Source organism: Anopheles coluzzii, chromosome 2 (genome assembly GCF_943734685.1).
Source record: "Anopheles coluzzii chromosome 2, AcolN3, whole genome shotgun sequence".
In the NCBI taxonomy this organism is placed as follows: Eukaryota; Metazoa; Arthropoda; class Insecta; order Diptera; family Culicidae; genus Anopheles; species Anopheles coluzzii.
Window position 1 is genome coordinate 57,585,097 of NC_064670.1, and position 72,089 is coordinate 57,657,185.

The 72,089-nt window shown below is 35.8% G+C and overlaps 1 protein-coding gene across 1 annotated transcript; it reads right to left on the bottom strand.

Moving 5' to 3' along the window:
* Positions 1–6,717: 6,717 nt before the first annotated feature.
* On the bottom strand, positions 6,718–42,733 carry LOC120952597 (homeotic protein proboscipedia). Its single transcript, XM_040372001.2, has 6 exons — positions 40,980–42,733; positions 10,137–10,294; positions 9,559–9,652; positions 9,386–9,490; positions 9,141–9,301; positions 6,718–9,055 (listed from the first exon to the last, which is right to left on the bottom strand). Exons 1-6 carry the CDS (start codon positions 41,500–41,502, stop codon positions 7,724–7,726), a joined length of 2,373 nt encoding a protein of 790 aa, XP_040227935.2. The 5' UTR covers positions 41,503–42,733; the 3' UTR covers positions 6,718–7,723.
* Between the last annotated feature and the right edge of the window lie 29,356 nt (positions 42,734–72,089).

Below are 72,089 nucleotides of genomic sequence, written 5' to 3' on the forward strand. Positions count from 1 at the left end.
CTCCAGGGGGCACGACTGTTTTCTGATAATGCTGATATGATGGTTGATAGTGAAACCCACATTCCGTTTTACTAAAATATTCCTGTTGCTTATTATTGAAATAAATTCCTCCAGCAGAAGGTCCCGTAGTTGCAGGCGATCCTTCAATTTCATGGCCAATGACTGGTCCAGGTGGACATTTATGTTTTATGACTCCGTACGAATGATTGGGATGATTATAGTATAACTGAAGATTATTGTTGTTGTTACTGTTGTTACAGGGTTTCCCACGATTTATTGGTTGGTTCCCACGATTTATTGGTGCGTTCCCACGATTTTTTGGTCATTTCCCATAATTTTTTGGTAGCAACCCACGATTTATTGGTCGGTTCCCAAATATTATTGGTCGGTTCCCAAATATTATTGGTCGTTTCCCAAATATTATTGGTCGGTATTATATTATATTATATTTGGGAACCGACCAATAATATTTGGGAAACGACCAATAATATTTGGGAACCGACCAATAATATTTGGGAACCGACCAATAAATCGTGGGTTGCTACCAAAAAATTATGGGAAATGACCAAAAAATCGTGGGAACGCACCAATAAATCGTGGGAACCAACCAATAAATCGTGGGAAACCCTGTATTGTTGCTATTTATATTGTTGGTCGGAGAAATGGCTGAAGAAGAAACTGGACTGTGCGGAATAGGTATTGCTGCTGATGGGGGACCAGATATCAGCCCATTATCTTTTGGGTAGCCAGAGTTATCGTAGCTTTTGAAAGAATTGCTATTACTAACTTTAGTTGAGCTAACCGATTCTTTCTTTATCGCCTGTCCGGTGAAGTGAAACGAAAAAAAGGAGATTCATCGTGTATTGTTCATCGGTATTGAATTTTCTCCATTTACAAATACTTACGTCAGATTTTTTCTTAACTTTGGCGTGTACATCATCCTCCTCATCGATGCTATCCGTGGAGGCTACACTTGAATCAGCACTGACTGCGTTGGTTCCGCCACACGTGCTTCCACCACCACCAGTCGGAGTGCTTATATCGATGGTGGAATTCGGTGTCATAACTGGTAGAGTTTCAATTGGATGTTAAAGATAGATTCTCATCAATTTATTTGACTTGTTGTTCAATTTTCGCCGTGACGACCCAAGTGACATTTGTTCTAAATGTTTAACCATAATCTGCTCGAATGTTGCTCGAGATACTAAAATATGTGGATTTGTGTGTGATAAACCGTGTAAAAAGTGTCAAAATTTCGTTTGTGTGAATGACCTTATTTTATAGGATGATGATGGCGTCCAATTCGTTTTAGATTAATTTGTTTGAATAATTGGCGAAAAAAGAAGATACATTTCGTACGGCGTTATTTTGTGTCAATACGATGGTTTTTTGTATAAAATGACTACACAACCTGTAATAAGAATTGGAAACGTAATTTCCCAAAGGAAAGAGAAGAAAGCATCGAAAAATACACCCCACAGTCGAATTTAAACGGCTTGTTCTAAAAGTCCCTTAAACTGGTACAGTTTAAGGGAAGTTTAAGGGAAATAGCTCGAAACCCCAATTTTAGAACTCTAAAATGTCAATTGAAAATTGACATTTTCGAGCACGAATGACCGGGAATTCGAGCAAATTTACTTAAACTTCCCTTAACACTAGAACCGCCGGGCTTTTCAACCTCACTAGAACCGCCAGATGGGACAATTTTGTCCCATTAGTTATGTGTAAATATTTGGACATGTTTATTATTACCTAAGGGTTTCTTGTGGATAGATAATTAATAAACATTATAATTAGGTATAATGAAGCTTCATTCGTAACTCAATCAATGATAAAATTGAATTGTGATCATATGAACCGCATACCAAATATATCAAAGCCAGTTTTCTGTAGAATAATATAACATTACAGAGCTTCTAGTGATAAACTCCTTATGATAATTTTATTATAGATAGTTATTGCTTACAGGGTTGAACAACAGTAAATCTAGGCTTACAGCCATAAATTATTTAAACAATCAACTGATAAGTAGGGTTTTTATGATAATGAAACAAGTCTAATGTTCAAAGTTGTTTGGGTATAGGAAAACGTATATGACTCGCTTTAGAAACATTACAAAAATTCGATGTCAACACAGCTCTAAATGGTCAAAAGAAGAGGACAAGGCTTTTTTCGAAAACAAAAGGAACACCTAGATTAATTATTTCAATCATCTAAAACACATCTTTGTTTCATCAGAACCTGGCTCACATGAAACATGAAAGTTCTTTGCCTAGCTTGATAAGAAAATCGCGTCTAGATATCTTTTCTGATGTAAGTTCTTTGCACAAAACCCAATCATTGATTCCCGCCAAATCCAGAATAAGAAAAAAATGAATGAACAGGCCATCTTCTACTAGCACTTTTCACGGAGTACTGTCTACGTATACTTTCTACCCAGTGCTGCCAAACTTGCAGAAGCACATCCGTCACTCGTCGACAGCAGATATACCAGCCTCTACTACGTATTTTGCCTATGGGACAAAAATGTCCCATATGGCGGTTCTAGGATAAAAATGATTTTTTTAAAGAACCATATGGGATACAATTATTTTTATTAGCGCATTCGAAAGATCGCTCAAAATAAATAAAAGTCAGAAAATTTCAATGGTTTGTCACGACGGCAAGCGGAATAACACACCTTTTTCGAGTGCGATGGGACAAAAAAGTCCCATCGGCGGTTCTAGTGTTAAACGGCACCATTTTACGGGAATCTAGATAAAATTCTTGAAAATCAACTGTGATGCGGCTTTTCGATACTTTATTCTAGATTCACACGGAAATGAATGTCCTATCGTTATAGCTGATCATGTACCAATTTTATACTTACTGGGTTTTCGAGGATTATATAGACATGTTCAGCGAGTTGTAGATTTGTTCAGGCATTTCAGCGAGATATAGAATTGTTCGGAAGTAGGCGTTGACATGTTCGGTTATACTGTAGAGTTGTCACTTTTGTATCCCTTGGACTGCAACTTGCATCATACGCATCAGAAGGTAAATAACGGTTTAAGAAAAAATATGTTTTATTCAACTAATTTATGTATTAAACAGCTTGGGAATGGTTATTTGCTACTTTTATGGCTTATTTACTTACTTATCCGGCGCTACAACCGCTTTGCGGTCTTGGCCTGCCTCAGGAGTGTCCGAAACCGCTCACGGTCTCGCGCCTTCGTCTGCCAGTCCGTTATCCCGGCCTTAATGGCGGACGCTTCCACGCCATCTTGCCACCTCAATTTGGGCCTACCACGCCTCCTCTGTCCTTGTGGACGGCTTAAAAAGACTTTACGGGCTGGGTCGTCCGTTCCCATGCGTATAACATGGCCAGCCCACCGGATCCTGGCGAGCTTTATACGCTGTACGACAGTGAGGTCGCCGTACATCTCGTATAGCTCGTCATTATATCGGCTCCTCCATTGTCCTTCCACACATACGGGGCCAAGTATCCTTCTGAGCATCTTCCTCTCGAATGCGGCCTTAAACTGGAGCCTTAAACTTCCCTTAAACTGCACCACTTTAAGAGAATTTAGAAAAAGGCCTTTAAAATCAACTGTGATGCGGAGTTTTCGTTGTTTTCTTTTAGATTCGCTTGGAAAGGATGATGTCCTATCGTTATAGTTGGTCATGTTGCCGTTTTATACATATATAACATCGATTTTTTTTATAAAATAACATGACACAAAATTTGCCTTTGTTTCGCCCCTAGTTTTAGCAGTTATAATTATAGCACCACGAAAGCAGGTATAACAGTCCAATTTGTAGTATACCAAACACCTGCATTTTAACATTTTATTTTGCAAAAATTCACAAAAATTAAAATAGTGATCTTTTCGACGAACAACACCACAAAAAAAAAATAATATATATATATATATATATATATATATATATATATATATATATATATATATATATATATATATATATATATATATATATATATATATATATATATATACTACTACTACAAATTGGACTGTTATACCTGCTCTCGGGGTGCTATAATTATAACTGCAAAAACTAGGGGCGAAAAAACGCCCAAGGCCAGCAAGCTCTTTAATGCAAGGGCTCTAAGACTGTGAACTTGTATGGCACGCCCTCGCAAATCGCTGTCATCTGCATGGCGGGAATGGCGTTATGGTTGAAAATTAGAACAAATGTCACTTCTCAACCCAACCTAACCCAAGTGACATATATATATATATATATATATATATATATATATATATATATATATATATATATATATATATATATATATATATATCAATAAAAAATACATATTATTTTAAAATACCATAAGATTTCGAGCAGACGATTTCGCTCGCAATCCTCGCAATGTTTAATGGGACTGCACCAGTTTAAGGGACTTTTAACAAGCCGATTAAAATCAACTGTGATGTGGCTTTTTCTTTGCTTTCTTCTCTGTCCTTCATTTAATAACGTTTGCAATCCTTATCACTGGAAGTATTTTTATACAACAAAGAAACACAAAATTTTCACAAAATAACGACGCGCAAAATGTTCCTTATTTTTACGCCAAATATTAAAGCAAGCGAATCTAAAACGAATTGGACGCCATCGTCATCCGATAGAAAAATGTCATACACACGCACAAACGAAAATTTGACGCGTTTATCATAGTTTATCAAGCACAAATCTGCAATTTTTGGTATTTCGAGAACTATTGGAGCAGAATATGGTTAAAATTTAAGAACAAATGTCTGTTCGGAAGCCCTTTAAAATTGACTGCGATGTGGCTTTTTCGTTGCTTTCTTTTCTATTCTCTGGGAAATAAGGTTTCCAATCCTTATGTTTACGTTTGTTGTTATTGTTGCGCCTTGACAGCTAGGGCTACGTTCATCCAGCATATTGTGTGCGTATTTTCACTGGGTGAAGCGTTAGCGTTGCGTTTGAATTGTCGATGTATTAGTGTTAGGTCCGTTAGGCTAAGAACAAAATTGTCAACCATTGTCGTTAAAGGATTCGGAATATACTGACGCGTACGCCAAACGGTCACCTTTAAACCCTGAGCAATTTTCACTGAACTTTAACATAAAATATCACAACGTAGGGCCGATCACGAACACCTTATTACTGGTCGTATAGTCTTTTTATACCAAAAAACACCTCATTTTCACAAAATAACGCCACACGAAATGTGGCTTCTTTTTCTTTTTCGAAATTTTTATGCAAATGAATTTTAAACAAATTAGACGCCATCATCATTCAACAGAAGAAGGTCATACGCACGCACAAACGAAATTTGAACACTTTCAACACTGTTTATCACGCACAAATCCACAATATTTGGTATTTTGTGCATCATTTGAACAGATCCAGTTTAAAAATTTAGAATAAATGTCACTTAGCTGGGTAAGGGCTACGGGAGAGAAGAATTCTTCCAATTAAGTTCACCCTTTCGTCTTAGTCCGAGACAAATCACGGATTTCATTGTTTCTCTAAATAATACTGTCGTTACAAAGACAACTTGAAGAACGCTTGTTTTATTAATAATAATTAAAAATATGAGTAGTTATTTCCAAAAAAGTTCCTACTGACCATCAGAGGCAATTTACACGAAATCACTAGGCAAATAGAGCAAAACTACGGGTTTCGAGTTACCAATATAGAATCAGTTTCACTATCTTAATGGGTCTAAGTTCAGGCCCAAAATCGTTTTGGATTCCTAGCGAATGCCAAGATGGTGAATTTGGTCACCCGTTTCCACTTACCTTCCGCTTAATCTTCATTTGAATGCTTAGAGCTGATACCCCAAATCAGCTACTGAATGGGTCATAGCATAAATTATGCATAATAAGTGGGAGCTTGGTGAAAAAGTTTAGGATCCACTGGTCTAGAGTGATATTGTTTGACATGTGTTCGTTTGACTCCGATAACAGGCATTTTTGTGTACAACAACATAATTGGGAGCTACTCGTTAAGAAAAACCCATCCTGAATTTGACAGTTATGCAATTGTGTTATCGGCGATTGTGTTATTAAATTGCACTGAGTGTGTCTAATAAACAGGGGGTTTCAAATCATTTTGCAATGTGTGCTGCATATTTTGTCGCTCACGATAAATATGTTGACACCGAATACGTTTTCCCAGGTTTAACAGGTTTGCCTATGTTTTTAGCACTGGTATACACATTTTTACACTTTTATTTACACAAAAACGGAAAGAGGTTGACTATAGCTTTACAATGATGTGTCATTTGACCCAGAACTCATTTTATTCTCTGAATAATAAACATTAGTCAAGTGCTATTTCGATTGATATTGCGATTGATGCGATGGATGATAGGGAAACCAACGTAATACATAAATTGGAGGTTGTTCGACGAAAGAAATCGCACGTTCGACGTAATCTGTCATACCACATATATATTTTTGACTGCACGATAAAATTTCATCCGATGAAGCACTGATACCAACCTTGGTAGTGAACTATTTTTTTTTATCAAGGTTTGTTTATAAAAATAGTCTTTCTGGAAACTGGATCATACCAGACAGAGAAATATAAGGAAGTATGTGTAAGGTAGCTGTTTGTACATATGAATATCGTTGCTTGAAAGTGCACGATAAAGATACAGGCAAATAGTAAGCAAATACGATGACAATTTCAATGTTTAATGTTAAATTTGAATGATAGTAGAATAACAACATAAAGTAATAAATAGTCAATGTTAATTTATTTAACATTTTGCTTTGCATGTACGATTTTAAGAATTACCTATAGCTGCCGGCTAGAATTTGTACATAGAACTTTTATGAATATACAGACATATATTTGCATTGTAACGATTAATATATTTTACTTTTTCCCCCTATCGTTGTAATGAAGGATTCATATTTTTATTATTTCTTAAGGTATTACTTGGTCTAAACTGTGTATGTATGGTCTTATAACAGCATCACTTTTTTCCATAGGTATAATATCAAAATCCGCGTGATCAAGAATGGCTTCTAGCCACATAGATTTTACAATACATGTGTACACGAAGGTTTTAGAATAAAAAGCTAAATATTTATTCATATAAAGGATGACACAAAAAATACTGTACAACAGATCGCCGTACTATCTGGATAAACTTTTAGCCAACATCAGCTGGATTAACCAGGGCAGATTAACTGGGTCTTTAAAATAGGTTTACTTACTAAAGTGGGTCAAATATTATTTATAATAATGTGGTATGTAACACATAAGACCTTTTATTGCCGTGTTTACTCTGTTTTAGATTATGTTAACTTCATTTAGCGAATGACTCAACCGTTTAAAATAAAATAAAAATTAATTTCCTCGTCGTTAAATGAATTACAAATCAGCATCGACAAGAACTACCAAAGACATTATTATTTTTACGACATTACGATACAAAAATTGTATTCCTAACTTATCAAAATCATAGGTGTACTGTGTCACAGCCTTTCCTATTTGTGAATAAAATAGATAAACTTAATAAGTACAATAACAAATATCGAGAACAATCAAAGCAGCAAATTGATGTATCAGTCGTATTTGAGCAACACCTGGAACCCCCGGTAAAGCACCAAGCATAATTGACGGGTTGCTGTACGTGGAAAAAGAAGAACTGTGAATATGACTCGGCAAATCAAGTGTATTTTCTAGCATAAAAGAACTAAAATCAGGAGACTATTGAAAACAATTAAATTAACAATTAGCTGAGTTGATAATATTCTGGAGCGAAATCATTCGCTAGATTGCTGAGAAAATTGAAATCAGACGAATTGGAATTGTCCATGCTAACCATAGCGGCTGCTTTTGATTGAGTTGTACTAGTGCTGCTACCTGGTGGACAGCCGTTGAACGAGCAATGCTCGCCTGTGGTAATATCGTGATGGTTTTCGATATGGGTTGTTGTCTTGGCTACAGTAGCGTTATTCACACCAGATACTCCGGTAAGGTTTGAATGCGTTTGCTGTTGATGAGGGAAAACTTGTAATTGCTGAATGCTGTGATGTTGAAAAGCGTGCTGGTGGTGGTGATTTTGCTGCGATTGGTGCTGTTGATGTTGATGTTGTTGTTCATAATATGCACTAGCTAGGTGGGACGATTGATGGAAGGCATAGGATTCACAGGATTCATTGCCTATTCCACCTGGTAGTGCAGCATCAATACCAGCGTACGGTGCATTGCCTTGATACTCCATGTTATTGTTAGAAGCTACAGTATTATGTTGAAAGGAACCCATGCTGTCGTAGTAGTGATTTTGTCCAACTAAACTCATCTTGGTATGTTCATAGTAGCCTGTCCCACCACCAAACTCGTGCTGTGGATCATAATCATTCGAATAGTAATGCTGTCCACTTGGAACATATTGGCCGGCGCCGTTATGGCCTGTATCGCAGCTGTTATAAAAAGGTTGATTCTGTGACTGGAACGTTGGATCATTTTGCATTTGTTGTTGGTGGTGCAACTTTTGGGAATTATCTTGTACTAAGGGCTTAGTGCTAAAACCCTTTAAACTCTGAGCGGGATTGTAATCTATTTTCTGTGCACCCTGGTAGCTATCATTGAGTATGTGTTGGGTATTGGTATAAATTGCTCCAGGGGGCACGACTGTTTTCTGATAATGCTGATATGATGGTTGATAGTGCAACCCACATTCCGTTTTACTAAAATATTCCTGTTGCTTATTATTGAAATAAATTCCTCCAGCAGAAGGTCCCGTAGTTGCAGGCGATCCTTCAATTTCATGGCCAATGACTGGTCCAGGTGGACATTTATGTTTTATGACTCCGTACGAATGATTGGGATGATTATAGTATAACTGAAGATTATTGTTGTTGTTACTGTTGTTATTGTTGCTATTTATATTGTTGGTCGGAGAAATGGCTGAAGAAGAAACTGGACTGTGCGGAATAGGTATTGCTGCTGATGGAGGACCAGATATCAGCCCATTATCTTTTGGGTAGCCAGAGTTATCGTAGCTTTTGAAAGAATTGCTATTACTAACTTTAGTTGAGCTAACCGATTCTTTCTTTATCGCCTGTCCGGTGAAGTGAAACGAAAAAAAGGAGATTCATCGTGTATTGTTCATCGGTATTGATTTTTCTCCATTTACAAATACTTACGTCAGATTTTTTCTTAACTTTGGCGTGTACATCATCCTCCTCATCGATGCTATCCGTGGAGGCTACACTTGAATCAGCACTGACTGCGTTGGTTCCGCCACTCGTGCTTCCACCACCACCAGTCGGAGTGCTTATATCGATGGTGGAATTCGGTGTCATAACTGGTAGAGTTTCAATTGGATGTTAAAGATAGATTCTCATCAATTTATGTGACTTGTTGTTCAATTTACCAGGTGACGACTTACCAGTGTTGGGAGTATTATTGTTCATGCCCCGTGAACTGGAGGTCGAATCTGGTATGTCGTCCGAGGGCAGCTCACATCCTTGACAAGATTTTTTTGAATTGGAATCTGAAACAATACCAATGAGTTGCTAGTGTGCATGATACCAGCCACGATAATCTGTACTTCATGCTCACCCTTGAGATCGTCCTTTCCAGATTCGTCATCATCAGTTTTGGAAAGTGTTTGTCGTTTGTGCTTCATTCGCCGATTTTGAAACCACACTTTGACCTTTGTTGAGAAAAAAACACAAAATAAAAACATAATGATCCAAATGAATTAATCGGTACGAATAACCCCACAGATCACAATAGTTGTTACTAGTTTAATTATACGTATAGAAATTGTGAAAGGAAATGACTAAATAGTTCGTTAACGCTTTCAAAACCACAGGAATTCTAAAACAAAATATGTCAATACACTAGTATTGTACAAGCAAAGTAAAAAAATCACATGTATTTTTATATTTTTAAATATATAAATATATAAAATAAATAAAATGAATTTTATAAATAAATTTACCACATTTTACATATATGTATTTTGATAATCTGTCATTAAAAAAATCAATATAAGTTTAGCAACCCGTAACCCGATTTGTTTTTTTACATGAGCAGAGCAGCATGTAGCAGAGAATATTTCACTTGGACAAGAAAGGGTTTACCTTATGCCTATTGAAATAATAATGATTCAATGACCTAGGTACAGTTTTTACCTGTCTTTCTGTTAAATCAAGACTAGCTGCTATTTCAATTCTCCGTGGCCGACAAAGATATTTGTTGAAGTGAAACTCTTTCTCGAGCTCAAGTAGTTGCGTGTTGGTGTACGCTGTGCGTAATCGTCGTGGCAAGCCATTTTCTGCAACAAACTCAGCTGAAATGAAAGGCACATACAAAAGGAATGCATTGAAATATTTTTTAAATTATTTGCAAAGACGTAATATAAGCGTGGCGTGGCAAGCCGGTCTCACGGTAAAGCCGTCAACTTGTACGACTTAACAACATGCCCGTCATGGGTTCAAGCCCCAAATAGACCGTGCCGCCATACGTAGGGCTGACTATTCTGCTGTGGGGGATAATCCAAAAGTCACTGAAAGCCAAGCCCACAAGTGGTACTGGCAGGCCTTGACCGACAACGGTTGTTGAGCCAAAAAGAAGAAGAATATAAGCGTGGCTATGTATATGACATTAATTTATTCGCCGTAGAGACTGTTATATGTGTACATGCCAGCTGTAGTTGATGAATTAACTCGTGAAAAACAAACTTTGAAACAGATAGGAAAGCGATCGTTAAAGGAAAGTACATTTATCTATTACCTATTTTCACGCACAATAGACGTCACAACATAGGAGCCGAAAAGGGTATACAGACGCGGGTATACTTGTGATGGCTATGTTGGGGTTACGGAAGCTGCTATTGTCAAACGATGGAAAGCGATAATTTATGATTCAATGGTAATTGAAATTTTATTGTAGTTTGATTACCCTGGGGCAATACGTGCCCGTAAGGGAAATGAAAAAAAAAAAATGTTGCAGCTATTGATGTTTATTGGTGGTCAGTAAAGCTGAATTGCCCATATCCGATGTCTCATTAAAGTAGATCTATTCATGAGCGCTCTTCAAATCGTGAGAGCTTTAACCAAAACCTGTTATGCCGCTATGGGAGAAGAACACCCAACTACTGGTGGTACGCCTCTTAAACCCGATCTTGAATATCTATTTCGGCTTTTGGAGTAAAATTAATACATTATCGACCTTTTTTTAAATGATATACACGGTATCAAGGAATGTGTAGGAAAGAGGTCAAGCAATGTAGAACGATTTGACAAGTAGCCAAAAGTTTGTTACAGCAGGTGGACATCTGAAAGCCCTTTTCGATTCAAATTCTAATTATGATTTCAATGATGAATTGGGCTGGTAAATGCAAGAAATTTATTAATTCTTTCATAAATTTTACAGAAAAAGTATGCCTTTAGTAAATCTATATGTTTGAGGGTTTGATGAGTTTTCCAGGGCTTTCTGGGGACTGTCAAAAGGTATCTAAAGGTAACTAATTTGGCTAATACTTTACATCGTTTCTACTAGTGATGAGAATAGTTCCAAAAATTGAGGAACGGAATGAACCTGTCAATCTGGAGAAAAAGAACCGAACGCGGAACGCAGGTCAAAGATGACCTGCCATGGTTACGCTTTTTTCAGTTGCTCACTTTGTATATGGATAACTTGAAAGTATTCATTCAATATTATGTAATATATTTTTGTGTTTATTTTTGTGCAGTAATCACACAGTTTCAATTAAAATAAAGCTGAATACTTGTATATTGAATGTGTAAAACTATTCTTCTACTAAAAGAAAAACGCTTAACTTAAGTAACCCGCTATACAGTTCCTTTTTTACTAAAAGGTTAAGGCATTTTGTTGTTTTTGTTTTTGTTTTTAACAAAATTGATCATTTTTCCCTTTTCATACTTCTATATAAAGAAGTAAATCAGAAATTTGTTGCAACGCATATTAAATATTGATGCAAATCAAAGTTCAAGCTGCTTTTTTAAAAATGGTATGGATTAAATTACACTACACTGATTGAATTGATATTTCTTAATAGAAGCAGATAGCACCGAATAACATCGGATTATATAAAAAAAGACTGTTAAGTTGTTTTCGTAGGATTGACATTATACTGTACGGTGGACTACCGGTATAGTGTCCGGTAGTGCACTTTAATTGTCCATAAGAATAGCGCTATTTCACGGGACGATAAACGGCATTAAAGAAATTATTGCGGAAGGCTAAACGTGTCGTGCACCCTAAATATTTAGTTGCACAAAGAAGATCTCAGGAAAAAAATTAAACGAGTGCATTGGAGATGCATTTGCAACGAAGCAGCTTAGCATCAAACACATAGCAATTCAGTGACTACCACAATCCAGTCCAAATAACGCACCTATACTGATAACATCCATATGACAGAAGAGAAACATTTAATTCATTGCGCTTACCGCTAGTGCAGGATTGTCTCTTTAAATTTTGGCGATTAGCTTCCCACCAATCACAAATCTCTATCCTTTTCTGACCTCATGGCTCAGGTGTTGTACCGTTATCTCTTTGACTGAGAGAGTAGCTTGCGCTGTTACCACTCACATAGACAGAATGTGTGTGTGTGTTCATACTAGAAAGAAGCAAAAGAGAAGAGAACGCCGTTCTTTACCGGAACGAAAAGAACGCTGAGAGAAACAGGATCAGATTTCACTTGCTTCCTTTGTATGTACCAAATCGGCCCATCGTATGAAAGAGAGCAGATCATCGAGCGTTCCAGACCGGATCGAAAAGAGCGCTGAGAGAAACAGGTTTAAATTGAGCCTGGATGATTTGTTTACAGCAACTCGGCTCATCAATACAAAGAGAGTAGAATGTCGTGCGTTCTAGTCCGGATCGCAATAAGCACTGAGAGCAACCGGCCCAGCACGGATCACAAAGAACGCTGAGAGCAACCGGTTCAGATCGAATCGATAAGATCGTTGATAACAGCCGGTTCAGGTCGGATCGCAAAGAACGGTGGGAGCAACAGGTTCAGTTTGAACCTGCTTGGGTTAAAAGTAAGGATCGCGGTCCGGATGCTTGCAGGCTGGAACGGATCGCACCTGGCAGGTTCGGAACGCAACGCGCATTACTAGCTCCTACACAGTCCTTGCTACAAACTAAAAACGGAAAGGGCCCCAATAATGGTAAAGGAGCCTATGATGGCGCTATGTAACCCGAGGCGTTATAAAAATCTTTATGAACATCGTCACCACCGGCCAGTTTACGTCTATGTAGAAAAGCCAGAAGTTAGTCCTGATACCTAAGCTACGTAAGCCTCCGGGCCACCCGTCAGTCTTGAGGCTTTTGGAAGTCTTAGATACTTTGGCCAAAGTACAATAGATAGTGATTTTGGACCATCTGAAAAAATACACGGATGGACCCCACGGCCGGCCTGAACGTCAGTTTTGCTTCCGGAAGAAGCGGTACTGGCGGTACTGGAGAAAGATGAGGTGACATTTCGACAAAAGCGATGCGTAGCTCGATACTGTACGCTCATCACAATTGAAGAGAAGAATGCCTTAGGACAGCACTAGTTGGGATGCGATTGCGGCAGCGGCTGAACTTCCTTCAAAAAGTTCAAAAACTTCAAAAGAGTGAAGTAGCTCGTTAAACAGGAGGTGGACCTAATTGCTGATCCCAGATGTTGAAGCATGGCTAGGAAAAAAACATGGTGATGGGAACTTCTTTGTCACCGCGATTCTCTCTGGATGTGGTTATTTTAGAAGCTTTTTGCATAGGTTTCTACGTTGCTATTTTCCTCAGTGTCCAGTATGCAAGGATGGAGATGAGACCACGTCATGTTCCACTGTCTTCGATTTGCTGAAGCACGCCTGCATTTTAACGAGAGATGCGGGTTATAGGTCTGTTGTTCTAGTCTGATACAGATGATGCTGCCGTTTAACCAGTTCATGGGAAGCTGCGACAACCACAATGTGTCTGATCTTGACCGAGCTGTACCAGCAATGGAAAGACGACTAGCGGCTCGGCGAAGTTTAACTTCGCCGTGAGTGTTACTGAGTGTAAACGTTGAGTGCGCGTAATAAAGAGTGACAACTAGTGCCTTGTATTCCGCGTCGTCATCGTAACCCGTTATGTGTTTATGATACCTGTCAATCTGTTCCGCAAACTTTGGTTCATCGTGAAGATATGAGGATGTAATGCTAATGCTTTCACTGGGTTTCACAGTCCAATAAACATCTGTTAACATGTTTAATACAATGGCCGATTTGTAAAACACAATGGTCTACGCCTTGTAAATACGTCAACCTGCTTTTTGTACACTGTCGACATGATTTAAATTGTCAACTTCGATTGAAAAAACGTCAAATGTGGCACGGTTTCTTTGAGCTACCGGTTTAGCAAAGATTGTAGAGAACGCTGAGTGTAGTCGGTTCATAACGGATCGAAAAGAATCCTGAGAGTAGCCAGTTCAGATCTCAGAGAACGACTAAAAATTCAAACCGTGAGGTGTATTTCATTACCCATTTCTACTGTAGTGTTTTAAAGAAAGGTGTTACGAAATAAACCGTACGTTTTGAAAGCAACATTTGGTTTTTTTATTTTTAGTATATTTCAAAAACAAGTTTTTGTTAAAGAGAAAGGATCTATCAAAAGGTATCCATCTTTAAGGGGTCGAATGTTAAAATCATTAATTCCCTCAAGAAGGGATTCTAACTATGGCCAATTTCATCAGCTGCGGTTTGTTTCTTTTTTACCCTTTAGTCGCAATTATACATATTGCGAATACGAATCGTAGCGCTACACAGGTACTGAATCACGCGATACGCAAACGGAATCAATGTCAGAAACAGAATATGCTCGGAATCTGTTCCAGCACTGGTATGAGTTCAGTTAAAGTACTAAAATGGGTTTTAGGACTAGTATAAGATAAGTTTCAGCGTCGGTATGGTGCTAGAATCAATTCCAAAACCGAGATAGAACCAGAATGAGTTGCAAGGCCGATATGGTGTCACCAGAGACGGATTTATCCATCCCGGGCCCTAAGCGATTTACATAATTTGAATATATTTAGGTTGTCGATCATCCGTGTTGTCTGTAATGATTTTTCAAAACTATGAAATAAAAAAAAACAAAACTATAATCATACATTATTCATTGTTTGGTGTAAGAAAATTTTCCTTAAAAGACTTGCATGCATTCATTCATCTTTCTAAGCAAAGAGTCGTTTATATGGAGATGAATCAAACAAAGAAAAGATAAACTGTCAAAAACAATTAATTTGTTGTCCATCATGTGAGAGGTGTAAGCCACTGCTCATAGTTTGTATGATTTCCTGTAGATACAAACCGAAAAGCCGGAATTCCAAGTATCCCACAATGATTATTCTGCACTTGTGCATTTGTAAACTTGTACTTGCCATCGAGACCATTGACGTAGTTCTTATAAAATAAATTGAAAGTATGCCCAGTTTGTCCAGGTCTTTAAAACTTATCTTCAAAGTTTGATACACCTTTTGATTGCTATAGACGTTATCAACAAATTTCACACACTTACTTGTAAGAATGTAACTTACTTTGAATTAGATATAATTTTCTGTTCGTATGTGCAAAACTAATCACCTTAAAAGCGAAAATTTCAAGGTTTAGGTAGAGCCCCCTTTTAGGCTGGAGCCCCTCGCGGCCGCTCAGTCCACTTATAGGAAAATCCGCCTTTGGGTGTCAGAAACAGTTCCAGCGCCTGTGTAGGTTTAAAACCATCTCTAACACCTGGATTCAGATTCAGTATCAGCTGGGGTTTTGTAAAAGATCCTGGAACTAGTTTGTCTTGATGTATCTCTTGGATTTAAGAGGCTGCATTGTCTTGAAAACTCCGTTGCGCGCATCGTAAAGTTATTAGATACGTATAGCCTATTAACCGGGTCAAATCTTAAATCAAATGTTTTATCTTCTTCTCCTGTATAAAAATTCTAATAACGACTAACGGTGTGTTACTTGCAGGACTTCTTGCACCGATTCGCTTGAAAAGCATCGCCTGTTGCAGCAAATTATGAAACAGTAGAGCAAATCTTATAACCAAACTACTTTGATTGATTAAACATATTCTTGCACGCGTGATTTCACTTGCACACTTTCTTCCGCGCTCTTCTTGTCTATTGCCTTCTTTTTTTACTTCGCAGGTACGTTCTTGCGTAATATGTATTTTGTTTGTCACTCTATATCTCATTTATTCGTCTCTTTGTATTTTTGAATATTTACTCGGTTTTTTTTAGCAGTGCAATGAAAATATTAGTTTTTTTGTCTAATTGTTAGAGTGACAGTAATTATCTATGAAGAGCACAAAAACTATCCTTATTATAAATCCGGTTATGTTCCAATTTTTTTTATTAAGGATTGAAACATAAAAGAAAAATTTTATCAGTAGTTTTCGGTAGTAATTTCAATGTGTATTACCAGTAAGTCCAATTTCATCGCATCTCATGAAGTACAGACATGGGCCTTGGTTGTCAGTGTTGAGCTTCTGGTTCTGGTCACTAGTGATTTCCATATTTCATATGAAGTTTACTGCATTAAATCATTAGGGAAATGATTTTATGACTTTTTGGTCAGTATTATGAGAAAACCTGTGAATCGGTTGGCATATCGGAATAGAGATAAATCGGTATTTCTGGTCATCGAGTTAGTCACTAAAGGTGGAACATGCATCTGCCAGAGTAGGCAATTTAAACGGAATAAAGAAAGCAAAATGTTTCAGATTTTAAAGGGAGAGTATGGGGGTACATGAAAGTAGATATGTTTCATAAAACCTTGTACCAGTAACAAGAACTGGAAATAAACCAAAAAGTGTAACCGGAATTACGAACCACAGAAACGATCATACCTGGCCAACAAAATGGTCAGGAAAATGGAAATAAGGATACGTTTTTGATAGAATCTGAGTTCAAGATAACAGGTTATCTCATGCTATGAATAAAACTGTACAAATATTTGGTAATAAAATACTAAATAGATACATAACCGGACCAGGCACTGTGTAACCTATTGTAGAGGACTTGGAATTAATAAACAGGAACACTTAAACAATATGAGTAAATTCTGTTTACGAAAATCAAACATAAAAAGGTTTGGTTTTTCATATGCCTTTACACGTCTGGCAATTCTGATTTTTTTCTCAGCAAGGCATGAGATATTTGTGAATTTTTCAAAACCCAGGGTTTCCATCAAAGTGTATGAAGACCAGGTGGTCTCATCCCATACAAATTGACAACTAATTTCGGAAACAAAAAAAGCCCATTTGGCAGAATGGGTGTAATGAATTTCCATAGGAACGCAGATTTCAGTGCAAATAACGAAGATTCCAAGATTGGGGCCCTTTCCGTTTTAAGTTCGAAGGCTAACATTTCAGCCTGTCAGCTGTTTGCATTGTATGGTAGTTTTCGAGCAGCTATCTTACTTACTTACTTATCCGGCGCTACAACCGCTTTGCGGTCTTGGCCTGCCTCAGGAGTGTCCGAAACCGCTCACGGTCTCGCGCCTTCGTCTGCCAGTCCGTTATCCCGGCCTTAATGCCGGATGCCTCCACGTCATCTTGCCACCTCAATTTGGGCGTACCACGCCTCCTCTGTCCTTGTGGACGGCCTAAAAAGACTTTACGGGCTGGGTCGTCCGTTTCCATGCGTACAACATGGCCAGCCCACCGTAGCCTGGCGAGCTTAATACGCTGTACGACAGTGAGGTCGCCGTACATCTCGTATAGCTCGTCATTATATCGGCTCCTCCATTGTCCTTCCACACATACGGGGCCAAGTATCCTTCTGAGCATCTTCCTCTCGAACGCGGCTAAGAGGGCTTCGTCAGATTTGGACAGTGTCCATGTCTCAGAGGCGTATGTGAGTACTGGTACTATATAGGTACTATATAGTCCCAGCTTCGTCCGTCGCGACAGGTTCTTTGAGGTGAACCTGTCACCTGGCAACTCAGCTTCCATGCTATTGTCGTTGCTGACCTTTGACCCCAGATAGGTGAATTCTGGGACGACTTCAAAAGTGCGTTCACCTATCTGTACATCACGCCTACGTAGATTCGGATTATTTATTGGTAGGTCCGCTGCTGTTAAGCAGCTATCTAATTGAGTATAATATACAGGTAGGCTTATCCCAAGGTGTATGAATTTAGAAGGCTGATTTTTATCGCTTCTGCTTCTGAATGAAGATTTTAAGAGTGTTTTGAGTATTCATCAAGCCTCCAGAAAGCTTGTTTGAGAAAAAGTTTTCACCCGTTCTGCCAGAATAATCTAGACTGAAAATTGCATACTATTTTTATGAGTGGTTTTGTATGGATTGTTTACATGATTTCAGCCTCCAACTGTCAAACTCCATACAAAAAACTAACTAGAATCGTGAAGGCCCCCATTGTTTGTGTATTCGGCAAGTCGCTAGAAAGCTTGTTTGGGGAAAAGTTTTCACCCATTCAAAAGTGACGTTCAAATTTTGTCATAAAAAACAGTCTTTGAGACCACCTGGTACAACTTTGGTTCAACTTAATAGCATGCCAACTAAAAAGCGAATTCTGACTGTAGTTTTACAAAAAGGTTATCATTTTCGATCGTCTCACTATAGAGCGTTACTTTTTCACTCTATAGTGAGACGATTTTGGTTCGTGAGTTGTTGTTATGTTTGGATAACTTGGATTATTTTTGTATCTTTGGTCCTGTTGGTATTCTTGCACTCTCAGTCACGTAGTCACGCCATAGCGATTCATCCATGTAACCAACGGACGAAAATGAAAACCTTGTAATGCGTGCTAGAAAAGCAGTGATTTTCAAACTGATAAAGACAATAGAAATTATGAATTAGTATTTAGTGGCAGCATGTGGATTGACGTGATAATGTGAAGATTATGGATTTAGATAAGCTTGAATATAAGAATGAAAAAGAGGAAGCGTGCCGATCAACATGTGTTTACTGTGGACCCAAACCGCAAATGAACTGCATATAAAAATTTAGAATAAAACCGCAACAGAGCCAAAAGTGAAATATTTTGAGAAATACGAGGAAACGAACAGGATAAAATATATGTCCGTTTTGGCTTTCTACCCGGTTAAGGATACTGGATCATACCTGGTAATGTATACACTTTTCTGTGCATACTTGAGCTAGTATATTCGGATTTCTGTTGCGAGCCCTGTATTCAGGACATTTCAACTAGTTGTCTCAAATGCACGTTTTACATTCAAGAAGGGCAACAGCGGTCACACGGGCCAAAATTTTAATTAAAATAGTAGCACCGGCCGCAATTTAGTTTTTATATGATATTAAATTTTACAAGAATAGGACAATAGAAAATAATGACAAATTGCAAAACATTTTTACAAAAATAGAATATAATGAATCGGATAAAAATGGCAACTACTGACAATGACCAACTAGGTGTGTTTATTCATTACAGTTCCATTACATCCATTACAGAAAATGTTATGTTGATATTGGTGTTATTTTGATCATTCAAATTTTTGGGCTGATATTGATTATGAACAGCAACAACCTATCAAAAGTAACACGCGTTTGTGCTGACATCTGATCACAGTTCACCTGGTACTCAATCTGGTACGTTTCCAAAACAATATGCCAAAAGGTACCTGAGATTGCGTTTGGAATTTCTGTTGATAGAGTGATTTTGTTTAATTATCGAAATATTACTTTTTACAGAAATTGAATATTTGGGAACCAAATACCCTGTGTGATGTCTTAAAAAAATAAATAATAAAAATGGTCCGAAACCACCTACAGTCAGTCCAAAAAGTATTCGTCTAGCTGAATATTTTGCAGAAAAAGGCGAATTATGGTCGCAATAGGCATGGGGTGTTAAAAGTAATGAGGTGTGATAAAGAGACTATCTATACACAAGTACTGCTAAACATAAGCATTAAAATAGTGTGTTATTGCACTAAAATATTTAAAACACTAAAAAAGGCGTCTGAATGTCGCGCAAAAAGTATTCGTCTATCAGGTTTTTGCCGTAATATGCGTTAGACAACAAAGGTGATGGAATAAAAAAATTTCCTGAAAAATGTCTTATTGCATTTATGACTATTATTGACAACTTGACCAACGCCATAACTCATTTGAACCTCAAAAAGGGCATATTTTGACCCACTCATCCTACAAGACTTGTTCCAATTATTCTCTGGTAGAAAGATTGCATTTCCTGGTCACGTGGGCAAGTTCCATTGACAAATTGGCAACTTATATCATATTTAGAGTCTACTAAATCATTTTCATTAGTTTGGTTTCAGCTGGTTTAGTGTTTTGGGCAAATGACTATGCTCTGTATGTTCTCCAGCTCGATTGATCTTGAAACATGTGGTAGTTCTTAAGTAAAATTTCTCAGAACTGGGACTCAAAGTAGTTAAAAACTGCAAGAATATGTCTTTTCCCATAAATTTGAATCATTTTTCTAGTTCACCTTTCCTTACTGAGCCCTAGTATCATGACACCATGGAGCCACCGTTACACGAAATTTTGATGCTGTATTTTAGTAGACTGGCTTCGCTACAATAGACGGTGGCCGAATGACCTTGGCGATTTAAACATGTTATAATATGTTAGTAGAGCCTAATTTGAAATAAATTCTTGAATTATTTGATGCATCTTAACAGATTTAGCCACTTTCTGTGTTTGGTATTATTCAAACAAAACATGTTTGTAACAACTCACTCATTCAAGCTATTACATGACCAGCTACGATGAAATGCAGCATGACCCATCAACCAAATGTAACCCGTCTCTTTTCCTTATCTTATTGGCCATCATAAAATTCACGGATTCCTTGGTAATATTTGATTTTTTGGACATTAATCCGCTTCTTTCGTTAGATTAACCGTCAAGGATGGCTGCTCACATGGCAGTTTGTCACACAATTAGTGTCAGAAAAATTGCCAAACTCTGATAAAATCAAGGAATGAGGCCTCCCACACATTTTGTAACCTTCAAAAATGGGTAGGATAGGTTACACATAAGTTAAAGATATGATTTTCGCTATCATGCTCCAATCATTTAACTCCCCCGCCTTTAGTGCCTGTCTGACCGCCTGAAGTGCAATTGAAACAACAGAAATGCATTAATTTAGAAAGAAGTCACCAGCAGATTGATAACAATACATTTAATTCACGCCTACGTAGTGTTTGTCCAGCTTAAATAATTAAAAAGCTAGATGGACGAATACTTTTTGCGCGCCCATCAAACGACTTTTTTTTAGTTTTTTATGTATTTTTGTTGCTATTGCAATATTAAAATGCTTGTTTTTAGCAAAACGTGTGTATTACCGGTTCCTTTATCAAACCTCATCATTACTTTTATCGCCCCGTATGTATTACGGCCATTATTTGCCTTTTTCTTCAAAATATCCAGCTAGACGAATACTTTTTGGACTGACTGTACAGGATGTGTCAGTCGATTTCAGACATTGGAGACCTTCACGATTCTATTCAGTTTCTTGTATGGAGTTTGACAGTTGGAAGCTGAAACCATGTAAACACTCCATATAAAACCACTCATAAAACTAGTATACAATTTTCAGTCTAGATTATTCTAGCCTCAAAGCTAGAATTGAATTCGCGTACCTGCTCGAAAAATCAAAACAATGTGGTGTTTATATTTATCCCAAGGTGCATTAAAGAGATCTGGTGATGGAATGCAGAATCAAAGTGTATGTAGTGCAGGTCTCATAGCATGTTTTTTGTAACCAAATTTGAACATCACTTTTTGAGAGGATGGATGAAAACTTTTGTTTAAACAAGCTTTCTGGAGGCTTGACGAATACTCAAAACACTCTTAAAATTTTTTATTCCGAAACAGAGGCGATAAATATCTGCCTTCTAAATTCATACACCTTGGGATAAACCCACCTTTATACTTTACTCACTTAGATAGCTGCTCGAAAACTGCTATACAATGCAAACAGCTGACAAGCTGAAATTTTAGCCTACCAACTTAAAACGGAAAGGGCCTCATTTACAGTTTTGTATGGAATTGAAGGTAAAATACCATTTTGTTCTTTAAGAAACAAAAAGAAAAACTTGAGCTTTTCGATAACAAATACCTCTATTTTAAAAAAAAAAAACCCCTGGTATCCATACAATTGACAGCGATTGCGAGGGTTCGCACGCCATACAAGTTCACAGTCCCAGAGCCCTTCCATTAAAGAGCTTGCGAGCCTAGGCAATTTTTTCGCCCCTAGTTTTAGCAGTTATAATTAAAGCACTTCGAGACCAGGTTAAACAGTGCGATTTTTAGCATACAAAACACCTGATTTTTGACATTTTATTATGAAAAATCCACAAACTATGAAATAGCGGTCTTTTCGACTAAAAACACCGAAAGAAATGAATTTATGAATAAAAATTAATATTATTTAAATACTTAAGATTTCGAGCAGATGATACCACTTGCAACCCTCGCAATGTTTGACGGGATTTCATTTTACAACAATCCTCAAAATTAGAAATAGTGATCGTTTTGACGAAAAACACCGCAAAAAAAATATTAATAAAAAATGAAGATTATTTCAAATACCTTAAGGCCGGGCTACATTGATCGTACTCGCAAGTGTAATTTCGATTTTCACTAGCGCACCTGGCGGCGGCTGACCGAAGCATTTTGCCAAACAATTTGGAACCGCTCCAGAAAATAGGTTATTTTTCCATGTTTTTTACCTTAACTGGACTGGAAAAGCTTTGTAATTGATAGGTGAATATGTTGTGCAAGTATTTCAGCCGTTTTCGCATCAAAAAACGGTGAAAAAACAACTTAAATTTGAGATCCGGCACGACCATTCCCTTGATGACAAAAAAAAGCTTCCACCAGCCGCCGCCAGATGCGCTAGTGAATATCGAAATTACACTCAGGAGTACGATCAATGTAGCCCGGCCTTAAGATTTCACGCAGATTATACTAGTCACAAACCTTGCAATGTTTAACGGGTTGGCGGGACTACACAATGTGTAGTCCCTCGCAATGTGTAGTATTCTGGTAAAATAAATGAATAGTAATTATATTTGATGGCATTTTAAACATCTGTCTCAGCAATCCTTCCCGCAATCCTCGAAATGCGGTAAAGTGATCCCGATTCTCAAGCTCGGTGAGGATCCCACACAACCATCCAGATATCATCCGATCAGTCTGCTGAACTCTTCAGGTAACATGTTTAAAATGATGATCTTATGGAGACTGCGTGCTATTGTCAAAGAGTCTCAAATTTCAAATCTCAAATAGTCATTAACAACTCACCAAATAATTTACCAAAAAACGCTATATTAGAGAACGAACGGATCTAAATATCCACTGCAATTGTGATGTTAGATGTAGAAAAGGTGTTCGACAACGTGTGGCATGATGAGCTCGTTCACAAACTCCTTCAGTACCAAGTTCAATTATACCTGATGACCAAGAACTATTTTCATCAGGGAACCTTTCAGATTGTCCTTAAGCCTCATATGTATGAGGTGCAATGTGTTCCACCTGGCTACTACAAGGCAGTATTCTGCCCCCGAATTCCTCGCTTCTATCAGAGTGCTATCAGAGTATAATATCGCTTCTATATTCTATATCAGAGTTTCTTTTTTGCAGGACTCTTTTTGATGTAGATAGTAGCTTATCATTTATTTTTCGTTAGGTTAATCTAGATTATGTTGCCAAACGGCAAAAATCTTCCAATATTTACACTTACACACACAACAAAATCACAATATTTACAGAAAAATTAAGCTGCCTCCTAGCAAATTACGACGCTAAATCTTGCAATCTCATATTTTATGCTTCTATAAAATATTTTTAAAAAATTCAATGAAATTGTCAGTAGATCAATCATAATCATCCGGGTTGTATCAATTTGACAGTTAAGAGTTTTCGCTATTTGCAAAAATTCCAGTGGAGATACATAGAACAGTGAGTATATGAATTATGCAGAATACTAATTCTTTTTTATTTTTCTTCAAATTTTAAAACAATTTTACACGGCTTATTATGAAAATGCAAATTTAGGGCCGTACCATAATGGTAAAGACATCTCAAATAATTATTTTACTAGCTAATGCAGGTAAGTCAAACTCAATAATGAATGCGGCCCGCGAGAATATTTTGAGAAGTGCTGAAAGCACTGCAAACCAAAAATCTGTTGTTACTATTAGTCTAGGTGTATTAAATTTTTCAGAGAAGAACAATAATTGCGTCGCTATATTTTGCTAAATTAACATTATTGTTCCCATAATATCTAACAAACTTATTCTACACGTACGTACAGAACAACTGAGACCCTTAAGAAACATCGAATCGAATGCAAACTCATTCGCTTTAAATTTCGATTAAATTCTGAATATTCGCATAATTTTGTGCAGACTCGATTGCACATTCTTTATGGAAAACCCGAACTTAATGGAAAACGTTGCGTCAACTGTCTAGAAACGAAATAGGAATGAAAATAACAAGATACGCACACTTGGAAACTTTGCAACAATTAGTGATGGATTGTCAAATCAACAGTTTCGCTCGTTGCCGTCTGAAGCCTATAGAGCCGTCTAGAGTCATTCGTAACCGTTGGAGTCATCGGTTGTCGCACGGAGCGGCTAGTCTGCAGTAAGAAATGGTTCCGGTCAGTCCTACCGACCTTAATTCCTCCTGCCTACTAAGGCCTACTGCCGAGTAAAGGCTTCAGTCGGCTCCGAATTGCTCCGAACGGATCTGCACGGCTCCGACCTTAGTATGTTACATCGTTGATATTCGATTGGAGCCACTTCTGTTTTTTTCATAATCATCCCACCATAAAAATCAGTTAATATCCAATATGTACGACTTATCGAAAGCGTGTGTAGCCAAGTTGAATTTATTTGCATCTCACGTTCTACGTTCTACGTTCTATGCTTAAGATAAAAGGATTTAGATTAAGGATTAAAATAAACGAAATGCCGAGGTCCTGCAATACATAGCTAATTAATAGGTTAGCTCACACAGTCCATACCTCACTTCGCGAATCATCTCCTTTCAAGTGTCAAAAAAATAGATTTGCCGACCTTTATGGGATCACACACCACGAACCTTCATCGAATAAAACTATCGTAATTTAACAAAATTATTCATAAACAACGGGTTTTTGTTATAAGAAATGAATATACCACCAGATTATTTGGGACTTGAAAATTAGCAAAAACTAATGTTTAAACACGATTTATTACAATTTTTCTCTTGAGCTGTCAAAAAATTGCAGGCAAATATTTGTGTTATATATCCAGCGATGGATAGCCCGGATTGCTTATAAAAAAACTCGCAACAGGCAGCTAGATTTCCCCTACCTCAGTGAAAAAGTGGGGTTGAGCGATATTTTCTAACAGAACTGCCGTGTGAGAACGCGACAAATGAAAAATATCCTATTTCAATAATGAGGATAAAAGAGATTGCATGTGACTTTAAAAGTATATTAAACATTTAAAAAAAGAGCACAATAAAAAACTAACATCGCAAATTTTTAAATAAGAAACGATTCCATATTTGAAGCGAGGAGTACAAAAAGTCAATTTGTTTAACAATAATGATTTTACAGTATTTTATATAAATATTGAGGTATATTTTTTATTCTCAACTTTGCGGCGAATCACTAAAAATCTGTACTTGTGGCCCTCTGATGGAATGAATTTGACATAGCTGAGCTAATGCATTAAAAATTGTTTAAAAATATAAATGACTAGTTTTATTTGATAATGATCTATATTATTATAAATGATAATTTTTAAAAAAGTGTATTGATGGGAGAAAAAAAAATATCACGATATGATTACATTCCTCAACTAGGTATGTAACAGTAGAAAATACTTCGATTCTGCAAAAAATGTGGTTGTGGATTTATGTGTCGTGCTTGTTGAATCGGATCAGTGTTGAACGAATATTCATTTAATTAATGAAGACTAATGGCAATTAAAATTAATTTTTAACATCTTTTATATACTTATATTTTCAAACAAGCCAGTCTAGCCGGTCTCATGGTACAGTCGTCAACGCGTGCGACTTAACAACATGCCCGTTATGGGTTCAAGCCTCAAATATACCGGGTCGTCATACGTAGGATTGACTATCCTGCTATGGGGGGCGCATTTTGAAAATCGTTAAAAAAGTGTTTCTTTGAAACTTTCGTAAAATATGCTATTTGTATTTTTGAAAGATTTTAAAATTTATTCGTCAGTACAAAAACATATTTTTTGAAGAATCTGTATAGTTACAGTACGACCCTAAATTCATTTTTTTTAATAATTCATGTTTTATAAGGACTCGATTCAATCTGAAACATATTAATTTCTCCCGAACTTTTCCGGTCGTATAGCCTCACAGTCGTATAAAAGCTATTCCGTTGAAACATTTAAAAATGGATTAAAAACGCCGAGAAAACAACAATCAGTAACCTCACAACCTTTACTTGTCTTTATTATTGGTCAGATTAAGAGTTCTCCGTCATACTGAAGCAAATAAATATTTTAGTCATGTTCATTTTGTATCAAAACAAAAAAATCAAACTGAAATATAGATAGTTGAAGCCAAATAATACCAAAGTAAACAAGTAACAAAAATCGATGATTTTGTGTGATAATTGTGGAAATGGTCGGTACGATGATGAGATGAAATATTTTGTTAAGTCCACAATTGCTCAGGAGAATAGCAAGTATTTATAGTCTTTATTTGGATGTAGAGACGTAGGTGTTACTGCGCGCGGTTGTAGTAATATTGTAGTAACGCTACACTCTCTGGACGATGAGAAATACATTTTAGCTACTAAAAGTTTTTGCTTTATCATCGCATCTACCGTCATAATATGGTCGAACACGATCCAACGATAACGTTCTCTCAAGGCTCGGTAGAACAAACAGACGGATGCAAACACAAATCGTAGTAGATGATTCATGGTAAAAACTGGACATGGTGAAAAGTTGGGCCAGTAAAGCGCAATCCATCCCTAAACTCAGCATGAGTGAGGCTTTTCTAGAGTATCAGATTCGGAGTCATGTTTTTTTCCAAACTGTCTGCCATCTCTTATTCGTGGATTTCATGTGAGCTGTATTTTTATTATATACCATTAAGTTATTTATGTACAAATGAGATACTAAGGACATGAATTAACACATTAGAATCTTACGAAAGTGCTTGAAATACAAATAAGAAAATAGAAAAATATTGGTAGCTCCATTGTAATAATATGTAATATGTTTTAGAATAAAACATTTATTTACAGTTTCGATCTATCAAAAAAGAAATTAATAAAAACATGATTAATTTAACATGAATGAGCACCAGAAGTTCGGTGAAAAATTTGGAAAAGCTTGAATAAAATAGATAATTTAGGGACATCAGGGTACGGTATGAAATTGTAATTCTATATTTTTCGCGTTCAGTTATTTTTCTTGCTAATATGTTGTCAATATTTTTTCGCCCCACTGAAAATGTATGCATGTGTTTCTAGGGTAAAATTTTCTCTGGTAGGAGATTCTTGCTTATACGCAAGGAGTACTTTTGGTAAACAGCCTCACTGTCACTTGGAGACACGTCAGTTTGCGTCGTCTAGTTACATACGTCGATACACAACGCCTGGTGATGGCAATGACACAACCATAGGTGACAGAGTGGTACTGCATGCTACGAAACGGTAGTTGGAAATCGTTTTTTGAAAATGATTGATTGATCACCACATGTCAATTGTAAACAATTGGTCCTTCTCTTGTTCTCACTGTGTTTTGTATGTGAGTTCAGCACTGTGATATGCGTAAACGTGCATGCTTCAGCTACACAATTTGGGACTGTGCTTGAAAATCAGTGTGGAAGTTTTTGCTTGCAGATAGGATAGGGCGCCGTCGGTTCGACATAGAGGATTTTCCAGCACCTGTGCATATAGGAAATTGTGAGGAACATGGTATACTGCTAACAAGAGCTTGGTTATAGACGCTAGAGTGCTTTGTTTGAAGAGTAGGATCAGAATGAATGAATGTACAGTGCAAAAAACATTTGGTCACCGAGATTTGTCATCAAGGGATCAAATATCATAAAAGCATTGAACCTTCATGTATAGCAATTTCCATGCGTTTTCTCGCGATAACAGCAAAGACATTGATTCCTGGAGGTCAAACACAAGCAATTTATCATGTTTAGAAGTATTTATCAGGTGGAACGAGAAAAAAGGTGCCAGCAAGAAGAATTTACCAGCGTACGATTGGACGATTTTACTGAATGTCAAAAAAAGACATTTTTTGTATCGACAAACGACAAGATTTTTTTAAGTACAAAAAAGTACAGGAATAAAGATAAATATAATTTAAAGTAAAAACCATAAAGCAAAGCAATGCTCAGGGAAGTGGTAATTAGAAATAGAGTGGGATTTCAGTTTAAATCGCTATCTGTGCAAGATGTTTTTTGCGTAAACAAAAAAAAAAACACAAATGCTGTTGAATTGGAACATTATAAGAATGTTGAGGAGTGAGAAGTAATGTTTAAAGGGCAGTAAATGCATATAAATCTAAAACAAAAAGTATGCTTTTCGTGGGTTATCGCCTAGTAAAAAGAACCCATCCTTTTTGCTGCTATGGCCTGAAGGCGGAGAAGCAAAATTCACAGAAGTAGAAAAAGTGACTCGGAAAAGATTTTCTCCTATTTTTAAAAGACGTTTAATTTCTGTTGCTGTTGTTTTTTACAATCTGTTTGGTAGGGTGAGCATCATCGGGAGGATATTTTTTTCGTGTCTAGTTATAGCTTGAAGGACGCTACGAATGGTGTTGGTGTCATTTCTGGCTATCTGCAGAGCTAGGAAAATGTTAGTGAGCTACCGTAAATATGCGGTTTTCTGGATGTTATACCACCATGAATGAGATGAATAAATTTAAACGATTGCGAAATCAATTACAAGACTGCTTTTAATATCTTTAATATGCAAAATAAGTACTATTACATTTCACAGACCACAGTGGTAAAATGAGGTGGGCTTGATATTCAAAATACCTTATAATTTGAATAAGCCTATAAAAACTTGAAGAAATAGTTGAAGAAAATATACTCTCGTAAACTTATGTAAAAAAAAATCTGATAAAATTACAGTCCGAACTCACTGATTGAACTTCGATTCCCTGCCAACTATTCAATACGTGCTTTTTAGTTGGCACGTTTTTGAATACAAACAAATCTGAAATTTTTCTCGGCAAGTTATGAGATTTTTGTAAATTTTTCAAAAACCAGGTTTTCCATAAAAATGCATGATTTTTAACTGAACTGTCAGCCAACTATAGAACGTTCAACTAAAAAGCATGCCAATTAAAAAGCTTTCAACTATTGGATTCTGATTGTAGTACTTTAATAAAAAAGTTTATATGGTCTTTAGAGATCGAACTATCTTGGAAAAGGTTAACTTTGATTCGATGGAACAATTTTAGCTTAAAAACTCTTGTTCTTCAATTCTACGCGGACATGCGGGTCTATACATGCTTTCGAGACTTATTTCGTTCCATGCAGTCAGATAGTCAGTCCTTGGTACAGGAATAGGAAATCTCTTGTTTAAATAATCGTTTCTCATGGCTACAGAGTATCTAGCAGAGCATTTCAATTAAAACTTATTTTTGTAATCCCTGCACATGGGAGAACATCTGTCTAAGGGGTTTCAGTATTTTCAGAATGATATTACGTGTAGGGTTATTTGCCAATTGTCGCTCATAGCCTAATTACTGCACACTTCATATAAATTGTTGTTTACCCAAATATTTATAAAACATTTATGAATGCCAGCATATTTTACGTATTGAACATTTCTGCCGCATGTTATACTGTTTTATTTTTTTAAGAGAGCACTTGTTCGATTTTTTTAACATAAATGAAAATCTTTCATACTTTTCACTTTCATGAAAATCTTTCATGCTGTCACTGTGTAATCCACTGTTTAATAATGGGAAGAAAGAGAGTGTTTCGATCCTGATTATTGTCCAGCCTAACACCTCCTTTTTTCATCGTGCCATCATACATATTTTGCGGGATTCTAGCTTGAACCTAGGCCAAACGTGTAATGTAACAGCGTTTTGTATTATGCTAAACACTATTCAATAGTAAAATATCCATTTCTGGGATCTTGTTAGTCTATTTAAATGTATTGGAAAGTGTACAATAATTGGATATAAAGTGTGCATCAATTGAATTTTGAGTTTTTATAAGAGTGCAATAATAATATTTTTGAGGTAGGTTTAAAAACCAGTATTTCTTCGCAATTATTGGTATGAAGAGATCTTGAAAGCAATTTAAAAATACCATCGAAACTACATTCTCCTACAGGAAGCAATCTCATTAGATAGTAAGTTTTTTTGTTGCTCGAATTCCCTTCGCGAACCGAATATTTTTGAGCAGAATTTTATTGATTTACATTCAATATTCAATATTATATTGAATCCTATAAAAAAATGTGTATACATTTTAACGTTATGCCATCATTTGTCATAATAAAAAAGGTACTGCAATGAAAATTAAAAAAAATATCTGCCGTTCGCGCCAGTCTAGATTTTAATACAGACGAGGGGTCTCCAAACTTTTCACTTCGCGGGCCGTATTGCTTAACAAATTTCGTTGTTGGAGGCAATTTTGACGTACCTTTAGCTAATGGACGAAAGTTTATATAATCTTCTAATGAAAAAAATACCAACTGGATGTATCAAAATTGTACAGATTTATATTATTGAAGTTCTATTTTAAACGTAAACATTGACATTTTGATTAAAATAATCAAAATAATAAACTTTTTGTTTTAGTCTTTAAAAAATCATCGTGGGCCGTATATTAGGCAATTGAGCCGCATGCGGCCCGTGGGCCATAGTTTGGAGACCCCTGGTCTAGACCGTGAACAACGTTGGCAATCAAATAAACCACAGGAGATCAAACATCCAAGATGACATGCGGAGTGTGTTATTATAGTGGATATCGATAATCAAAATACACACAAAAATATTCTAGACCAACCTTAACACATGTATGCTTTATAACAGTATTTTTTTTCTGCTGTTTTTTTAAATGTTTAGTTTAGTTTTGAAATGACGTGAATTTTTAAACAAAGTAATGATTTGTTTTGTCAGTTGAGCGGCCCTTGTAGAAAGGCCCAGAAGGAGGCAAGCATGGGATAAATTTAGGTAAAAAGACCTTGAATGATTCTGTAGGTTTAGGCTCTTATAGCATCCCAGCAGAGGCTTCACTCCCGTACCCACTGCGCAGACATTTTAAGATAGAGGGGATTCTCTTCATTCACCATAGAGGGAGGAAAAGCTGTAACAACGTGGACACCCACTTAACAAAATCTTTGTGCTGAGATAGCAGGGAATGGTTGTGATGAAATATGTTATATGTGGTATGCAGTTTAGTTCATTAAACAGTGATATTAATGTTAGCCAACATTTTTGTTGTGGGACTTCTTAGGATTGATGATTATCACGGTAATGGTTCAAACAAAATAAAAATTAGCGAAAACTAAACCGAAAGCATACAGACAATGAGAATTTGTGGCCTACGCACATTTTAGCTTACTAATGCAGATATGATCGAAAGTGTAAGGAGTTAATGTACTGGCGTTTTGTGATAATTTTTTTGTAAAAAATTACATTATTTTCAGTTGAGGACTGTGGTTTTAAAATATCATTTCATGTAAAGCTATATTAAAAGCTTACGAGTTTAACTCATGTAGGTCCTGAACGGTTCCTAACACAGGATAAGTCCTGAACGGTTCCTAACACAGGATAAGTCACGTTATTAGTAGCACCTAAGAATGTTTTCAGTACAAAAAAAGAATTGAAAAGCATTAGAAATTTGAAAATCTTGATTAAAAACAGTAATAAAGCATATATAATCCAGCCAAAATACTAAGACTACAAATGAGTTATTTTTACCCGAAGACAGTATGTTTGCTGTGTGGCGTTTTTATCTCATTTTAGCAAGTAATGAGAATAGTTGAAAAGGGTCATACTTTTATTATATCTGCAAATGTGAAGTGTATAAAAATACTTGGCTGAGAGTCTGTTAGTTTGCAGAATCTTTCTTTTTATTCCTCTAGAGTTATTAATTCGTTAATTAATTATGAAAAATTCAATCATGACCAATCAACTAATGAACCATAAACACAAATAAAATATGAAAAAGTAGTCTCAATTCATTGAAAACAATGGTTTTAATATATTTTCATTACAATTTAAAAATCTGCATAGTTAAAAATACTTAAAACGAGCTACATTATTATGTGACTATGAGTGAGTTGTGAACATTCTAAAACTAAATTCAAAAATAACATTCACTCTGTAAGCCCTCAAGTGTATTTGAAAGGGTGTTTAAAGCCCAAAGAAACCATCTGCTCATCAACATATGGCGACGGAATTTAGGATTGTAAGTGAATATTTTTTATTAAAGGTACTGCTATAGTCATAAGCGTTGAAGAAACGGAGCTCTTGTGTATAATTGATTATGCTCTGTTCCCTTTATTGGGTGTCTAATTTTTGTTATGGCAATCATGCGCGGTTTTATGACTTAAGCTAGCTCTAATAGAGGCTATAATCAACCGATGTAAATTTTAATTTTCACGCCTATGCTGTGCTGCCGCACTTGGAGTCGATTTAGTTTGCGACCCGGTTTGGCGGCGATGATGTTGAGCTGTTAGTTGTAGGTTCGTAAAACATTTTGTTCTTGTGGAACATGCTACGGTTCCAGCGGTTACAATCAAAGCAACCCACAACTAATGCTTTAACCAAGGCCGTTTTTCTTGCCAACGCGTTCATTCCTTTTGCAATAGGATGAACTTCTCCAACAAGTGCTAGAGTCCATGGGTTGCGAGTAATTTAGGTGTCTACGGTTCTTTACAAGAGAAATTGTTCTGCAATTCATCAGTATCATCAAATTCTCTGTAGAGCTCAATGTACGGTGCCCTAAAGCAGGGTGGCGAAGTGAGTGATACATTTTTGCTTTCATGCTCATCTTCGTTTAGCGTACTGTTAAGAAGCAAGTGCGAAGAAAGCAACAACAGAGCAAGAATCATGTTAGATCGTTAATCAAAATCATTCAAAAGATTTCGGTTCTATTTCGTTTCGGGTACACCGTACATAGGTATACGATGTTAAGGTTCGAATGTATACCGAGGGCATGGTTTCGTAGTGATGACGGCGCCTCTTGTGAATGTCTAGGAGGCGTTGGCGCCCTTTGTGATGCTGGGTGGGTAAGGCATGTTTATAAGTGTTTTGTTACAATTCCCGTTCCAGAGTAAAAATATCGTTTGTCGTGACAGGGTACAGTGAGACGATTATCCCTTAATAAAACTGAGCCTTATCAAATTTCAAACCGTTTAGCAGCGGTGATTTTATTGATCCCCAGAGAAAACGGTCCACTCTCGGAGACAAATGATTGCTTGACCTGTCGACTTCACACGGTAGACCTCTGAACCACCCTCTATTTAATACGACAGGGTAAAGCGACGGTCTTTCAGCAATCGCTGGATATCTGCGAAGGGTGGATTGTATGTGGAATGATAACATAATATTTTTAAGCAGATTAGCACATCATGGTCCATTTTTCTTCTCCACTCCCTAGTACGAAATACACAACTTCCTGCTGTTTTTCGCGTTTATTCAATCCTCCAACACAGCTCCTGGAGAATGTCCGTTCCAAAAAGGGAGTGGTAGTTCTTGAAGGAATTTCCTGCTTCGAGGTGTGTACTCTTGTTATTCATGTGTATTTATTTGATAAACACTCACATTTTTTGTAGCAATGGTAGACTGGGAGTTTTTCTATGACACAAGCAATGTTGTGCAAGGGTGTGTGCCTGCCCTTTGCTCTTTCGCTCTTGTGCGAGCGTCGTGTGGTGAAATAAATCTACAAGGAAAGCGGTAACGATTAGGGGAAACGTAGTCTGGCCTGGGCAAAACCAGCGAAAACCGCATACACCGATGCTGGCTAAAGTAAGACTTTAAAAAAATGCTAAACCGAGCGAGTAAAGCGATGATGACGACAATATAATTTATAGTAGTCATAAAATTACAATGTCAACCACAAGAAGTGGCACTTCTGCAGCTTCGGAAGCATTGATAGAGTGAGTCTCACCGCTAGGACCGCAGTTGATGTTGTTGATCTGTGGTTACGATAAAGAATCTGAGAATGTATGATAGGAGTTGAACAGGAGTGTGGGTTGAACTTAAATGTTGCACTAGTGTGCTTCAACAATTGTACAAACGAATTGAAATTTTAAATTGCTCAAGATCCATGTATTACACAGTCACAAAGCCAGAAAAATTAACATGCGATTCTAATGGTTTAGATTTGATGAGAGTTTCATGATTGTTTAAATTTTATTGAAAAAAGTGTATTTTATATCTGTTGCAACTATATAAATAATTTGAATTAATTATTCTATGTTGTTGTTTATAGTAAATGACTACACGTTGCATATTATTGTAACTTAAATAATAATAATAATAATAATAATCATAATATTAAGAATAACAATTTTATTTGATTCTGCAGGAAATTCTAAACCATAATAAATATAAAGTATCTTTCAATTAATGATTGCTGTATTCACAGTAGTATGCATTCAGGTTTAGCTAACAACTTCAGAAACAAAATACGGTAGTCCATGCATAGTTATGGAATGTGCTGTGTGTACACAGTTTTTACAAAACAGGCAGCTGAAATCATTTCGCTAGATGAAGTGGACACTGTTACCGGGTAGATGAAGTAGATTATAAAGTATAGCAATGAAAAATTAGCAGTCGGAAACAGGTTTCTGTGGTTAGCCCAGACTGTTCAACGATGGCAGATGCAATTGAACTCGCTAAAATTGACTTTGATCCGTCAGTTAAAGTTGATAGCGCAGAGTGGCAGAAGGGCAACAAAACGCCACAAACCATTTGCGAGAGAGCAAGTAAAAGGAAAATAATTCATTGCTATACGAATTGAAGTCGACTCATAACTAAGTTTTTTGTATCACGTATGTGGTTTAGAAATCATCTTTCTTTGTGTAACCTGTTATTTTACTTCATTTGTCATACGAGTGTATTTCTACCATAGTTGTTTTTTTCTTTTGGCCTGTCATTCTTGTTTCTTAAGGTACCTTTTGATCTTTTTTCACCGAACGGCTGTTTATGTTTGCTGAGTGCAAACGCCTTGCAGGATTGGGCTTGGCATGCTGCATGCATCGTGCGTAAGAATTCAAAAGTTTATTAATGTTGTGGATGGAAATACCTTTGGCGATAGGTTCTGTTTGAGTTGGATGTTATCATTCTACTTTACACGAAGAAATTGACATGATAGAAAACAGCGGTTATGAATAATATGGAGCTGCTGTAAGCGAGAGATAATTGAAACAAAAATTTGTGAAATCCCGTTAGACATTATCTAGCTTTCACTAAACGCATATGCACGGTAGTAGATGTAGAATATTCGAATGTTGCTCTTATTCGATTTTATAATGTTACCCTTTGTATATCCTTCAGTTATGAAGTTGTGTGTAAGTATGCAACAATAAAACGGGAAATGGGTTTGATATTTATATGCAAAACGAACAATGCAGCACAACGCCATATGAAAAATGTTTTATTGTATAAATTTTGTTGTGACGAAGAAAAAATATACGATTTTGTGCAGCTTTCGTTCAAAAAGTCATATATTTAGAAAAACTTGTTAGACTTTGCATACTTGGGTTGAAAAACATTGTTTTTCATTCGAATTTGCACCTACACCTTAACACTCACACGAAACTCAGCATACATCTTTAGTAAATTTTCATTGTAGTGATAGGAACTTATTGTTGTCAGCAAAGACTTGAATTTACGAAAAATGGTCTTAGATATCAGTGATTTATTGATGACTCATAACAGGATAATCCTTCGTATGGGAGGTACTGTCCTTACGGGACTAGAACCCATGACGAACATGTTGTTAAGTATGAGAGTCGGCTGTACCACGGGACTGGCCTAGCAGTGGTAAGAACTGCAATGATTCGTTGCTCTTACTATGTGTGATAAACCTACGCAGGTAAGGTAATACAAGAACGTAAACACAGTCCGTAAAGATGTTATATTTTTAAAAGAACATGATCATTAATCATACTAATGCCAAATACAACGCATAAAAAGCGTGCCTAGCTATTCTAGTTCTTTTTTGCTGAGGTTTTTCTTCTGTCCATATGAGTGATTGAAAAAATTTGGTAGAATCCGTTGCATAGTGATGCGTGTGTCAGGCATTGACGTTGATGTGCAGGTTACGATGTGTAGAGTGATCGTACCGAAGCGTTGGTCCCGTTGAAAGAACTGTGGGTAACATGTGTCATTGGTGTTACAGGAAACTCGCGTTATCTGTTAGGCCGCTATACTCGATGATGATTTTATGTTACAGTTCTTCTTGGATTCTTCCATACACATTTCGCGTTGAATGGAGACGCGTGGTTGTAGGCAGATACAATGGTGGAATAGATAATATTTTCAAATGAGTGATGGGGTCAAAGCCATCGGGGCAATTGCGAGGAAGACAACAATTAAAACATAAACAACTGGAATTGTGAGTTATTAAAGAATAACGTTTGGAAATTTACGGGAGATTTTAGTTTGTAATTAAAATAGCGATGGAGTTTGTAGTTAATATCTAAAAAAGTAGAGCAAATTGATCTACAAAGTAGATCAACAAATGTAAAAACTGAACCAACTGGTAAAACATTATGGTCTCAGATTATACGTAAGCAAACAATTAAACAACATGATGAACGACAAAATTCCGGCAAATTTGTGAGTTTTGGTTATATTTTTAATTACCAATTAATTCATTAATTGCAATAATAGGATTTAGTCAGTGCGATAGCGTGGCTAGCTTAAGGCATTTTTTGTCATGGTGTCTCTTAACCATAGACGTATAATAGTGAAATGTGCACAATGTGCATAGGTATGATTTTGGTGTAAAAGATTGACACTTCCAATTTGTTGATATGATTGAACTTTGATGCCCCACAACCAAATATTAGAAAAAGACAGAGGCGATTATACAGCCTCAATAAACCATTACTATAGGTAATGAACAAATTTAACACTACAGATCAGTTTGACTTTAGCTATTTACATTTAATAAACCGAATTTTTGCTGCTGGAATGATGCACGGACTAGGTGGGGATCATTTTAGTGACATGGTCTTTTAAGAAATGTTTAAAAAATATGTTCAAAATTAAAAAAAATAAACTAGAGTAAATGTCCCAGTATTGGGCAGGTTAGTGCAGCAGTTTCACTTAAACAGCTCGTACACTTACAATATTTATTATTTTTCTTGAATGTGACATTATTATGGACGATAAACTATCGTATTATGTTGTGCTATCTTTTATTTGCCGTTTTAAATGCATTTTCTAGCGATATTCATGAAAATGTAAACACTGATTTTGTTCCTATTTTCGGCAGGCTGTGCTCCTATTTTCGGCAACGCGAATACGGGTCGGTAAATATTTTAATCAATGCCAATAGGTAGACAAAAATGTTTTAAACAATTTTACACTCTCGCTTTCCTAAAATTAGTGTTGAAAAGTACTTAAATTATTAATTTTATGTTGCCCATTTTGGGCATTTTTCTCGCAATTTTTGAATTTGAGTTACAATCAAAGTAGGCATTGGAAAAATGAGACTGCCTGACGGCTATAGAGTAGGGCTCCCACCGGCTCACAAATTATTATTTTTATCTCAAGTTATTTGATTATTCATAGTGAAATTGGTGATATTTGATACAAGAAATGTCGTTTTATGTGTCGACATACGCATTGCAGTTTTCTGATGAAGTTTGAAATGTATATTCAACGAAATCAAAAGTATATTTTTGTTTCAAGTTTTGGCAGGAGCCAACAGCATTGATCTGTCAAAAATCAACATTTACCGTGTATCAATTTTCGGCAGCATTTAAAGTGAATAATTACTTGTTTTTAGTGATCTTAAAATTCCAAGCGGGCTAGTATAAACTCTGCAACCAAAGAATCGTTCATAAAAACCAAACTTTCATGGTTTAAGTGCTCTGGTTCTCTTAATAATGAAAACTGCCGAACTATTGACTAACAGCAAATCTGCCGAAACATATTGAACTCTGCACATTTTGTTTGATATTTTGAAAAATATGCAAGGAAATGATGTGAAACTTCGTATATGAATAACAAATGAGCATATCTCTATTTAAAAAATAAGTGTTAAGACAATTTTTAACATGTTTCTGCGTAATTACACGTTTTTAGTTACCCTGCCGAAAACAGGTACACTGCCGAATACTGGTACAGTTACCCTAATTAAAATTTGTCTTATGACTTAAAAATATTTCAAATTCCGGCTTTTCTTTATTTTAAGTGCTTCTACCAATGTTTTTAATCTAAAACTTCTACAGCAGTGCTCTACTAGTGCTATAAGTGCTCATTCTTAAAAATACAACGTATTTTTCGACATATGTATATATATATATATATATATATAGGACATTCAGAATAATTATGTATTTCGTAAAAAAGACGATTTCCTTGTTTTACTTATTTTTTTCCTTTCAGTATAATATTATGTTATTATCATTGTTATTATTTAATTATTTAAATCGACGTAGACCCACGATTTGACATTTCAAAATTATATAAAAATATGCCTTCTGGATCAAGTATCAGCGTCAACAGTTATTTTAGTTATTTGGAGTTATTTTAGTTGAACCAACTTATAGAATAATTATGCAGTTAAGTTTGGAGCATAAGGGGTTTATACGTTTATTCTCTCCGGGCTGTAGTGTTACCTCCTGGTGCGTAAATTAACGACGGGGGATTGTCATGCATGCTGTGTTGTGCACAGCTAGCGCAGCTCCAACAGTTCCGGAAGTCTTCTGTAATATGGATTACAAGCCGTGAGGGTAGTTAGCAGTAAATCATCCACAATATAACCACTTCACTCACGCCTTCACTCTTATGATGTTATCCTTTGGATAGAATACGAAGGGAAGTAAGATACACAGAATTAGCTCGAGTATAACGAGAGAAGGTGCATAATGGCATGTAAACTGTGCCCATTGAAACTATTACACGTCGAATAAAATATTGTCTCCGAATTGGACGCTACATGGCTCATTGGTATGTTCAACATTTTGGTTCACCAGCACAAGGACTGCAGTAGTATCTTAATCAATTTATATTTGTACAAAGCATAGACACGCATCAATGTCCATGGATACGGCAGTGAAAAGGATGGTAGATGAGACTATTTTAACACGTTCAGCCCGGAGCTGATTTTCATCAACTTTCCGTTCCGCCGGCATCTAGAACGCAAGCAGTGGATTTTGAACCATGTAGAAAAATGAGTTTTCGCTATAATTTCAACCCTCTCAGTTCATCAATACTGTTGTGTATGGAATGAGGTTTTTATCAACTGCAATCATTCTTAGAACACTATTATTTTACTTGCCCACTGCTGCTGCTGCATGCGAGAAGACTACAGTTATTCGCAATTTTGTTTGACCCCAGCAAAAGACCAATAGCAGGCCCCATGGCCTGCCACCAGCGTACGGGAAAGTTCACTGGCAGGCCCTGGGGCCTGCCACCGGGATGGACGTGTTAATTGAGAATATGTAAAAACTAATCAATGATGTAATGTGAAAACAATAGCAGAGTTGTGAGATGTTTCGGTAGGTGTTGAGATGGTATATTGTCAGGGTAATTTTTAAAGATCATATCATATGTTATCGTTACCAATATTTTTTAATATTTATAATACCTAGGAGTAAACAAAATTTGAAAATGAGGATTATTCTATGAGCGATGATTTTAACACATTCTGAATTAATGATTTCATCGCCAAAGGTCTAAAGCATTCTTATAACCAAATCAGCTGTGCAATTACATCACAATCGTTATTTACATGGTTAATTTTAATATCATGTAACTAATCTTTGGAAAGCTTAATTGCGAGCAACATGTCGTTTGTATTTAAAAAGATTATATTTAAATGAAAATTATAAGTTATTAGCGGATTTTACGAAAAATATATCATATTGTTTGAATTTCTAGCAAGATAGCCAGTCCTTGGGAAATTATCAATATTCAATCTCCGTATGTACCGATTCCTCATGCGTGGGACAGACTTCTTCTATTTGGCGTAACGTCCTACGCGGACATGCCGAACTATACAGCAACTATTCAGTACCATACAACCGGGTAATTAGTCCTTGTTACAGGAGGACGGTGCATTCTAGGCTTGAACCCACGACGGGAATGTTGTTTAAACTTTAAACTGATTTAACGACTGCATCACGAGGCCGCCTGGAGGGGCTGACTATCCTATTATAAATACACATACAAGTTATACACAGCCAAACTCATTAGTGATTTTAGGCAGATATAAATTGAATGTAAGTAAATTGAGTACGTCGTACGACTTGACGGCTGTTTCATGAGAAGGGCCCCTTAAAGTCGCGCAAAATAAAGATAATATTCATATTCAAATATTACACCTAATATCATATATATATATATATATATATATATATATATATATATATATATATATATATATATATATATATATATATATATATATATATGCGTAGGGATAGATTCTTTTTTGTTGTCTTTGTCTGGAACAGTTTTGATATAATTTATACGACTTATTTTGTCAAAAATAACGATTGTATTTTTTTGTGGAAACAAACAAACTCTTAATAATATTATTTTGCGGATCACGTCTATTTGCGTCACGAACCACTGAAGAGGTATATACAGAAGGAACTGCATATTCATTTTGATGATTTAGTTGCGATACAACTAGTGATGCTACTTATCGTTGTCATTAATAGTTGTGGAAGACATGAAAGGAATGTAAGGGTTGTAACCATAGCAATGAAATGAACGAAACAAATGAATATAAGGGGGGCATGGAATCTTTTCCGTTGCTAGGTCACACATTACAGTCTTGAATTAAATGGTGTACAAAACATGACAGATTTACATACCTTGTGCAGTCGCTTTGCGTGCTGTTTTTTTTTCCTTCATCCAGGGATACTCCGGTACGGACTCCATGTTATCACTGGGTCCAATTGGAATTCCTTGCGTAACAAGTTTGGGACTCTCGCTATCGATATGTGTCAAAAATTCAGCCATTGAGGGTTGTGAGTTGATAAAACCACTTTCGTTTTGCATCCAATAAGATGTGTCCGCGATACGTTGCTGCTGATGTGGCTGCTGCTGCGTAGCAGCTTGAGCGCCGAGGGGTTCTACGGAAGTTATAACGGATAACTGGGTGGCAACTCGTGTTGTTTTATCACAGATCACTTGTTTTCGGCCGATTAATTGAGTGCTACCTGCGATGATGGTTTGCTGCTGCTGGTTTGTGGTAAGTGAAACTTGCTGAGCATTGGTTATATCTGTTTCACTTCCAACCACGACTGCTGTTCCGACATGAAGCGAACCGATCGCCGGAGATTCAGATTTAATTTGCGCACCCATGTGTTCGAGAGAATTGCAAACCTCTTGCATTGCCAGGGTGATATGAAACTGATCCAAGTCGTAACAAGTGTACAAGCTATTGTACTATTTGAATTTACCGAACGAATAGCTTTGTCCAACAATTTATGAATTGTTTTCTTCAATTTGAGAGAATTATATTCCTATCAAGTTGATTGTAACTTTTTTTCATTCAAAACGCAATCAAATGGTTAGATGACCATTGATCACTTTGTAATGTGGTGTAATGATCATCATGAAACACATAACTAAATTGTTGTATCAAAAACAAGAACAAAAGATGAACAACTTTCTAGAACATTGCTCTATTCTTCACCAGAAACTCATTTATTTATATTATCGCACCATTGTCACGTCATACATATCAATGGGGTTATTTTCAACATGGTGGAACACGATTTTCACCTTTTTATTTCGAACAATACCTTTGTATCGGGATGTAATCGATAGCGGCAATGCTTACAGTATGTCCACGTTAAAATTTATAGCACAACACTCTGATATGTTTGACGATTGCTGCAAAAAACGTTGCATTCATTTCCTCTTATTTTACTTATCATTCCGTCAAAAGAACTTTAGAGAAGACATAAAAAACGAAGCAACGACTTATAACGACTGGTACACGTGGCAGCGGCAAAGATCATATTACGAGAGCTTGTCGGTTTGAAATACTTGGGGTAGTATCGCTTACAATAACACTCGAGTATCGCATATTTTCCTGTACTTTCCACGCATTGATGTCACCACAGATAGCACAACACCATTTAGATAAGTACACAAACGATTTAATCAACATAAAAACGGTATCACCAACATACAACGATGTTTCCGGAATGAACGATACTAAATATTTGCATAAATCAAGCACCAGTTTAAACGATAAATTTAAAAAAAACACACAACAAACACTATATACAGGACGGGATGCCGAATACCGCTTTATGATAAGTGCGATTTTACCACTCAATAAATTAACACATTTCCACAAATGAAAACCAAGTTTCAAAAAATACTTTGATTCCTTACATAAATTGGTTTACAGAAATTATCAAAACGCTTTTTTTAATAACACCAGCATTTTCACCTTGTCCACTTTTTTGGTTTGTTTGTCGAAACGTATTAGCATGTCAAAACCGTCACTAGCTTTTCTAAAACAACCTCAATGGACATAAAATTCCGCAATCTAGTCCAAGGCAGTTTTACGTATTCGATGTGTCGTAAGCGAACGATGTGTAACAGCTAACTGACCATTTTGAAACTAAGGCGTTTGCGTTGGTAAAATGTGGTTGGCTGGCAAAGTTAACATTTTTCTCAGGAACAGGAAATAGAAAGAGAACAAAACACTGGGATTTTCTTTTCTCGCCAACATTGGTGGCGAAAACAGTAACACGCCTTCTTTTTCGATGTGTACGCAAGCGTACTTGAGTGTGTGTGTGATTATTTCTTGCTGCTACTGTCAGGGATGAGCAAGCGAAAACAATTTGGCAACAATCTACAAACGATTCAGAGATTGTCATGTTTTGGATTTGAAACAACATGAAGATGAAAAATCTACGAATTCTACAATGATTCAGCTGTATATGATATTTATGAATTGAAGGGGTTGTTTAATATATTTGATCAGAAATCTTCTAAACCCAACAAAGAAAATATTCCTTTTTAAATTTCATACTTTCATATTTTCAAAATTTCATTTTTATTACTTATTATAGCCTATTCACTAAAATTCACTAAGGTAGTAAGTAATGAAACAATATGTATAATATAGTAATAAACAGTATGGATCAAGAATGGTTTTTAATCCCTGATCTCTGGCGTGAAGTTTTCTGTCAGCTAATGAAGTTGGGAATAGTATTGAAATCGATAGCATAATATATTACTTTATTACTCTTGAGAATTTAATAAATATATACAAATTATGACTAATTACGACTTTGTGTTTAACACTGGCTCTATTGTTAAATAGAAAATAACCGACAAGCGTGTTGGTAAAGTATTTACTAATTAAAAATAAAAAATAATAATAAAATAAAAAATAATAAATAATAAAAAATAAAATAATAAACAATAATAAAAAATTAAAAATAATTATTCGCTTGGTGGGTTGATCAATAGAGATAAATTTAGAGCCATCGGATATATAAATCAGATTTGAAATATGTTTTGACCGTTTTTCTTTGGAGTTGTTTCCAGTAGAAGATCATTCAGTTATCTGGATAAAATATCTTACATTACAAAATGTTTAATTAAAGTTGCCAAGAAGAAAATAGTATTGAATTGTACCCCGAAAAGCGAAATGAGTAGAGAAAACATGTTTATTATCTCTTTTATGGATTATATTTTTAAGAATCAGTAGATAATCCTATCTGTAGCAATCATACATGTAGATAGATATTGCACGGGTATTTGCTGCATTAGCGCTTTCATGAAATGTTTATAACGAGTGTGACACATAAGTTTATTTTTATTTCTTTCAAACCTGTTGTCACGTACTAAGAAACAAACAGTGAAAAATAAACATGAATTATAAACAATAAAGCAACATAGGCTGCTCGTTATGAGTATAAAAACTGCGTACTGAAACAATTCATAAACTAAAACGTTATTAAAGAAGCAATCGAAAATTATATTAGTGGTTATTTTAAGATTACAGGGGAAATTTGAAGCCCTGAAACACATACCCAGTTTATTCATACATTTATTTAATGTTTGTCGTTTACCTTAGTTTGTTTAACTTCGACATGTTACAAACGTTTTAACTTTTGAAATAAAACTCTTGTATGAAAAAAGTATCAACATTACAAAGCAAACAGGATTAATCTATAAAGAGCAAGCAGCACAAACCAAAATAAAAAAAATGATAAAAGGGTGGAATCATATGTGAAATATGATTACTGCATTTGAGATAATTTCAAACACGTTTTCAGTTTTCGTATGCAAAGCTAGCTAAATAGACAAGGCTTAGTTTTTAGTGTCTTTCTGCACTGAAAAACATCTCCAGGAGTTTAAATATAGACGCGGATTATTAAGTAAATTAATTTTCCTACTTGGAACATATGACGACGTTCAACGCGTTCTCCGGCGAATTAAAATATGTGCACTTCCAGATATTGACTCGTAGAAATATGATCTGGAAACATTACATACATTCCGAAACCTTAATGAATAATATGTTTAAGTTATATCTATAGATGATATAAAAATTATCAATTGTATTACATTCTTACACTTTGTTAAGTGTTTATGATTTCTATAGTTTTTTTTGTTGCTTTAATGAGATTTAAAAAAATGTTTCGTAAGAGCTCAAAATCTCAGGTTAAGTTCTACATCGAAGTATTTTTTTATGATTCTTTCAGTCATGCAATATTTATGCAAAACTATCTCAACTATTTTGGGAAGCAATTGCATCATTGCTGCATCCATTTTCACAAGCTACGACAGAAAATTATTTCTTTTCTGAATTATTATAAAATGGATAGTACAACGTTCATTGTTTCCCTTGAATTAAACCCATCGTTATAAAATCTTCTGAAAATGAATGTGTTTGATGAATATATCAATGATGATGTTTTTAAATTATTATTGATAACGTAAACTGTGCAATTTTGAGACAAATTATTTCAAGTTTTTATAATCAGACTGCAATCAATATACTATTTCAATCTGAATACTTAGCTCCTGGATTACCTTACCAATTGTTTCTTTCTCCAAGAGGCTCTGAAACTTTGAAGATACCCTATAAGTGTCCAACACATAATTTGGAAAACAATGAACCTAATTGATTGTCAATTTCACATAAAATAATTGGAGGAGAGTAACGCAAATCGGGAAAGGGAGAATTGAGATTCCACTTGAATACGTGTAGTATACAAATTCTGCTGGAGTGCTACGCTGAATCAATTTAAGTGAGATTTACAACGTTATCTGCAGCTAGGAATATTGAATAAACCATGTCAAAAAGAGAAAAAAGGATCAAGTGCTATGGAATATCCTGGATTAAACGAAAAGCTGTTTAGCCTTATTTAAATTTAGATCATTGAAGGTATGTTGAAATCCCCAATCAGTGTTTAATTGAATACGTTACATATTTTTAAATCTATTGTATAGCTTTTTTGATAATTCAAATGAAAAGCATAGTTAAAACATTTTGGTCGAGGGACCAGGTATCCCAAGTAACGTTTTAAATCTTATCATAGTTTCAATGTTGTTGTTACGGTTATTCCATTAAGACTCCCTTTTTCATTTGAATGTCTTATATGAGCTAATAAAACTATAGTAAAACTCTTTTAAGACTGAAAGGGCCCATCTACAGAACTCTTTTAAGACTACTTGTTAAAACCATTTCTAGACCTCTAAGATGTGAGGCGTAAATAAATTATCAAAATTTCAGCTTATTGCTATGGATATGTTCATGAGACGGCAATGAAGTAATGATTATGAAATCATTGTAATGGTTGAGAGTTATTTTAGAATTATTATGTTGTCTTAATATTTTTGTCTGATTCTGAAATCGCTTACGTGTGAGCAGAAATCCGTGCCAAGAAAATGTAACTGTTGAAATACATTATAATAATTTAAAAAATATTAAAGCGCCTCAATAGTAAGCAACATTTTAGTTTAAAAATCAATTATTTTAAAAATATAGTTTTTATTTAAACTTCCTTAATTTGCACAAAAAGTTTTTTCAAGGATGTGGCATAATAAATATGACGGGAAAAACGTTTGAAAAATAGACATTTTTCTATTTGTCTTGTAAATTATGAATTGGTTACACATCTACACATGACTGACACATTTTGGATACACAAATCAACAATCTTATGCATTAAAATGGATACCATTGACTTAAGATCAAGAGGACTTTCCTGATCACAAGTTCAATCGATTTGTAGTGCTGCATGTATGGCTAAGATAGTTTTAAGCAGCAAATAACTTTAGTAAGCACTTGTGCAGACTAACAAGTTTTAAGACTCTCTACGTACAGTTAGTGTTCGAGATACGCGGATCCCGGTATGCAAATTTACACAATCGTGGGTTTCTGAATTTGACAGTTCTTCACTCAAATTTTATTGATTTGATACAATATCAGTTAATAGCAACATGATTAAATAATAACCACTCACTGCAAGTAAAAGGAAAAGAAACTTAAATATATAATTGCTGAAAACCGCTTCTTCACGATTTGCGTTAATAGCGTATCTCAGATGCAGCCTGTATAGTTTGTTCCAAGTTCCCTTCATTCAAGACTTAATACGCATTTAATAAGATCAGTTGATCTTGAAGTCCCAGTCTCAAATAACGAATCTTAAAACATGCTTAAGAATACGTTTACTGGATGGTTAAAGCCAGGCATCTTATAAGTCTTATAAGACAGTCTAATAATCGCCTTCAGAACGTTTTAAAGTTTTAACAACTTTAAAGACTGTTAAGCATCTTCAAAATACATGTTAAAACTATAAGGCTTAGTACACTCATAGTAAATCATTCTTTAAACATGTTTAAGTGTAAAAGCTATAGGAAATGTTTCTTGGGGTGGATGGTTTTCATAGATCATATATTTTACTTTAAAGAGTTTTATTCATCGTCCAAAGCATCATTTGTAATAACAGTAACCCTTCAAATGAAAATGACCTCACAAGATGAATTAATCCATCTCCAAAAGGCTAATTTCTGGCCAAAAAAAGGCGACCGGAAGTTAGCTTTTTTGTGACATCTATTCACACAATTTTCAAAGGCTTTCATACATATTTCTCCAAGTATGAGTTGAGGGATTTGGGAATTTGTGAAGAGGGGAGAGGGGGGGGGGGGGGCTTTAACGACAAGGAAATAGAAACATGCATGGCACAGACAAAATATTTTTTTATGATTCGTTAGCATCAGATTGGTGAAACGTTCATAGAGGAAAAATATCAATTGAAGTCAATAATCCCTACAGTTTGGTACAGCGTACTGCTAGTATGAGAGATTATAGTAGGCATAATATATCCTTCAAATCCGGGTTATATTCCATGAGGAATATTTCTTCTCATTTCTTTGCAATGAGTTGTCATTAAATTTACTAATAACTGGTGGTCTCGTGGTAAAGTTGTGAATTAAGTCGTATTCTTAACATAACATGCTCTTCAAAGATTCAAGTATCGTATGTAGTGCATGTACCTGTATATAACTACATACTGCGGATTAACGAATAAAGTCCGGATTACAGTTCCAGTGAAATTGATCGTGAGAATTTGGGATTTTCTGTTATATTTCATGAAATACACCTGTCCTCAATTTCCTCTGAATCTTTATCCGGTTGTTATGGATCACAATCCATGAGAATGGATCGCAATCAACTACGTCTGAAACGTTTTCAGCTTCGTCTGAATCGTTTTCAGCAACGTGTGGATCGCTCTCAGCTACCTTTGGAATTTACGGTAGCTCGCGCAAAATTCATTGAAGCGCAACCGTTTATTCAGTGATCGCGGGACACATTTGCATTCCAAGGAAAGAATTAAATAATTAATGCATTCAATTGTAAAATCTAATCACATTATTTTATGTGAAGCTTACATCACCATTCATACATTTTTGTATTCTTTGACCAAGTTTTCCAAAAAACCTGCACAATCTTCTTCTTTTTGGAGTAACGACCTTCGTAGTCTTTCTGTCATGTTACTGCTTTCGAGATTTAGCCGGATATTCCATCTTTGCTATGGAGTGACGGCGTAGAAGACGACAAATCTGTCAAATGTTATTTGTTGCTTAAAAATGGGTTTTCAACACAAGTTCTCAATTGGGTTCAAACATAGAGCAATAATAAATTGTTGCTTTTCAAATCATCTATCATGAGGAGAATCGTGAGGTACGCTGAGCGGGCACTAAATAAACTATGTGCCGCAACGAAATTTGCGCGAGCTACCGTAAAATCCAAAGGTAGCTGAGAGCGATCCAAACATTGCTGAAAACGATTCAGACGTAGTTGAAAATGATTCAGACGTATTTGATTGCGATCCATAGCAACGGGATAAAGATTCAAAGGAAAGTGAGAACAGGTGTAATCAAAGTGTATGAAGATCAGGTGGTCTCATAGCCTGTTTTTCATAGCAAAAGTTGAACGTCACTTTTTGACAGCATGGGTGAAAACATTTCCCCAAACAAGCTTTCTGACGACTTGCCTAATACACAAACAATCTTAGAATCTTCGTTATTTGCACTGAAATACCTTAAAAAGCACTCAAAATATTTGTTATTGTGAGCTAAACCAAATCTGAACTATTTAAATCCATTTTTGGATCAAAATAATGCCGTCGATAAGGACACCAATGTGTACTACATATGTGTTGCTAAGAACAAAGCGAACGGTTCCTATGGAAATTCATTTCACCCATTCTGTCAAAAGGAGGTTTTTTTGATTCCGAAATTTGTTGTTAATTTGTATGGGACGAGACCACCTGATATTCATACACTTTGGGTGTAATAATCAGAATATCAAAATACAACCAAAATAAAGTCCAGATATTCAGTCTTTGCTACCAGGGCATGGTCCATACGAGGCTTGAACCCATGAAGGGCGTGTTATTAAGTCCAACGACTTGACGGCTGTAACACGATTATGCCCACACGGTATGATTAAATTCATCAAAGCGGTGCTCGACATGACTTGTTGGTGACGATAACAAACGACATTAATTACACGGCACATACGTAAAAAAGAATCAAAGTCGCCAAAACGAGTTCAGCGATTTTCTACATCAAGCATCGACCTGGCACAGAGTGATCGCGATGGGGCTATACGCGTCAGAAAAGGTCAAATAATTGAGGTCAGAAAAGTATATGTGAATGTTAAAAAATGGTCTACACATAGCTTTACTCTCGTTTGACAACAGTCACATTGTATAGAACAAAATTAATACTGCAACCAGATTTTTTTTTTTATTTGGAGAAATGTTCAGAGACATCTTATTTAAAACTCCTAGTTAGCAAAAAACTCAAAAATGTGTATAATTTAGTGTTTCAACCTAGTCTCTTATAAAACTTATTCATGCAGTACAACTACTAGTGTGTCTAGAACAGTGCTCTCCAACCTTTTTAGGATCGCAGACCACTTGGATTTGAAAATACATTTGCCGCAGCCAACATCCATTGAGGTTAAATATTTTGTAGGTTTAACTCAAATATTTTGATCAAAAATGTGTTTAAATCTTATTCTAGAGATGCCTGTTGAACATGTACTATTGACTGTGCGGAAAAAAATTAGCGATATATATTGTAATAAGCTTTTCTATTACAAAATCAATTATTTCGTACACCACGTCTGTTAACGCCACGGACCACAGGTTGGAGACCACTGGTCTAGAAGACACATTTTAAAATTTTTATTTGTGGTTCAGTATTGTATGAAAATAAGTTTGTGTTAAATGAACACCAAAAAAACATAATAATTTGAAAAATGCCTGTAACAGGTTTCCGTTTGCTCATCCGGCAATAACACACATATAGTGCTATAGAATAAAATCACCAATGATATGTGCCAGAGCAAAGAATAAAATGTAACAATTATCAATTACTTATACCCAATAAAAACGAACAAGCCAGAGCTGAACGGATCATATTTTCCTCAGAACCAAACCATAGATTTTCGGATTGAATTATTACAGGTTGGTAAAAAAGTAAACTAACAGCAATTCGTCGCATGATTGATCTGGTTACCTTATGTACGATTTTTATGTCGAAGTTTTTTTATGCAAAAATATATTGATACTATGTGGTTTGAAATTTATCTTCATTTCCTTCTTTTTGTCACAACAACCGTTGTCGGTCAAGGCCTAGTGGCCTTGCCTTTCAGTGACTTATTCATTACTTATAATAAGATGGCTACTCCTACGCATGGTGGCACGGTTTGGGGCTTGAACCCATTACGGGCATGTTATAAGTCGTACAACTTAACGACTGTTCGGTATGAAAAATACAACCATGATGATGCATATCGTTCCATGGACAGGCTGGAATTTCAGAATTCTTACTTTACTTTAACATGGACACATGGACCGTCCCCCCGTAGCAAAGACTTACTGTCCGGCTGCGTGGTACTAAATAAGTCTCGAAAGCCTGTAAAAGTCCGGCATGACTGCGTAGGTTGTTACGCCTATAAGGAGAAGAAGCAAACTTTAATCTTGACTGGAAAACCTCCAATGTAGCCTCCAATAGCAAGTAAGAAAAAAGAAGGAGATATATGTTAAAAAATAGCCAGGGGTTATATTTTTTTGCAAATCTTGAATGTGAAAAATATGTTTTGACTGTATCAAAATATTTTCAATCAGAAGTAACTCAATGAACTTCGATTCAATTCATATTATTCTAATCGTGTTTTCGAATAGCAAAGCGTACGGAGCCTGTAAAGGCTGATGTAACGGTGTATACTGTTTAGCGAAGGAAAATGGACAGATCTAAAATTGATGGAAATTACTGGCAAAAATGGTTACTGAAGTAGCTATGCGCAGATTGGTTTCAAGGTCGCAGATGTAGTCGGAGAATCCTACGCGTTTTTTAATAATACATATTGTTATGCTTCTATGATTCTAAATTACACTATGAACTATGATTCTAAATTACATGATATGAACAATATTAGGTGCAAAACACTTAACGGTACAGTTAAGATAAGAAAGGATATTGACGTATTGGTGCATTCTCACATCGTTTAAACGGTATCCAATTTAATTGTATGCTAATGCATTAATTTAAATAACTATATGTGATTTAATTTAAAGATCCTAAAGTGAAATTTTACATGTTGTAAACTGTACATTTTAGCGAATACATATTTAAAAGATACCTGATAATTGGTTTAAAGTAGTTTTATCGTGAAAGTTACCCTCCTATAACTTTGTTCCTAAAAATATTTATTGGTAGTGATTGTTTGCATGCTATAGTAGTTCGTATACTATTGCTTCATCGTAAACAAATAAAGAAAGATTCAAACTACGATGGTGCTCGCAAGAATGTTACAAAGTAGTATGAAAGAATTTATATTCGTTTTAAACTTTTCAGGCCATTATCATTTCGAAAGCGTTAATGGGGGTTAATAGAGTATAAACGCATGAGAAGCCACATGTTTTGAATTACAGTGAACAATGTGTATAAAATAATGTGTCTCTTTTAGGTGTTGTTAAGCCCCACCAATATTTTCATCGAACATCTATCAAATGGCATGTGCAAGCACAGACACAGCTAAAAAGTGCTGAAACATTATACAACACAGGTATTTGCTAGAAAAACAAGTTACATTATATGCAAGAAAAATAAAAAAAAAGCATGTAAATAGGGATGGGATTTATTGAAAAGTGGCTGTTAGTAGGTTTCACCCAGCATATCATTGTATGCACATGGAGTGAGAAGGGTTTTATCCCAAATTTTGAACGTAGCGCATAAGAACACATGTTGCCTATGACGTAAAGATGTTTCAAAGTGTTTTCACTACTGCCATGACTTATAGCATAAATGGTTTGGGTTATAGAAGGGTCATAGTAGATAGCAAAGCAGGCATTAGGAAGGAAAAAGGTTTGCAATTTATGGTTTACAGGATGTATGTTATGTTTCGAAAGGTAGAAGGAACTGACCACTCCGATCGGTTGAATATTTGCGGTTTTTACCGGACATGGTAGATAATGTGTCTTGAATTAAATTTGCTGAAAATTATGTAGTTTGAAATTTATCTGAGTTCAGCTGCCGCAATAATATGTCATTCTTAACAATACTCGTTGGTTTAATTTTAGTTTCGTATTTACTTACGATGTTTCATGAAACAGACAAATGTGAATAATTTTTGGTGAATCGAAACGTTTAACGATATTTTTTTTGGAGAAAATTGATAGTATTCCAAAGACAACATTCTTTGTTTTGGAAATAGCTGGGATATAGTATGTGTAATAAATAAAATATGAATGTTAATATTGGTATATTAGTCAGCCAGTCAATAGCACGGCAGTAGGGTTAAGGTCTGAACACCATGTTGTAGAACATATCGTGTTAAATTTCTCCAAAAGCTTTCGATCTTTGCATGCGTGGTATCTAATCAATTTACTGTGGTCGTGTACTTCCTATGGTTTTTTCATTCATTTATTCCATTCCAGTAAAGACTAGCGCTGTAATAACCTAAATGCTAAAAAGATGGTAACAATTTTGCTCTCGTCTATAAACGCTGATAATCATCGAAGAAATATAGAAGGGAATAGTATCACTGACTATCAAGTGAGGTAAGCAGAACATAGGAAGAAAAAAATGCTTTTGCACTTTGTTGCCCTTTAACGATATTTACGATGCTTGCCTTTTCGTTTTCGCATTTTATTTTTAAAAAATATTTATTTTTCTTCTTTGTAGTACATCTTTGATAACAGTACAATTGCGAGAATTCATGTATTGTTAAGATTTGCTGGGTACAATAGTCGCAAAGTATGTTGAAGATAACTATTTTTACGGAAAAATATTTATCAGAAAAAAAAAATCGGGAACGGAAACGGAACGGAAAGCAGTACAGTCCCTTGGAATGAAAAAAAATGTATTATAAATCCTGAATAAGACATACTCTAATAATTGATATACTCTATGCTATAGAATTTTCATGATGTCTCGATAATGGAGAAAATGATCTCATGATGTTTTAGCTAATGATAAAATTGTAAAATCAAAAATTAAAAAACTCATTCAAATGAGTCGTTTATACTTCGTTTCGTACTACAAATTAATTTGAATAGTGAGTGTATGAAAAAACGATCGTAACATAGCTCTCAGTTTCTCGCAATATAGTTCATTAGAAATCACAATATGATCAGTTTTTCTTTTATCATACTATGTGTTCTACTTTTATTGATTTCCTAAGAAAGTCTTAAAGAGATTCCCACTATTCATCACGATTATGTTAAAGTATTAAGATTCTTTCCAAGGTTTGAAAATTTAATTTTTGTTTTATTTATATTTATATGCAAGTATTTCTAATAATTCAACAAACAATTTTTTTATACAATTTTCCCAAAGAAATGCGTGGGACTTTTAAATGTTAAAGATGCTGAAAAAATGTGATCTGTTTAGTTTCCACAAAGAAACAGTATTTACGCTAAATTACTGTATGCGTTTTGGAATTGTTAGATCAGACTGGTAAGATTAAAAAAGTGATGAAAATGACGAAGGCCAAGTATCGGTGTTCTTCGTGTGATCCAAATACTTCCCAACGTTTTTATAACAGGCGATGTTGGTATGTCAGTTCGCATGGTGTAGAGCTTACGTTTCGTTTGAGTTTTTGTGAGGCTTGTGCAGTTTGCTGCAGGTCTTAAAAGAAGAAAATGAACGGGAAAATTTACGAACATACGAATGCAGTGAAGACTGATAGTGTAGGGCTATTTTGGCAGGGTTGTATCTGGAAGCATTATTTTGAAGAAGAGCCGCACTGATAAATAAATATCTTTAGTAGAACAAATGAAAATGTGATCGCTTACCACGTTTTGTGCGACCAATTCATGGTTCTTTCGGTGGCTACATCCCAGAGCTGTCAGTCAAAGATAGAAGAAGATTGATGACCGCCATGAATTCCCTTTTTCATCGTTTTCCTCTTTTTTCAACCTACAATTTCTACGTAATCGTCGTCGTCGACGTAGTCGTAGTTTGTTGATGCTGTTTTTGTTGGTACAATTGGTACTTCGTCGCTGACGACGGCTGTCGCTCGGGCGGTCGATTTCCCTTCCGGTTTCCGATGCCCACAGAAACAGTGAATGGTGGTGTATCGTGGAAAGAAAAAAAAATACAAAGGGACAAACCCAGAAAAGGCTCACGGAACATTGAGTGAGCGTAAACATGGCCCAGCATATGCCAGTCAGGCAGACTGGAAGGTAGTCAATCCAGCGAAAGCACAGAGCATACCGCATCATACGAAATAATTGAAGGGTGGGTAACGATATCATTCACCGCAACCCCTCGGTTATGCAGGATAGGGTGGACCTGTACTACTGGGTCGGGCATTTGGAGGGTATTAGGGTAAAAATTTAAAAGAACAGTCAAGAAGGAGCAGTTTTCCGCATTAAAGAAATCTAGATCCTCTTTTCTATCTGTATGGTTTTGCGTATAACTGTTGAATTATTGTATTGAAACACATATCCACACATTGGTGCATACGATACACAAACGATTTCAAGAGTGAGACGGTTTTGATTTGTTGATGCCCAAATCAAATTATGTGTAAACGTTATCAAGTGGTTGGTTCCATGGTTGTTGTTGTTTTTGTTGTTGTTACTTTTATGAGGCTTTTTAGTATTCGCGTTTCATATGTCCTTACGTATCGAAATACCTCAAATTAGTGATAAGAGGATGGTGATTTAACCTAGAGAGTTAACATTAAGTTAAGGAGTCGAAATTTTAAATATCGTTTATTCAAATATTCAACTGCATGTTCTTGCAGTCCAAAGTGCATATTCATGAACAGTTTTTTTGTTTTTTGTTTCCAGTTTTTATTGGATGTTCTTTGGACGATTTTTCTTAATTCTCTTAAAAACTTGTTTTTAACATGTTAACATTTTTATGCAGATATTAAAATCTATTTGTATAGAGCAACCAATTAAAACCAAGGGTTTGACTTGCAGAAAGTGTTTACAGCTTTTTTCTCATTCATCATGGTTTGTAATCAGAGGCTGATCATCCATAGAGTGGTCGCTTGGGGTCCTGAACTTAAGGTAGCCCGAGGTCAACAGACACGTTGTCACAATTTTGATGTAGAAATACTGTTGAGCTAAAGGCTTATACAAAAGAATTGAGAACTTTTTGAATTGAAGCTATCAATTCAAAAAGTTCTCAATTATTTTTTCGGTCGCACTTTATAATGTCGGTGAGCGTTTCTACATACACCGAGAAAACAGCTGTGGCAATAACTGACAGCATGCTTTGACAGTGACTGACAGCATTTTTGGTGAGAGAAATGTCCTCGGCATGCAACGAACGATGGAGCTGATAAAAATTTGAATTTGCAGTTTAAGGTGGGCGATCAGTTAGTCATTTTCCAGTCAAATAAGCACATAAATATTGATAAAGAGCAAAAGAAATGTATTTGACTTCATTTTACCGATGAAAATCTTTTTGTTTTTCAACATCGTTCCATAAGTCACATCTTTTCGACCTTCGGAGCTTCTACACACACCGACGTGAAAAATCAGTAGTTAATTCTCTCACAGCCATCTCTCACCAGCAGTCTCGATGTACAGTGGCGGCAACCTAAAGTCGGACACCTTATATTTTCACCTATTATATGACATTGTGGCACGCTGGACATTCCTCTACTCCACTTCTCGGAAAACTTTTTTTTTTACCCATTGGTCCGAACACTATTCAGCTATGTCTCAGACCGTCAAAAACTCTGGCCGCTATCTTTTAAAATCTCTGAACTCTATGCACATGTGATAAAAGGTATGAAATTTGTGCGATCCACTAAAAGTCGGAATTCTTCATTTTATAACAACATGACCACGTTACTTGCTAATATTGGCCAATATGGTACTAGAATAATTTGATATCAGTTATTGATGGTCCATCGACTAGTTTGGGTGGTCATCTGCGTATTACATAACCTAGTCCAAGTGCTCTACGGTCTGCATCAGTCAAATACCGTTGGTGTAGGGCTCAAACAGAAGTAGCATGGTAGCAGGGTGCCGCAAAGTCAGATAATAGGTGAAAATATGAGGTGTCCGAATTTAGATTGCCGCCACTTTATGTAGAGGCCTCGGTACATGAATTGAAATGTCAAAAAGTTTTCGGTCAAAGGGGGGGGGGGGGCTAAGGCAAAAACTTTACGTCAAAAAGATTTCAGTTCCGCGAGCTGAAATTTCATCTGAAATCGTTTTTAGTTCGCAAACTAAAAATGACCGTATTCTAGATGTGAAAAGGAAAAAGAAGAGCATTATCACAACCAAACAATTGTATTGTCGCGCGATGATCCCGGTAGCCAACCACTCTTCACTCATTGAAAGAGTATTAATATTCATTTGGGGAAATATTTTCACAAATTCTGGCTTGCTTCATATGACAAAGGTTTTGTGTGGTATGTTCGGTGGTGCACAAAACGGGGGAACACGCTTCGAAACCTTTTTCATGTAAAGATATCAGATTATTGAGTTTTCGCCTCGAATTTTCGGGTCGTGTATCGAAGCCTTCAAACGCTATATGGTATATAAAAATTCAATATACAGTACACAGTTAGATTCGTTCAGTTAGATATATCAAACAAGAGACAAATCTAGCTTCCTAGTACACATCATAATAGTGTAGTATGTTTGATTTTGAATACGGTCGCCATGTAATGAATTCGGAGATAGTTACGGTCGCCATGTAGTATGTTCGATTTTGAGATACGGTCGCCATGTAATGTGATGATCGTACAACTGTACATCGAGTACCGTCGCGGTAAGTCAGTGTTTTGCTGACATGTATCCAGGTAGAATAACACTTAGAATATAAGAATAAGGAGGGAACTTAACTAAACTCTTGAAATAAGTTGGAAAGCGAAGTTTTTTAGGCAGCGTAACGTTCTATCTTGACAGTCCCAACGAATCTGCCCTGGAATGGTCGGAGTTGGTTTTATTTATACTCAAAAGATGTTATGGGTTTGGTACATTTGGTTTTGGAATGTGTTTTTGTTCCAATGAAAGGATAGTGATATGAGCTGCAATTTATACATTGTATCGGAGTGAGGTGTCAGTCATTTTGTGCCTATACTGCGCTTTTAGTGTTTTTATGAAAGTTCTGAAAAGTTTCAACTGTTTGTCAGTTCAAGAAAGTTTCAACGGGTGCGTACGTCGATCTTTGCATACGCCGCGATTTTAGCGATAAGTTGTTAAGCGTTCTCTGTTTTTCTACTTTGCTGCAGTAACACTTGAATTACTTATGCTGTGCGTTTTGGTTGTTTTCGATAAGTGTGTCTCAATGTTTTTTTTTCTATGAACGGTATGGTCTGGGTGTGTTGCTATGGTGTGGACTGATTTGCTTAAGTGTTATAATGAATGTGTTGCAATAGTGTGATTTGGCTTTCCGAAGTGTGTTACAATGTGTCTATAGCTGATAGTATGGTTTATAATAAGTTCTGTATTGTAGGTATGCTACAATAGAACTGAATGCTGATGTTGACACTTTTTCTGTAATACTCGATTGACAAAATTGCCTCTTTTAATACGATGTTATAATAATATAATATGTTGTTTTTTAGCTCATTTAGCGTCTGTACGCTATACAATATAAAAATTTTCTTCTTCCTTGGCACCACACCAGCTGTCGGTGGCCTGTCTGTACCACTAGTCCTGTCCTGTCTATCCTAGGATAGTCCTCTATATGAGGGCCCGACGGTCTATTCGGGGCTTGAACCCAAGATGGTCATGTTTTTAAGTCGTGCTGGTTGTTGTCTGTACCACGAGACCGCTCTAACACATCGAAGTTTAACATATGTAAAACATGCCCAATACTTTTATTTTTGTCCTTACTAAACCGCAAAACCTCAAGTATACTGCAGAATTTTAGTAATCATCAAATGGATTGTTAATGGGAGTAAGACACCCTTAAGATGCTTACTTGGCTATAGGTTAGGTATCAGCTCTGCTAGAATGTGAAGAAACCGGTAAGATACTGTTATGAAAATAATAAGAGCCTGAAGAGCCATTGCGTTTGGTATCAAAACCAACGAAACAACAGAAGGAAACCGTTCTGTTGCAGACTAACATTCATTTTAAAAAATGCTTGGTTTCCGTGTAAGCTGTTATTATTGTGTGCCTTCCTTTGAAGGGGTTTCGTGTCAGAGAACAATTTTCTTGGTCTCCCCATTGGCTATAGAACTGTTAGCGTGGTCGCGGTCCAACAACAACTCCGTGGCATCGGTTTAAGTATGATAGGACCAAAGAGACGTATGAAAATGACAACACGTAGTACCAAATAGGATTCCTGCTTTTATTCAGGTATAATAATTTAATACGTCCTTCATGGAATAATCATGGCGGAAAACAACTAAGAAACCTGTGATAACTAAACTCGCTAGTCAAAAGTTTGTGGGATGTATATGATTAGTCAGTCATTCAGTCAGCAGGCACACCTAGCAGGCATTTTGTATATTTCATCTTCGAATGGAGCGAAGAGGATGAAAAGAACTATAGAAGAATTGATAGAAGGATTGTTGTGTCTTTCTTATACCTTGACCGATCGTAGTGGAATGGATTGTGAGGCATCTCGGTAGACTCGTAAAAGCCTACTAGCAAATATGGAAACCGAATGCCAATTATAGGCTATAAAATGTAATGACGCTTAATGACAGAGCACATGCAATTTTATTTTTTATGTTCTGTTCCTGGCATAATTTGCTGCATTGTTTTTCCCAACGTTTCATTTTTGTTTTGCTCGATTGAGCTGACCTGACATATTTTTGAGTTAATGTTTTGAGATAACTCAAGAAAATATTAACAGTCTACTACCATTTTGTTATAATACCGCTTTCATTGAAATGGATGCAATTAATTTGATGGCCATGTAAAAAGTTTTTTTCAAGGAATAGTAAGAAGCAATTGTATCAACAAATGTGAAAGATGTCAAAAAAATAATATAACGTCATTCGAAGCATGACAAAACATATTTATTTTGTTTCTTTCTTTCTTATTTACGTACGTAAGTAAACATATTTCGTTCTTATCTACTTTACTTACTATAATTTATAATACTATTTAGAATATAATTTAGAAAGTTTAGTGATTAGATAGTAAGTCCTACATATGAGTGGTTCAGTGCACATTGGGCTTGGCAACTGACGAGCATGTTGTTAAGTCGTATGACTTGATGAATATATATGTATATATAAATATATATTTTCCAAGATATATTGGCCAAGATTTTTGGTATCTCTTACCATTTTGTTAAGATCAGCATTGTACGATATTTGCGATTTTCAAGCACCTTACTATAATTTTATCTCAAAATCATCATTTTGGTGCAAAATATTAGTTATTTAACGAATTCTTATCAAAATTTACCATTATTTCATCGTCTTTTCCCTGTGTCCATTATTGATGCAACTAACCTTTAATGCACCAAATATCGCAGTATACCATGGATGCTTTGTTTACAACTGTCGTTTTGGTCGTAGTGCGTAGTTTACTAGTGAACAGATAGGGGTTCTCATTGTTATTTTCGCAATATAAAGTGTTACTATGTGTTTTAAGGATCATTTTCTTGTAAAATTATACAACATTGAATAAATTACATCGAAATAACGCAGTCGTGAATGACTTTAATACGAAAAAAGGTCTAATCTGAACGCCGCTCGTGCGGTTCTATTGCCAAGTGCGCTCTTGTTCTTCTCTGATCGTTAATTAGAGCATAATTGACTAGAAGTATCTTCAACATAGTTGGACAATGGCTAAGATTCTTCGTTTAAACCAAAGTCTATATAATACAGAGGTCGATGCATAGCTCGATTTTGGTCCACCATTTTGAAAGCTTATTTTTGACAGCGTTCACAAACGATTCCAAACAACCAAACACTTTTCAGGGCTAATTGTTCATTTTGTGCTCAAAACTCAATGTAACTATACATATGTTTCTCATGAACGTGGCATGGAGTAGTTTTTTCAGTAATTCGTCGCTTAAAAATGACCATAATCAGAAATCTGGCCTCTTAGCTTTGGCCCCCTTGGGCTGCACATGATTTCGTCGTAATTTCAGGCAATAATCTTGTTGTAATTGATAATTTCACTATAATTCTATCTTTTCTTGATATTCGTCAACTTTTTTAAGTACAATATTACAAACAAACGATGTAAAAAGACCGAAAATGCTTTCAGACGACTGCATGCACAACAACTAAAACCTCAATGTATGCTACGATGAAACTATTGAAGCTTTTTCATTCAGCTGTCAAAACTTTCCCACGCTTTTCGATCAAATGTTCTGGACGACTCGACCTCTGTATTATAAGACTTTGGTTTAAACCAATTTAATGAGGCCACCCTAATTTGCGCTCCTCTGTGTCTTGTGCTGAAATGGTAGCTAACTTCGGTATAGCTTCCAAAGAAGTAATATGAAGAATTGTCAGGAAATATAAAGTGTGTTCAAATACGGTGTTATCAGTAGAATAAGTTCCTAATATTTTAGAAGAAGTTGTTTCACGCACAGATACAACAGTGGAGGGGGGTAAATTACTGTATCGCCCAATCAATTGTGCGAATAATTCAGCGTGGATATCAATACATATTGTGGTACACAACGAAGGTTTGAAACTTTTAATTTAATTCATTTAATGGTGTTTACTTCCTAATTTACCTGCAGTGAACTTATTACTACTTGATTTGAGTTAAAACAATGTCACAAATTGATTTTTACAACCTACGGTGTAAATATCTACGAGTTTGGGTTACAACCACAATTGTTACAGCTATGGCGAATTGCTAGGAACACTATAGCCATAATTGGTAACTTGAGATGCAATTTTTAAATGAAGTTTTCTATTGTTTTGCTAAACATTGAGTAAAAATAAAAAATACTCTCGTGTTATACACATTATAGGATTCTAGTAAACATATAGCCTTTAAAAATTTTACACAATAATTATTTTTACAGCAGTAAAATGGGTATCTTGATGATGTATTAAAGCCATAATTGGTACACTTACCTTAATTACTTAAATATGATTATAAATTTTGAACATTTTTTGACATTTTGAGCACCTGCAGGAAACACATATGAATTTGTTAATAAAAACATGTAAAAAAACTGGAGGAAAAGCATTGGTATTGGTTTACATACCAATTTACGTACAAGCTATGTTTACTCTTTTTGTTTATATTTACCCAATGGGTTGTTCCCCAGTCACGGTAGGTTCAGCAATGAGTTTTGATATTTTCATTGTATATAGGTTAAAATTATAAACAGGAAAATATGTTACATGAAAGCCTCTACGAACAGGCGTGAACCAGACTTATGCATGCGGCTTGTTTAACAATTTTTAAATTAATATATTGACCGAATCAATTAATTAAATCTGATTCGTGATTCTAGACAGAGTTCGATTTGGAAATTTGCTATATTGAAAATATTTTAAAATATATTTGTATACAATTGTATACAATTGTCGGAATCAAATAATGGATCAATGGGTCGTTAATTGGCAAAGAACATATAACAAAATGTGTAAATCATATTACGTAGATAATCATTGTTTTATGACCCGCCAAGACGGTTTTATTACAATTGTGGCTCAGCTGTTGAAAAAGATGCTCATCACTGTTCTACGTAATTTTTCACGGGAATTGACATATTCTTGAATATAGACGAAAATATACATAGATGAAACAATAACGAAAAGGAACGAATGAAAAGTCTTTATCCACCATGGACTATCATCAAATAATAACATATGATATTTGAGTATTATGTACGACTTGCAGAAAAAGGCATTTATATACAAAAGGCTTTAATTAACATATAATCATGAAGAAGTTGCAGCCATTGTATGCATTTCTTCAGAAAGCTTTTGTTATGAATATTATACTTGTTTATATTTCTATATGCAGTTTGAACCAATTGACATTGGCCATTGAACAATGGTCACAAAATATTGGAACATTGGTCATTAACAGAGGCACTATTGACAATGCATATTGATGCATAAGTTATACAATTTCTCTGTAACAAATATGATAAGGATACCAAAAGCAAAAGCATTTTGTTTGTTAGTTACAAATTTTGTTATTTCTAATAAATCATGCAATTTCGTTGTTTGTTTTTTGTTATTTCTTTACTTTTTGTTATATTTTGTTATAAATATAGAATTTGTTGTTTTTTTACTTCTTCTTCTTCTTTGGCTCAACAACCGTTGTCGGTCAAGGCCTTCCTGAACCACTAGTGGGCTTTGGCTTTCAGTGACTAATTGATTTCCCCTCTTAGCAGGATAGTCAATCCTACGTATTGTTAACTACTATTGTAAAAAGATTGACAAAATGTAATAAGCACTAAATATAATGACTTTATTTTTTTGTCCCGCTGAAAAAAAAACTAATGAAAGCAATACTGTGGCTCAAAAACAAAATATTATGTTTTATTAATTTAAAAGATGGTTGATGGTATCTTAGACTGATGTTATTTTACAATAATCAACTGTTAGGACTAAAGAAATACACTAGATTTTCGTATGGTTAAAATATACCGAAGTCTTCATTTTAAAACAAAATTACAAATTTTATCATCATAATTAACACCCATCGACAGTTGATACGTTTGGTATCATTTAAAATATTATCGTCGCTGAATTCATTATTAGAATGTTTAAAGGTACATTTATTGTAAGCAAGTAAGAGAATAATGTTGTATGTTTCTTAAATTCAAATTACGTTTGTTTTAATTACCAGATGTCGTAGTACCCATTATATGGTAAATGTTGTTTGATGAAAATTGAGTTAAGTATGTTATCTGGGTTTTTATAAATCTAGAAACACGTTGTCAGTATCACTAGATGAAGAGTGGATAGAAAATGTTGGAACAGACGTTGTAGTTTCTTGTGCAGAAACGTTGACTCTCGCCTCAAAAGCATCGTGTGGTTGTTGTTTATTTAATGATGGAATGGGTTGGGAATGAATGATGTGGCGTTGTTGGACTAGATCCGAGCTATCGCAAAGGTAGTCATAATTGCTGCTTTTGTTGTTGTTTGAATCCTCGGTTACTTCCTGCTGAATAACAGGCAGTTTGTGGTGATATTTTTGGCAATTCTTATTACCCCACTGAATAGTGACAGATGGTGCATTACCATCATTATCGAGAGATGTGCTACAAGCCTCAGAAGAATGATTAAAACTACCGAGAGGAAGGTACGAAGTGTCAACTAAAGGATTGACGTTGCTTATATCATCGGTAAAGGCAGAGGATATCGAAGGCATTAAGATAGTCATCTGCGAAGATTCCTTGAGTGATTCATCAATCGATGTCGTCGTTTTTTGTGCCATGGGATGGGAAAGCAAGCTTAAATCGAGTGCCTGGATGATAGAGGGAAAATAGGCGTAATTCTCTAATTCTTTTAGCTCTTCGTGAATCTCGTTGTTATGAGATAACATTTTTGAATGACCAGATAAGTCGGTGCATCTTGCCTGTTGGTCGAATATTTTCTCAGCATTAGCACTAGTTATTTCTGAAGTGTACGAAGTTTCCAAACTGATATTGTTTGAGCATGTTTTATAAGATTGTGCGTTATGCGTGACAGAGTTTCTGTTGTACGAATCAAGGGTAGTAATGTTATATACTTTCGTTCTAGGGGCATACGTAGAATGTGCCATCAAGCGGTTCACTATGTTTTGGTGTCCATTGTGATCGTCATCCCCTACAATCGTCGCCTGAACGCTATGAGGAGATGCTGGAGAAGAAATTTTAGGTGACCGCGACGATTCTCCATCTGTACAATGGCAAGAACTTTTAATCTTGCTTATGATCTTAATATTTGAGCTTTCTTTTTTATGTTTCATGCGTCGATTCTGAAACCATATCTTAATCTGACGCTCGGTCAATGCTAGCTTACGAGTAAGCTCAATTCGACGCGGTCTGCATAGGTAACGGTTAGAATGAAATTCTTTCTCCAGCTCCACTAGTTGAGAACTAGTAAAGGCCGTACGGGAGCGTTTAGTTGAACCAATATAACTGTCAGCAGCGAAAGCGCCATTTGAACTATTTCCGTCTGCATTGGTTGATAACGTAGAATCAATTACTTCATTGCACTCGAATGACATATTATTCGATTTAGTAGCATTGGTCCTCACTGCTTCGGTTTCTTGGTAATCTGAGGAGTAAAAAAAGAGAGAACAAATCGTTAATTTCAGGCCATCAACCGAGCATACATAAAATAAGGCAAGTCACAATGAGGAAGTGCTTTGTAGTTGACCGATATCAATCACCATTATAGGGTTCATATTCAGTCGCCAACCTTTCTTTTCGTGTTGTTTTTATGTTTCAGTAACGAGAAATAAAAAAATAATACTTTATTCGTAAATCAGTCCTATATTCATGTGATTTCTTTGTTAAATGTTCTCCGCATAATTTATATTGCATGGCACGTAATCAACACTGAGGTAGTGCAAGAAACGCGATTCAATAGAGAATCCGACTCCCACAAAATGTCAGCTCTCCCTACTTTCTTCAAATTACAGATCAAGCTATGAAACCCAAATCAGTGCCATAAGGCACCGTAACGGCAGATTTTCCGCTTGGAAAATCAGTAAACACAAGAAAAGTTGCAGCTTGGATGTTTGAGATCAAATGTGAGGAATGAAAGCGAAATATATATTACATATATGAATGGGAAATTTTATACACCAACACACCATTTGGCACATCTGGTTGGTAAGAAGTTGACTGTAAAGTTGTCTGAGGAAAAAAAAAAATGTTGTCTGCTCAAGGAGAAAGTTTGCTAAAAGCAATTTTATAAGGAAGCAAATGTTGTGCTAATTTTCAGTGAGTGTTAGAATAATTTAGTAGGAAAAAATAGGATCTGTTTATAGACCCGTTCGTGTGGAGACGATAAATGTAAATCAGTTATTCCTGAATCTTAAGAACAGAAGACTTTTTTTACTAAAAGAAGTTTAATTTGTTGAAAACAAATAATTTTTATTAATTGTAAATGAAAAATTAAAACATAGTTAAACGTAGAATAGTAATCGTAAATGCTTGAAACGTGAAGATTTACATTCAATCTAAATAATACGCGCTAAATCGCATAAATTTTTTTGAAAATATAAGAAATTTGAAAAAAAAAACAAACTCTTTCACCGGTCAGCTCTATCCTAGTATCAGGCGAAAAATTTGCCAGACATGACGATGATAAATTTGACCATCCCCGGAAAACGGCTCTTTGCGCAAAACTGTTGAGCGTATCCCTTGTAATGCTGTTCAGAAAGATAATTTAAGCAACATCGAACTTGATTTTTTATCACCTTCTTTCCCCTCTTCTGAAGAGAATAAGGGCATTCTCTTAATATCAGTCCATTCTTCACCGGAAAGGCCGAGTATCCCTTTTCGCAGATCGACGCCATAAACGGTCCCATATCCTGTTTGTTCAACAGTCTCATCCTGTTGTCCCATTACGTTTTTATGGCTATTCTTGCGTTAGTTTCATATCTACACCGTAAACCGCACTTGATTGTTTGGTGATAAATAGTCGGAAGAAATTTATATCAATTACTCTTATAATTGACCAAAGGGGGGATCGTCTTGTTTTTTTTCTTGATACAGTTAACCGTACATTTTAGAAATCCAATTAAAGCTACTTACTTAGGAAAATTGATGTTGATGGGATGCTGAGAAATCCTGAATGTTTCATGGGTTGCACTACTGACGGAATGACAAGCTTGGATGAATAAAATTCATCATACGTTGGTGGCAATTCATCCAGATCAGTAAACGATCCCATCGTACTGCGGTCAAGGAATGGCACGTTATCCAACTCGGTGGTCCAAAATTTACCATCATTCAATCTGGTTAAATCTAAACTGTCTTGCTCAACACTACCATTTGTTTTATATTCCACAAAATGATTCATTTCGTGATCACCGAAAAGTTCACTCATAGACGATAACATTTTAAAAACACTTTACTGCAGTTGCTTAACAGAAACTTTATGTGCTTTTTATCACTTAAGCAAAAACAAGGAATAAAATAAAAATAACCAACTAAACAAAACTTTCAGTTACACGTAGCTCCAATTCGTCAGCACGTGCTAATCAACTCAAACTTCTCACTGAAATGACAAGAATACTGACAGTGAGAAGTCATTTTATAGGTTGAGCATCGTATGTCCTGCTATTTTGTTTCAGGTGCATGGCACCTGTTATTTGGCGTCTATTTTGAATACGGCTGGAATTGTAAAGCAATGTTTCATGAAAAAGGGTAAGAACTTTTCAGTAAATCTTCAATGGTATGAGTGTGAAGAAACAAGAGATACATAATAATTGCAGCGAAGGTAAAACAATGGATATAAAACCAAAAAGAGCAAAAAGGAAAGCAAAGTTCAAAAAGGATAGTGCCAAGTGTTATCAAGGGTAAAAGGTACTGAAGATCACCATTTCTACCTGTGTCTGGGAAGTGTGCCCGTCGTCTTGCCATTTTCGAAAACACTGACGCATTTTTATACCTGACGCCAAACATTGCAAAGCAACATGACACCAGAGACTTCAGTCCAGGCATGGAAAATGAGCTTTGTGCATCGAGTCACGGTGGCAGCTATAATATCGAGATAGGTGACCGGGCGGCATTGGTGGCGCGGGTCGATGGGTTACGACCATTGCTTCTTTACAACCTGTCTTGGAGTGGTCGATAATGCTATTCAGATCTATGACCCAATAGATGATATCCTTAACGCCCATAACTTCTGGCCTCATAACTGCCGGGAAAATTAAAGAACATACACTATCGTCTAGTCACCGTGCCGGGCGTCAAACGGTTTATTTACATTTAATAAAGAAAGTAAGTCAGCTTTGTTGTCAGGATTAGCTGCTAAGAATCTGGAGGATAAACCAAAATCAATGACGGGAATGCCTTTAGCAGATTATGTATGCCAAATTCTCAAATTGGGGTAGCCTGACTGATCGATGTCCCGACAACTTGACCATTGGTCAAGTGTCTAGTCATTTGCTCTCAACTTCAACCTGGATAACTCAATTTGTTTTTTTTTTTAATTGTGAATGCAATGAGATTAAATGTAATAAGTAATTGATGCTAAAAAGTATATAATTTAGAAATCAAGCATAAGTTTCAAATTAAGTGGTTTAGTTTAGTTAGTATGTATATATATTTATATAAATATATTTAATATATATTCTTATGTATATATATATATATATATATATATATATATATATATATATATATATATATATATATATATATATATATATATATATATATATATATATATATATGCAAATATAATAATATAATGTTAGATAATATAATAATATAAAAATATATAACCGTATGTACACATTTTTCCTTAAACAATTTCCCATTCCCAGTCAAATGAAGTTACATGTTGATCTCAATTTATGTACGGGTAAAAGAAAGACAAATACAAAAAGGATGTATATTCCAGGGTAGATAATTATTTAAAAAACAAACTTGTCTCAATATTACGTACAACTCTTTTGTGGTTCGAAAACTCCGCCCGGCCCCTTGAAATCCACACCCAGCATTTAAGAGGTTTAATGTGTCACAAATTATATTTTGCCGGCAGGATCACATAACCGTACTAATTTTTATTATTTTTGCATATAAAAGCATATTTTGAACACAGTTGTAAGAAAAAAAAAACGTTATGATATGTTTTGAAAAGGGTTTTTGAAGAGTTTTTATCCTCTTCTTCTTCTATGGCACAACAACCGTGGTTGGTTAAGGCCTACCTGTGTCACTAGTGGGTTTGGCTTTCAGTGACATATTGATTTATAACCATGTTCCATTTTTATCGTAGTCAGTCCTACGCATGACGACACGGTACATTCGGGGTTTGAACCCATGACGGACACGAGTTGACGACTGTACCACGAGACTGTACAGAATTTTTATTCGATTTTTTTTTAGAAATAGTTGCTTCTTTCTGGCTGTCCTTTTCACAGCACAGGTCATAGCACCAGTACTTTATAAATATAGCATGTCTGTATAGACAAAAGAAATGCAAAAAAATGACAATGACAGAACAATGTACGTCTAACAAATATTTATCAGGTTCAAATAGAGATAAATGTTTGTTTCCTTTCAATATATTCGATAAATATTCTATAAATATTATCCTTTCAACTATCCACCGTTGTGCAAAGTATTGAGCTAGAAGTAATAACATCCAGAAAATCTTCGTGAAAATATAACTGAAAGAAGATAAACTTAATAGCTATTGATGACGTGACATTGTCTTATTACAATCAAGAGTAGTGAATGGCCAGCAATGAAGTTTTAATTAGTTTAACCATTGGTTCCTTTAAAATGACGATGTCTGCCGGTTGATCATTTACACCCATATGGCCGGCTGAGAGAACACAACAACAATAGCAAAACCTTAAGGTGGTCCAATTATGATCCTCATTATGGACGCCGTCCAATGCCGTGCCACGTGAAAATGAGTGGCTTATCGAACATTATGTGTTTATAAGAAATTCGTCGCCTGGTGTTCAAAATCGAGTTACTGAAAGGACTTCCATATTCGTTTTTAGTTGTTTGTTGCCGATGGAATGGGTGTAATTTGTTTTTAATTATTTCTGAGCAGGAACGTGACATTTTAGTTTTAATTTTTAAATAGTCACATATGTAATGACAAAGTATAAATATAATCGTATACTAGCCATACACAATATGTCTGCTTGTTATAGAAAATAATCAGTCTAGAAAAACAAAATGGATCACATTAATTCAATTTGATTTGTTTAGTAAACGTAAGAGTAATACAAACCATGAAGTGGTTATCACAGACGGGTAAAAACTACCATTCTCAAATGAATTATATCTGTCATATCACGTTTAACAGATAAACGCCGTTCTGAAAATCGGAACTCTATTAGCCAGATTCGGTTTTGCTCCTTGTTGGTTTCTTTCTATCTGTTTTCATCTGGTTTTTAACAAAGCACCTCAGAACAAATCACAAGAAACATACAGAATATTTTTATTTCAATTGATCATGGATCAAACGATAATCAATTTACGGTTGTCTTTAATGACATCGGAAAACAAACGTTGCGACGGATTTATGCGACGATTTATTTTTACAGGAGAGTGACTGTTTAATAAAATTTTTAGATTGTCCCGTGCAAACCCAGTTTTTTTATCTCGTTGGTCAACGGTTCCATGACGGGTTTGATGCTCTCAACGACCGTAGATATTGCCGCCTGTAGGTCACTTCGCATGGCTGCATCCTTGTAGGTAGCGTTGCAGCGCTGGCAGCAATATCAATCGATCAGGCGACCAGGAGGCGCAAACTACATCATGATTCGAAAATATATGTTTTAACGTGTAATATGTTTAACAGACTTAACCGGACGATGAGTTCGACGGTGCTAAGAGATACACAGATAATCGAGATTTTAGTTTCTCGAGAGTGTTTCTCGAATGCGACTGATATGTGAATGCAAACATAAACATGCATATCATAACATTTGTTATTCTAAAGCATTGATTGGAAAGTTAATACAAATTAATAAAAACCATTTATTTTCATTAGCAAGATTAAAATAGTCACACATGGGTTCGCGGATGGAGTATCAATCAGTCCAAGGGCAATATTCTTATTATTGGAAATGGTCAGAAATCAACTGAAAAGGTTGGCTAGACAGCTGGTGAGATAGGAAGAAGATGGTTATACAATATAAATGGCAGAGAAGTGTTCGGTGGTTGGCTGTTGGCCTACAACATGCCATGAAGAACGACCTTGCTGATCTTTTTCCTTAATTAGTCGGATCATCCGCCACCTTTCATAGTATGCAAGCGAATAAAACAAAAAGGTTATTTGGCTTCTACCGCCAGTTGCAGTATCGAGAGTATGTGAGGAGGATTTTTTTTAATGAATGTGCTTTGAAATTCATTTTTTCTTATTCAGAGACCCACGTAATATATCGTTTTTTACCCCATCACCCCCCCCCCCCCTCATTTTCACCGTTGGTCAATTGACCAAACTGATCCCAATTGCCCATCAAAATGGGATGCTTTGATTTCGTTGATGCGAGGTGTGACGATAATTAATGATCTTCATGACGCCGGCACTAGTATGACCGTGGTACACAGAATCGAAACTGTGCGTTTGTGTGAGTAGATTCGTCATGGCGGCATCCAAATGCGCCCGTTGTGGTTAAGTCGGATCGACAAGAAAGAATAACACACAACCAGAATGTTAAAACTGATTTGGGGTATATGAGCTGAATGAAGTCATAGTATCAGAGTTGTGAGCGCGATAAGTGACTAGAGTGGAGCAAATCATGCAGAGCTGTAAAATCATGCTGAATCATGTCGGTAGCGCCTCGGAAGTTTGTGTCCAGATGGTCCGCTTCGTCGATGCGTTTGACTAATAAAGTAATAAAAAAAAAGAAAATATCTATAATACGAATTAACAGAACCAACAAATAGGTCCAACAAATGAGTCGATCCCGTGGTACAGTCGTCAACTCGCACGGGTTTACAACATTCCCGTAATGGGTTCAAACCACGTATAAACCGTGCCCCCTATACGTAGGACTAACTATCCTGCTATGGGTAAGAAATGAAGTCACTCCGAAGAGCTTTTCCGATTAGTGGTAAAGACAGGCCTTTACCTTTAAAGCGATAGTAAGTAAATGTGCCAAAGAGGATGAAAAAAATAGATAGACTGATTTTAGATTGATTGTTTAGATTTATAAAATAAAAACACAATCAAATTTAATTAAGCGAAATGCACAGATAATTTTAGGACAGCTAGTATGTACTAAAAAACAAAGGCTAAAACCGAGTGCACCTAATTCTTTTGGACAATAGGAAAAAAAACTAGAAACACTAAAAAGGTATATCAAATATATTTCCAGGGTTTGCGATTTACCCCAAGACCACTAGACACTTTTATGATTCGTCGCGAAAAAATGTCACGAAAGCGGAATGATGCTAACAAACGTGAATGATACCAACGACACAAATTATCGCGAAGAAAACGCTAGAGCAAGCATCTTTGACATATTTTGACGAAAACACTGAGTAAAGAAATGTTTCAAGATTGCTGTTTCTTAAATTGAAATCTTGAAGCATTTTTTGGTAAAGTTGGACTGTGATTTGTAAACCTAGAAAGCATTTTAGGGCCAAGGCAGACTTTATGCTCAATAAAACTGCTGTTCTCAAAAAGAAGAACGAAGAAAAGAGTCCAAAAGATAAAGCAAATTCTATCACTCACTGAGATTAACCAACCTTAACGTCGAAATAATTCTTCCGATAATCGATAACTTTTTCCCTTCTTTCGCAAATTCCTTAGTGTGGCCTTGTTAGCGTCTTTGACATGCGGTTTAGAATTTGGGTGTAGCATCGAGTTCATGCACGGCACATTTTGGGACAAATTTGAATAAGAATGCCTGAAATATCAGGCATTGGCTTACGAGAAACGACGAAAATTCAGGGGGGAGGTACTGAATTATGCCCGATCGGATAAATATCTTTAATTTAAAAGCGAATCTAAAGCTTCATTATAATAGCTGTTTTACATTTTTTGGATCTCTTTTCACGCTAATGTATGTGTGGGAGTATACTTTTTATTAAAGTTTCTAACATCATGTTTCATTGAGAAAAAGAAGGAATGCTTTAAGTAAGTGCCGTGATGATTCAGTAAAAAAAGGTTGTAACCATTATAAACGCTGGTAAAAATGGCACCGAAATGCCCTACCGCAGAAGATCGAAAGTTTTGTGGGATTGTAAGTAAAATGCTGAGATCGGCTAGGGGTGGTATTTTAAAGTCGTTTATTTTATTTTCATTCCAGTCTCCCAATCATCTGATAAAGAAGCCTAAAAACGAACACAGCTAGCACTTGCTTGAACGATGCAAACCGAAATGTAAATAGAGAGCGCAACCAGCGAACCAAAATGAGATA

Coding starts and splice junctions, on each gene's coding strand:
- LOC120952597 (XM_040372001.2), bottom strand. CDS start 41,502: ATGCAAGAGGTTTGCAATTCTCTCGAACACATGGGTGCGCAAATTAAA. Junction 9,302..9,385: donor CAATAATACTCCCAACACTG/GTAAGTCGTCAC, acceptor AAACTCTACCAG/TTATGACACCGAATTCCACC. Junction 9,056..9,140: donor AAGTTAAGAAAAAATCTGAC/GTAAGTATTTGT, acceptor TTCACCGGACAG/GCGATAAAGAAAGAATCGGT.